The sequence below is a fragment of the Arachis hypogaea genome, chromosome 15 (genome assembly GCF_003086295.3).
Source record: "Arachis hypogaea cultivar Tifrunner chromosome 15, arahy.Tifrunner.gnm2.J5K5, whole genome shotgun sequence".
NCBI lineage: Eukaryota > Viridiplantae > Streptophyta > Magnoliopsida > Fabales > Fabaceae > Arachis > Arachis hypogaea.
In genome coordinates, this window is record NC_092050.1 from 153728634 (window position 1) to 153795868 (window position 67235).

The following is a 67235-nucleotide window of genomic DNA, read 5'->3' on the forward strand; positions in this document are numbered from 1 at the left end:
AGAATTCTTGGCAAGATGAATAGCACTTTGGCTATCACACAACAACACATAACGGTCTTGCTTGAAACCAAGTGCTGCAAGAAACTTCTTCATCCACAACAACTCTTTACATGCTTCAGTTGCTGCAATAAACTCTGCCTCTGTGGTAGAAAGTGCAACACACTTTTGTAGCCTTGACTGCCATGAAATAGCTCCCCCTGCAAACTTGACCAAATAACCTGAAGTAGACTTTCGAGAATCAATATCTCCTGCCATGTCTGCATCAGTAAAGCCAACTAGCAAAGGTTTCTCACCACCAAAACTCAAACTCAAGTTAGTTGTACCTTTGAGATATCTCATAATCCATTTAACAGCATTCCAATGTTCTTTACCTGGATTAGAGAGGAAACGACTCACAGTACCAACTGCATGAGCAATGTCTGGTCTAGTACACACCATAGCATACATCAAGCTTCCAACAGCTGAGGCATAAGGAATTTCATCCATTGCTTGTTTCTCCTCATCAGTGGTTGGACACTGCTTGGTACTCAACTTAAAATGAGGAGCAAAAGAACTAGCAACACATTTAGCATCATTCATGCCAAACCTTTGAAGCACCTTCTTTATGTACTTCTCCTGTGACAAATAAAGCTTCTTGGAATCTCTATAACGAGTAATAGTCATGCCCAAAATTTGTTTGGTAGGACCCAAGTCCTTCATAGCAAAGAACTTGCTCAACTGTTTCTTCAACTCATTAATCCTCAAAGCATTCTTGCCCACAATCAAAATATCATCCACATAAAGCAAAAGAATGATAAAATCATCATCAGAAAATTTTTGCACAAATACACAATGATCTGAAGTTGTCTTATGGTAACCATGCTTCCCCATAACAGATTCAAACTTCTTGTACCACTGTCTTGGAGCTTGCTTCAACCCATAAAGACTCTTCTTAAGCTTGCACACAAAATCTTCCTTTCCTTTAACAACAAAGCCCTCCGGTTGCTCCATGTAGATCTCCTTGTCTAAATCACCATGAAGAAAAGCTGTCTTCACATCCATTTGCTCAATCTCCAAATCAAGAGACGCTGCTAATCCAAGCACAGCACGAATGGATGACATCCTCACAACAGGAGAAAAGATCTCCTCATAATCAATACCTTTTCTCTGGCTAAAGCCTCTAACAACCAATCTAGCCTTATACCGAGGCTTAGAATTGTGTTCTTCATTCTTGATTCTGAATACCCATTTGTTCTTCAAAACTCGCATACCCTTCGGTAGCTTCACCAATTCATAGGTATCATTCTCAAGCAAGGACTTCATTTCTTCTTGCATAGCTTCAAGCCATTGAGCTTTGCTTTCATCTTCAACAGCCTCTCCAAAGCATTCAGGTTCTCCCCCATCAGTCAACAAAACAAACTCATGTGGAGAATACCTTGACGAAGGCTTTCTCTCTCTTGTAGACCTTCTAAGTGCATTTGCAGGAATTTCTAAAGCTGGTTCTTCATATTGATCATCATCACCAACTTCATCAAGTATTGGATCAACTGTTCCATCTTCACCTGCACTTGTATCATGCTCATTATTTTGAACTTCAACTCTACCATCTTCTACCATAGGCATAGAGGGAGTAATATCCAAGTCAGAAAAATCATCACCAGGCTGAACTATTGGCTTCTCAGCATTATCAACATCCTTCAATGTTTGGTCTTCAACAAAGACAACATCTCTACTCCGAATCACCTTTTTGTTAACAGGATCATAAAACCTGTAACCAAACTCATCCATGCCATAGCCAATAAAAATACATTGCCTTGTCTTTACATCAAGCTTAGATCTCTCATCTTTAGGAATATGAACAAAAGCTTTACATCCAAAGACTCTTAAATGATCATAAGAAACATCTTTACCTGACCATACCTTCTCTGGCACTTCAAATTGCAAGGGAACACATGGTGTTCGGTTCAAGACATGAACAACAGTGCTCAAAGCTTCACCCCAAAAAGATTTTGCCAATCCAGACTGTGACAATAAGCACCTAACTCTTTCAACCAATGTTCTGTTCATCCTTTCAGCCAAGCCATTCAACTGGGGAGTCTTCGGAGGAGTCTTCTGATGTCTTATACCATGCTCTTTACAATAAGCATCAAATGGACCTGAGTACTCACCACCATTGTCAGTACGAATGTATTTCAACTTCTTCCCAGTTTCTCTTTCAACAGAAGCTTGAAATTGCTTGAACACATTCAAAACTTGATCTTTGGTCTTCAAAGTGTAAACCCATAATTTCCTAGAATGATCATCAATAAAGGTTACAAAATAGATAGACCCTCCAAGTGTTCTTGTCTTCATCGGCCCACATACATCAGAATGCACCAAGTCAAGTATCTCTGACTTCCTTGAAGGTGGGTGGCTCTTGAAAGAAACCCTGTTTTGTTTCCCAGCAAAGCAATGGTTGCACTTTTGCAAAGCAACCTTACAACCAGATAAAAGATTTCTCTTGGATAACATATTCATGCCCTTCTCACTCATATGACATAATCTCTTATGCCATAAATCAGTTTCATCAACAAACTCAGCAGCATTAACAAAATCTTTCACAATCTTTGCTTGAGTTAAATAAAGAGTAGAGTGTCGAGTACCTCTAGCAACAACCATGGAACCCTTGGTGAGCTTCCAACTATCACGAGAGAATGAGCTATCCAAGTCTTCATCACACAACTTACCAACAGAAAGTAAGTTCAACCGAATATCTGGAACATGCTTCACACGCTTCAAAGTCAACTTGGTACCGTTGGAGGTTTCCAAGCAAACCTGTCCAACACCGGCACATTTTGCAACACCTTGATGAGCCATTTTTACATCACCAAAATCACCAGGAGTATAGGACGTAAACAAATCCCTCCTAGATGTAACATGAATAGAAGCACCGCTATCAATCACCCAACTAGTGCTATTATCAACAAGGTTAACAGATTCAAACTCCTCAACAACAAGAAAATCATCATGAGTTACATTAACCTTGTCTTCCTTGCTACCATCATCTTTATTTGTGCTCTTGTCTTTACTTGCCTTGGCTTTCTCCTTCTTTAGCTGCCAACAAAATTTCTTCACATGTCCCTTTTGACCACAATGATGACACTCAATATTCTTATACTTTCCTCGAGACTTGCTTCTGCTTTGATCTCTACCTTTAGGACCTCGACTTTTGCTTCTCCCCCTAGACTCAGAAACAAGAACATCTGAATGTGTAGTCGATGTACCTTGTGACTTTCTTCTCATCTCTTCATTCAAAACACTGTTCTTGGCAAGATCCATAGAGATTACACCATCAGGAGCAGAATTGGACAATGACATTCTGAGAATTTCCCACGAGTCTGGTAAGGAGCCAAGAAGTAACAATCCTTGAACCTCTTCATCAAACTTGATACCCATGGAAGATAACTGATTCATAATTCCCTGGAAATTATTCAAGTGATCTGTCATTGATGTCCCATCTGTATACTTCAAAGCCAACAACTGCTTGATCAAAAACATCTTGTTATTCCCAGTTTTTCGAGCATACAACTGTTCAAGCTTAATCCAAAGGGTCCGAGCATGTGTCTCTCCAATAATATGGTTCAACACATTATCGTCAACCCACTGCCTAATATATCCACAGACTTGTCTATGCAACAAAGTCCAATCATCATCAGATTTATCATTAGGCTTCTCTGTACCAAAAACTGGTTGATGAAAATTCTTGACATAAAGCAAATCTTCCATTTTTGACTTCCACAAATCATAATTAGGACCATTAAGAGTGATCATCCTACTAGTATTAGTATTAGCTTCCATTGTTCACAAAATCACAAGCCCAGAAAAATACCAACCAGGCTCTGATACCAGTATGAAAGAGCCTAGCAGCGGAAATGACACAAATGTCCAACACAAGAACAATATGGAAGCACTCACAACACAATATGGCAGCAACTATAACAAGCAAATATAGTAAGTAAAGCAATAATAGGAACACACCGAGATTTTAACGTGGAAAACCCCCTCAAGGTGAGAGGTAAAAACCACGAGTCGTCCAGACCAATGAAATAGCTCCACTATAATCAAATGAGGTACAAGAGAGTCTCAAATAAAGCACAAAAATGTGCATATAACCAGCCAAAACATTAAAGCACCAAAGCTCACAAATGAAAAGCAAGAAGATGAAATATACCCAAAAAACAGAGCTACTGTCGAAGCCAATTTCTCCCTCTGTAGACATCCAATTAAAATCTCCACCGTCCAGAATGAAGAACAAGATATGAAGAATCTACAGTTCAAATTTCACGTCGATCCAACGGTGAAAGAATGAGAAACTGCCGTTCTAAAATTGCTGCTCTGTGTAAAAACGGGAAACCTAATTTCTCTCTTGCGAAGCCAATTTCTCTCACTGCAAATCTCCAATCAATATCTCCACCGACCAGAATGAAGAACAAGATGATAGGAACACGCAGTTTAAATTTCAAACCGATCCAACGGTGAACAACTGAGAAACTGATATTTGAAATTTACTGCTTTGGGCAAAAACGGGAATTTTGTTTTTCCCCTTCTCTCTCACTTGGTGGCTACTCTCACTCACTCTCAATGACCCCCAAAAATCTGAACTAGGGTTGTGGCACAATGGGTGCAAGAGACACCCTCAAAATGTTGGGCTTGGGCCTCACAAAGGAGAGAAAAAAACCCAACAAAAACCACTACCCAAAATCCTTTTTCATATCTTAAATACACTAGGTTATACTTTTCTTAATAATTAATTTGTAGGAAACTAAAGCTAATCCAAACATAGATATTACAAAAATAAACTAATAAAAAAGATAGCTGTAGTTAAATTTCTGGAAACATGTACAAATGGATTTCATATACAGCAAGTGACCGTTACCATATTATCAAAGAAAAGTTCACGAGCCATTTTACAATAGAAAGCTATCAAAAGTGTAGCATGGAGGATATTCAATTCATGTATCCTTATAAAAGAAGAAAATTGGACTGCATTTCAGAAATGAAGTCCTTTAGAATGTTGATGTATACTTTTCTAACTTTGCTCATTGGATTCATGGTCTGAAAGTAAAAGTAATTACTTAGATATTTGTATGCTATGCAAGAAGAAAACACGGTGAACCCATATATATGATCATTCTTCTAAGATTTCATGTGAACCAATTCTCAGAACAAAAGCACATACATCATTTTACATCAAATCAGTATCAATATAAAATCATAGTGCTCCTAATTTTGTTCTCTTTCTTCACATGTAATCTTATCCTCTTGGGTAGTATAATAAATAAGAAATAATAGCTACGCAAAGTGTCCTTCCTTGAAATTTCGAAGCAAAAAACTGAGTTGCTGCTAAATATACTGCTTGTGACTTTCATTTTTTGTTATTTTGTTTCTTATGATACAGTAAAGGGCCCTAAGCCTTGTGACTATTAACCTTGGCCTGCCAAAGGAGGGTCAGCAAAGTATATACCACGGCACATGGCATATTCAATGGAATCTCTTTTTTATGTGTCTATCTGTCGTCTCTTAATACTAATAATTTATTGTCCATATAGAATTTTGGACAGTGAATTCTTGATAATGAAAGGCTCCAGCTTTTGTGCTGTGTTCTATGTGCATATTTAGTAAAATTTTCTTAGATTGGAGCAAGTTAGACTTCATAATAAAAATTAATACACATAAAGGGGTATTGACAAGTTTATCTAAAGGATTAGGTAAAGTAATGTTGTTGCTTGACTAAGCATTTGGATAAGCTGCATTCTTATTATAAACAAACAAATATCATCAGCATAATTAATTGCACAAGACTTTTTTTGTTGTGATCTAGTCTTGGCCTCTTGACTCTTGAGCCCCCCAACATAAGAATAATAATAATAATACATGAATCAATGACAGGATATAATAGTTATGCAAATTGCAAGGTAGAGACACAGACACAATTTTGAAGAGCAAAGCATGGTGATGTCTGGCTTCCATGAGTTAATATTGATGGTTCTAGATGAACTTGAGAAGGGGGGGTTGAATCAAGTTAGCTTAAAACTTAGAGTTTCAAACTCTGTTGCAGTGGAAGCTTATGTTGCAGGAGATTATTTCAAATTATCTCATACGCAGAACATTAAAAGAGCAGAGAAGAAGAGAAAGGGGCCAGCATGTATCCTGGTTCGGATTCTCAGTACCATGAATCCTACGTCCAGTCTCCACCACAAACCATGGTGGAATTTTTACTATAATCCTCAGATTACATACACCAATACTTATTGAATTACTCCCTAATTCAACTAGTATCTACCCTTAAGCTTTCTTCACCAAAGCTTAGCAACCCCAAAGTGCTATCCCAACTTGGAAGGGGAATCTACACAGATTCAATTCTCACCAAGTGCTAACCCAACTTGGCAAGGGGAACTAATCCTAGTTCATAAACCCAAATTACATCAGAAAAACAGTGGCTATTTTGCATTACTCTTGCCTTTTCTCTCTTGGCTTTTGAACCTCACATAAATGCCTTTTTCAAAACAGAAAATAACGCAAGACAGCCATAACATAAAATCAGAATTAAGCTTGAGTAGAAGAAAGAGATTCCAGCTCTATGTTAGAGATGGTGCTCTGAATGTGTGTGCTCTCTTCCTTGATTTCAAATGTTAAGGTGAGGCTTGCTATATATCTTCATCTTGGCTTCATTGTAGCTTCATCCTTTTGCTTGTCCTTGCTGCCCGTTGGGGCTTTCTCTGATGGCATGCAGTCCTTGCTCCTCTGCTCCACTAACGCTGCTTGTTGGAGGGTCTGATCCACCAACCTCTGTTGTCCTTGGAGCTGCTGTCTTCTTTGGCATGCAAAGCACTTCCATTTTTGAGCCATTCCAACTGCTGTCCATAGCTCTGCGTTTTTGTTTTGCTCTTCCAAACTTGCTAGTGATCTTCTGCATTTTGATTTGCTGATGTCCTTTGTGTAGTGGCATTGTCCTTGTGTGTTGTTCTTTTCTTAGTGCCACAGCTGTCCCATAATAGTGCCAAATGTCCCATTACCTTTTTTTCTTTTGTTCAAACCATGAGCTTGCGGATCTCTCTCTTGGCTCATAGGTTCTGATTAGTTTCTTCATTAACTTGTAATGGGCTGAAGCTTTGGAGTTGTAACACTTGAAGTTGCTGAAGCAACATTAACTTGGGCTGAAGCAACATGTAAATGGGCCTGCATCACTTAGCATACACACATCAAGCAATATTGGGCTTTTCACCCAAAACAATGTTTGTCATCATAACATAACCCAAAATCAAACTAGGCTCAACAAATATATATATTGAGTTATTTACCATATCAATGCTTTATATAAAATTCGTTTTTTGTTTCCATTTTTTTTAATGTAGAGTAGAGGGCCCTTGGCCATGTCACTTTCACTATTGTATGGCAGAAGATGGTTACTGCCTCGGCTTGGTGGGTGGCTGCAGACTGCAAAGTATAATTATGTGCATAATCTCCTAAAAGTATTTACTTAATCTAAATTATTTCTATTTTAATTAAGTGTTGTGCTAACTTTCTTAACCAATTTTCACTCGGAAAATGTGAAATAGAAATCATGAAGTAGAGAAGGCCTCAACAGTTTGTATGATATTAATTATGTATATTGTATTGAATGATTCTGAAACAAATTAAAATAGATAGTAGCTAGCTAGAATACAAAGAAGATGATTAAAAAATATACAACCTCAGTGTTTTCTTCCTTTGTTAAGTTTGAGTCAATTGCTAATATTTAGAGACATATTTATTATCTATCTTCTATCTATAAATATAATGTGGGTGACTTTGTTCTGATCAGGTGCAAGAATCTCATTTCTACTTTGCACAAACCATGACAAATGAAATTCTGAAATGAGGAATTCATTGATGCACATTTTCATAATAAAAAAAATCCAAAACCACAAACGATAAGCACAAGACCTTGTATCAGTCAATATGTTATTACATGATCAAGCATGCTGCATTCCAATTTTTAAATTGAAAAATCTCAGCACAAATTAACATTATTTAGTTAGGTTGGGGGTGTTGATCAGTCTTTGACAAAGTCCATAGTCAATGTGAATCCATCAATCTCTGCTTTCTATTTTTATTTTCGCTTCCTACCTTGAAAATTTCTTAGTTAGAAAATTAAATGCTCATGCCCGAATCTAATTAATTCATACAACGACTCGTTCGTGGATGAAGACTTTAAGGACTTATTATAAGAGAAGTACATTATGCTGCATCAGATCAAATATAAAATCATATTGCTTCTTGCCTAAGCATTTATACGAGTTGCACTCTCATTTTGAACACGAAATTATGAGCATAATTTTATAAGCTTGTCTATGGTTACATCTAATGTTAAAAATGAAGAAAAGAAAAAATAATAAATTATTTGTAAGCAAATGTTATTGGAGAATAGCTTGGTTAATGAATTAAAAAATGAAGAAAAAAAAATACCCCTCAAGTATGTTTATAATTTTTCATTGCTAAAACGTTTAGTTACATGGAAGTTACATGATAATTAATGATAATAGGATATAGGAACATGGTTTCACCGTTTCACAATAACCGAAATTTCTGAGCAACCTACCTTTGTTCAGAGTAATAGTCAATTCAAAAATTTCAATTCTAAGATTAACAAAAGACAATCATCACCCATGGTATGCATTTGTTAATGCACATGTTAACTTGTCAAGTAGTTGAAATTATCAAACTTTGGGATAGTTTTGTCTTATTTCTATGGCTGCCTTTAACTTAATGAAAGTGAACCACCTCTTGTCCTTAATTTGTTTATGCATCATAAAACTACTTTTACAATAAAATAATTTCTTGATTACCAAAGGACAAAGGTTAGCCATGTAAATATACTACTCTGCACAAAACATCAGAGAGCACAACATCTGAAATCATATTATTGTTTGACTAAGCATTTAGACAAGTTGCATTCTCATCATAAACAAACATAAATCATCATCAAAATAATCAATTCTATAAGATTGTTTTAAAGTAAAAAATATATTTATATATATTGTACTGTATTCCTTTGCCCAGATGAAGAGATCATGAGAGTCTATTATAAATTTCAACAAGCTAAGTAAACAAAAAATGAGAGTTACAAATCTCAATTCTCACATGCATCCAAATTGTTGCACTGTTATTTCAATTTTGTTTAAATTTAGTTTATGCAGCAAATGGCAACACATAGTAATCTCTTCCTTTCTTCCTTGAAGTTAGTTAATCCATCCCTTCAATGAAAAATGTAAGATTACCAATCAAATTGCAGTTTCTGATTGCTTGCTCCGTTGACTGACTTAGTGAGACTCACATAACATCTATTCTCATTCTTCCTTCACTCACTCAATGCTTTCTTTGGTTTTGTGAGAGTCAACACTCCAACAGGCAACCATTCTATCCTTCTTGCTTCTCATGGCACTCCACTCTTCTTCCATAAGCTATGCATGGAAATACCACGTCTTCATTAGCTTCAGAGGCGAAGATACTCGTTACGGTTTTACTGGCTATCTTTATGAAGCTCTTTCTAATAAAGGAATCCACACCTTCATTGATGATGAGGATCTTCCAAAAGGAGATGAAATCACACCCTCACTTCTCAGCTCAATTCAAGAGTCTAGGATTGCCATCATTGTGCTCTCTCCTAACTATGCTTCTTCTTCTTTCTGCTTAGATGAGCTTGTCGAGATCCTTCACTCCGTCAAGGGAAATAATTGGTTGGTTTTGCCGGTTTTCTATAAGGTTGATCCTTCTGATGTGCGCCGTCAAACAAACAGTTTTGGAGAAGCAATGGCTAAACATGAGGAGACATTCAAGAATGACTTGAACAAGGTGAAAAAATGGAAGGAGGCTCTGCATCAAGTGGCTAATTTGTCTGGCTATCATTTCAAACATGGGTAACTTCAATTCGTATATACCTCTTTTTGTAATTGTTTCATTAATCAAAATATCACAATTTTTACATTTTAAAATGTGTCCATGTGTGCGTTTGTATTAACTAGCCTTGTTTGACAGGGTTGGATATGAACATAAGTTTATTAGAATTATTGTGGAAGAAATTTCAAGAAAGATAAGGCGTGAATCTTTGCCTGTTGCTGATTACCCCGTCGGACTAGATTCTCGAGTATCAGAAGTAATTTCACTTTTGGAAATTGAATCTAATGATGCCGTGCATATGGTAGGAATACATGGAGTTGGTGGAATAGGAAAAACAACACTTGCTCTTGCAGTTTATAACTTGATTGCTGATCATTTTGAAGGTGTGTGCTTTCTTGAAAGCATCAGAGAAAATTCAAATAAATATGGGTTGGTATATCTTCAAAATATCCTTCTTTCTCAGATATTAGGAAAGGAGAAAGTTCAGATTGTAGGTGTTAGACAAGGAGCTCCACAAATAGAACAAAGACTTTGTCGAAAGAAGGTTCTTTTGGTTCTGGATGATGTTGATGAACAAGAGCAGTTAAAAGCTGTTGCTGAAAAACCTGAACGGTTTGGTTGTGGTAGCAGAGTCATTATTACAACACGGGACACACATTTGCTAAAACTCCATCGTGTTGAAAGGATATACGAAGTACAAGGTTTAAATAAGAAAGAGTCAATTGATTTGCTTACTTGGAAAGCTTTTAAAATTGATACTGTTAGTCCAAGTTACACAAATATTTTAACTCGTGTAGTAACTTATGCTTCTGGACTTCCATTGACTTTGGAAGTAATAGGTTCTAACTTGTTTGGAAAAGATTTAAAACAATGGGAATCTGCATTAGATCAATATAAAAAAAGTCTCCATATGGTGGGATATCCTTCAAAGTATTTGCCATATGATTTTCAACCAAAGGAACTCTCCATACTCAAGTTGCCCTATGATTTCTCTGTGTCAACCAAGTTGGATAACTTATTTAAGGCAAGTGTACTAAATTCTTTTTTTTTTTCATTTTGCATGTAAGTAAGTCATGAAATTTATTTGTTGACTCGTATTTTCTGTTTTGTATTTTTTCAGAACTTTGTTAAGTTGAAAGTTTTGAACTTTGATTGCAAGAATTCTTTGAAAGAGATACCTGATGTGTCTAGCCTTCAAATGTTGGAAGAATTATCGTTTAAAAAGTGTCCTAATTTAGTTACCGTTCACAGTTCGGTTGGTTTTCTATGTAAGTTAAAATATTGAATGCTAAAGATTGCAACAAGCTAAGGAGTTTTCCAACTGTCATTAAGTTGCCCGCACTCAAAAACCTCTATCTGTATGGTTGCTCAAGTCTCGAGTATTTTCCAGAAATAGCCGAAAGGATGGAAAATGTAACCCTGCTTGATTTGGATGACACTGGGATAAATGATTTGCCAGATTCATTTTGTAACCTTCTTAGGTTGTGGCAGTTGAAAATGAATGGGAATAAAATGTGCACGATACCAAATGTCATTTTCCTGATGCCACGATTGTATTTGCTTGATATCCCCAAAACTGAAGGAGGGGATTCAAGGAATTTCGACTGACTTCCTCCTCTCTTTTAAGTGTGGAACATGATGGTTATCAATGGCTAAGAGAAGGGGGGTTGAACTTAGCCCCCTTTTCACTTGACAATACTTGTTGGTCTTTGAAACTATTTCTCAAAACTTTTTGTCTTTTTATCTCGTAACTAGCCACGAGACTTTTTCTTTTGTCTCGTCTCCAGCCACGAGACTTTTCTTTTTGTCTCGTCAGTCAGCACGAGATATTTTTAGTTTTATCTCCTTGGCAGCAGAAATAGAAATGGAGTAGAGAAGAGAGAGATTTACACCAAGATATATCCTGGTTCAGCTGCTAAGTGCAAGGCAGCCTACATCCAGTCTCCATCACAACAATGATGGAATTTCACTATAATCATTTTTTATTACAAACACTAATTCTCCCTAGGAACTACCATTCGTATATGGGACAAGTCCAGAATCTAATCCCAAACTGAACTTGACTTGGTCACTGCCAAGCTTTCAACTGTAAAGTGCTAACTCAACTTACAAGAGGATTCCCACAGAATCATGAAACACAACACAGATGTACAAAGGACCTCTAAGGACATCTATGACTTTTTCTTTTAATTTTGCACTTTCTGCCTTTTTTCGCTCTATGGCTTTTTCTTACAAATCTCACTGTTTGCCTTTTTTCATAAGACTCAAGACATGACATAATTAAACAGAAAAATTACAAAATGAAAACATTGAAGGAGAAGAATTTCTGTAAGCTTAGGGAGCTATAAGAACTCTGTGCTCACTCTTTTTCTTGAATCAAACCCTGACTGTTCACCCTTACTTATAGGGAGAAGCCTCCAAGGTTGAAACAAACCAAGCCAAGCCAATCTTCTTCTTCACCCAAACAAACCAAGCCAATCTTCTTCTTCTTCAACTAGAATTGGTTCAGCCAGAGAGAGAGAAGAGATAACCCATGCAATTACCTCTAGTCCTTCCTTGGTCACCACTCTTCATCAATCCAAGCCCTTCATCCTTGCCTTGCTCTCCAAGATGAACTTCTGGCCCTTGATGCTTCATGATGATGATAGCTTCATCTGCTCCAATCTCTGCCTCTTCCATCACGTAACCACTGTAGCTACCTCCTGTGATGGTTGAGCAGAATCAGAGACAAGCCATCCCTCCAATGATCTTCTTCTCTGACCAAGATCTTCTCTTTCATTTTTAGTATGGAGAAGCTAAGATCTCTTCACAAAATCTTACCACAAGTGAATGAGAATCTTAGCCACAACATACTTTTAGTTTTCTTTTTCTTGCCATCATTGTGATGATCTTGTTACTTGCATCTTCATCTCTTCGGTGTCTAGCTATAACCTCCATGCTTTCTCTGTAATGATATGACCGAAGGTAGAAGAGAGAGTAGAGAGAGAAAGGAGAAAAAGCAAAGCTATGAGTAATGAGTGTTATTCACAAATAAATTAATTAAGATTAACTCCCCATGCTTTTGTGTAGTAGCGTGTAAGCTATATTAAAACCATCATATCACTTTTCTCTTTCTCTTTCATATTTCCAATGAAAGTCACTTCAAGTTTTAATTGAATTTGAAATCCACCAAAACTTGAGGTGGGATCCGTTGGAAACTTAGAACTTTGCTTTTCTTTCATTGTAGATTTCGGACCAAGTCTTGGTTTAGGTAGCAAAGATTTAATTGGGCTTGTAGCAACAATATATCAAATTGGCCCAATTATAAAACTCTTCAGCCAACAATCATATAACAAATTTGCATAAGGCTGAAATTTGATTTTGTTGGGCTTAGTATCTTTTCTTTTCTTTTTGGCATAATTAACCACAAATTGCCTCAGCCACTCAATTTATCATTTTTTATACCCAAGGCTGAATATATGAATTCATGTTGGGCTGATCAATTTATTTAGCCCAGCAGAATCCTGCATCAACAAAATTATTAATTAAACAAGTATGGATTAATATCAAATTAATAATTTTGTAAATACTTATATTAATAATGTTTAGCCATCACAGAAATTAATTTAGAGTTTTCCAAACTCATCAGAACATCTTACTCTCGCAAAATGGAATCTGTCAGATGATTTTTTTCCGCTAGCTGTTGAATTGTTTCCCAATCTGAGGTCGTAGGACTTAAGAGGCAATAATTTCACAGTCCTATCTGAATCAATCCAAGAATTGCGCTTTCTAGAATCGGTCATAGTGAATGATTGCAAGCATCTTCGAGAAATTAGAGGGATTCCATCAAAGTTGAAAGACTTCTCAGCACTAAACTGCAGATCCTGGTGTCCCTGGAGCACAACCGTGTTACTCAATCAGGTTTGTTATTTTTTTATATTAAGAATGTTGATGAGATTATAATTGATAGTAATTTAATAATATTGGATACACGTGTTGTTAATAATGTATGAAGTTTATAAAAAGTTAAGTTACTAGTGGTTAGCTCACTAGTCCGCTTAAGCAAGTGTCTGAAATTCAAATATATAGAACCGTGGCAAAGGAAAAAAATCATGTATGCATTATTTATGAATTGCAGGAACTGCACGAGAATGGGAACACCTGCTTTGCATTGCCAGGAGGACGGATACCAAGGTGGTTTGAGAAGCGTAGAAGGGGAGCTTCTATTTCATTCTGCTTTCGTGGCACCGAATTCCCTTCCAACGCTCTTTGCCTTGCAATTTTACTCATTGATGACCTCCCTTTCCCAGTTAGAGTGAGGCCCATCGTGACCATCAATGGCAACCATGTTTCCCGTGGTTGGCAAAAGTGCAAAATAGATCAACTATTTATTTTTGATCTGTCGAAGACTAATCATTTTGATGAAACACTACCTTTTGAAAACGAATGGAATCATGCTGAGGTTTCATTGGAACTAAAAGTTAAGTGAGTCAATTATAAAAGAGATTGGATTGCACTTATTGAAGCAAAAGATTAGTACCATGGAAGATATTCAACTCAATGATCCTTACATAATGGCAGAACTAGTGACAACGATGTTGATGCTCTCAGTAGCACTGCCCAACCATAAGAGGCAACCCCTGCTCCTGGAAACATACATAGGTTTGTGGACAATGTTGTTTCTGACACACAAACAATTTTGGACGACACCCACACTCTCTGAGTTGGATAATAACTGTGAATTACGGTTGGAAGGATTGCATAACAGTGTTGGTTCAATGGCTTCCCCACAGCTATGTGGGGACACCACTTGGGGATGTGGAAGGGTAATTATTCTCTTTGTGTTGTGCTATATCGTTGTTTGCCTCTTACTTCTTTTAACTGTTGTACCAATTTATCTTAATCTATAATATTCTTCTACATAAAAGGAGTGGCGGGGCTATACTGCTTCATTGATGTTGTTCTATTTCTTGAGACACAAAATGGACACAATCTTCTTGTTTATTTCAGTAGTAACAGAAAAGAAGCGCCATGCTTGTGTACTAGAGATGACATTGGTAGTTGTTGGTACTTTGAGCAACAGTTTGTACATAATGTATTAATTTCACACTATATTTGTAAGCTTAGCTAGTTAGCTTCTCTTCTTTCATGTTAAAACTAGGAGTAATACTGTATGTACACCAAAATCAATTTCCAAAGTCAGTCACCAATATAAAATATATATTAGAATATAAATACACATTAAAAATAAATTAAATCAGACATGTATTTATACACAAATACATTTGTGGCTAATTTTAGTGACTAATTTTAGTGTACAAATAACATTTTTATAAAAGTAGCAACAATTTATATTTTTTATTTTGACATCTAGCTTCTCTTCCCACCTTTGCTCCTTGGAGTCAAGATGTGAAAGTCGTGTAGCATGCAGTATTATTTTTATAATTACAGTTAGAACAAGAAAAATAAGGATTCTTTTCTATTGTCATGGGAAAATTTTGTATGCCCCTCGCTCTTAAATTAACCCGTGTTCTGTTAGGCTGCATTTGTTTATAAAAATATAAAATCGTATTTAACAGATAAGATATAGATAGAGATATTGTATTTAAAAATATTAAATTAGTGTATTTTGTATTTATTTTGATCAGAAGAATACAAAGACACTATACACAACTTATTTTTTATTATTTTTTTCAAATCTAATTTTCATACTTTATTCTAATTTATCACTGTTGAGTTTAAAGAACTAACAACATTTTATAAATGATAACTAAATATTATTATTGGATTAAAAATCAATAATGTGTGATTAGTTTATTTAGTGTGCAGAAATTAAGCTAATCAATACAGGCCCAAGAAATAAGAGAACATGCTCACACACATACACTCAAGCTTAAGGGAAAATTAGTTTAACCAACAGACTCTTATCAGAAACAAAGGAATACTTCAGGCCTCAAATTGATTAATTAAGTCCATATTCATTGACAAGTCCAATTGGTGGTCAAAGACCAATCATTCCAACTTAGTTACTAACTAAGAAATTGAAACTCATTTGTATCTTAACCAAACACAAGCCACTGAATCAATTCTCTCTTCTCTCTCCTCTCTTTTCCATCGCCCACGTAATTTTTTAGAAGAAAAAAAAGGGGGGAAGCTTTAAGTTAGGACAAAATCAAAGAACCAAAAGGTGAGTTATCAAAACTAAGCAAAAAGAGAAAGTAAAAAAAGTTAAAGCTAAAGACAAACATCACATCCGAAGCATCATCAAAGACATTTTTCTATTTCTGTACAATGTTAAAGCTTGTGGAAGAAAACCCTTCTCTCTGCATACACCGAATCGGAAAGCTCAAGGATTTGAAGATCATGGAGCTCTGCTGTAAATCAATGTTCAAAAATCAAATTTAGGGACAAAACAAGAATAAAGGGTTCAGATTCAATAAGCAATTTAAAAAATGTTGAAAGAGATGATAGAAGGTGTGGTTGCATGTATGATTCAGTCACTGCTTCTACTCTATCTCTCTTTTGTGACGCTGCTGCTGCTACTAATTTTTTGTGAGAAGAAGTCCAACGTGCTAAAGCAAAGTTTCAAGTTTGGGAAGTTTCAATCCTTTATTAAAATGGTGAACGACCAAAGATGGAAGGAAAGCGTGAGAACACAAAGTTTGGGTTCCCATAGCTTACAACGCTATTACATTCTTCTTATTTATGGTTCTTATTGAATATTCTATTTTTTCAATTTAATCTTTCTTTGTTTCAATGGTAAAAGGCATTACAGTGAGGTATATAAGAAAAAGCCATTGACTAAAAAAAAGCAAAGAGAGTTAGACTTGGAGAAAAAGCTAAATGTTTATTTTAGAATTCCTTGGTACGCTTTTTTGTTTTATTTTTATGATTCTGAGGGGATTCCCTTGCAAGTTGGGTGAGCACTTTGCTATTGAAAGCTAGGATGAGTTCCTAGTCAAATTTGACTTAGGTAGAAGCTGAGTTTATCCCAGATAGGATTGGGTAGATCCTAGAAAAATTGGGAATGTAATCTTATTCAAAGATAGTGAAATTTCGTCATAGTTGTGATAGAGACTGGATGTAGATTACATTGTACTGAGTAGCTGAACCGGGATATATGGCTGTGTCACTTCTTCTCTTCTCTGTTTCTAGTTTTTCACTTCAGGAAACAAAATAAAATAATCTCCTACTTATTCTATTCAGATAGAATCCACAGCTGTATGCCCTGTAAATAACTCCATTTTGGCTCCTACTTCGGTGAAAGACAATAAAAAATCTCCAACTTTTCACCTAAGGCACCTATATGGAATCCACAAGTTCAGGCTAGTTCTAAGATTTCTCAAGCAAAATTAAAAAAGGCTGATGGTAATCAATGGCTAAGAGAAGGAGGGGTTGAATCTTAGTCTATTTTTGTTGAGAGTTACTTTCTGCTTTTTAAGATAGCTTCAAGAGACATTTCTGTTTTTGTCTCGTAACTGGTCAAGAGAAAATTTTTTTTGTCTCATAACCGGTTAGGAGATATTTTTAATTTTGTCTCCTATGCAACAGAATCAGAAATGGAGTAGAAGAGAAAGAGAGAATCACACCCAGAAGTATCATGGTTCAACTGCTGAATGCAATGCAGCCTACATCCAATCTCCATTACAATAGTGACAGAATTTCACTATAATCAACTGATTACATATACCAATTCTTCCCTAGGAACTACCCATTCATATCCGGGATAAGTCCATAATCTATCCCCAAAGCTGAACTTGACTTGGTTACCTACCAAGCTTTCAACTGCAAAGTATTAACCCAACTTACAAGGGAATTCCCACAGGATCATGAAACACAACATAGATGTACAAAGGAACTCTTAGACCTCTATTGACTTTTTCTTTAATTTTGCACTCTCTGCCTTTTTCCTCTCACTTTCTTTTTCTTACAAACCTCACTCTGTTTGCCTTTTTCACCATGAGACTCAGACAGACAAAACTAAAGAAAAGAATACAAAATAAAACTCATTGAAGAAGAAGAACTCTGTTAGCTTAGGATAGCTATGAGAACTCTGTGTTTTTCTCCTTGCTTCAACCCTTGGCCGTTCATGTCACAGCCCGAAATGAGTCATGACTGGCGCTCGGGAAAAAGGGTTCCCTAGCAAGCCTAACAGATTCGAATATAAGATAAATAAAAATGTTACAAATAATTTTTGATAACTTTATACTTTCTAGAATGAATAATTACATAATTTAACAAAAATAAATAAATAAATAAATATAGATGGATCCTGCCTGTGACATATGGAGCAGATGACGTCTAAGAACTCAACAAGGAATAGAACCCATTGCAGATCATTACTCTTGAATAGAAAGGCTCACATAATCCAATACTTATTCCTGAAAAATATTTTTTTTTAAAAAAGGGTGAGTTTTGCAACTCAGTGACTAGACAGTATGTCTATAATTCACATGAGACCATCTAAACATTATTATGAAAATAATTTTAGTTAGAAAATAATAATTTATATGAATAAGTGAATCAATAAGGGAGTTCTCATACAGAAATCAAATCAAATAGTTCACACTTGGGCGGCTCCACCTCTAAGGGTAGCCCTTTCCTCTAGTGTGTCCGTACGGAATAACAGATCTAACGTGTGGCCTACACGTTAGGCTAGCAACACCCCTGCTAGCTGGAGTCTGAGTTAGATGCATCTAAGTTAACGTCATAACCGCTGTTAACTACGGTTTTCTAATACGAGCCTCCCAAACCAATTCAAAACATATAATTTCAAATACAACAAATCTTTGATCTTTCAAATATATAAGGTATCGAATCAAATCAAATCATGTTATACTTTCTCATCAGAATCTTTTTCAATCATACTTTTTCAATTATAAGACATTTTAAACATATTTCACAATCCTTAAACCAAGTGAATACCAACAAATACTTCGATGCTTCAAAAACAGTATTCAAGTAAAATCAAATATTTTAGAATAAAACAAAACTTCATCAAAAATATATATAGTCTCAAAAACAGATATTCAAGTAAGATCAAACAATTTAAACTAATGCAAAACTTCATCAAAAAAAATATATATATGGTCTCATGTATAGTTCCGAAAGTATAAACTTTATAAAAACGAATTATTTAATTTTAATAAATCAAGTATTCCAATTCTAATCAATTTAAAATCGTTCAAGGCAAATATAGTGAGTATAATTCAGAGATCTTAATAGATATATATCAAAATAATTATAGATACACAATCAAACAATTATAAATGTAAAGTCTACTCACAACTTAGTCCCAAGGGACTGAAGATACCAAACCCGGGATACCAAACTAAAGGGTACGAAAGAGCGAAAAAATTTGGATGGAGGCAGCAGCAGCTCCAATAGGCAACCAAAACAGCGAACAAAGGCACAACAGAACAGAAGTGACGAGCGGCAGGCTAGAACGGGGGTGAAACAGAACTGACAGAGGTGTGAAACCCTTCCTACGACGTTTTCAAAGGGCAAGGATAATGGCGGAACCAGTGGAGGAAGAATAGAGAATAGAGCACGGCCGGATAGGACAGCAGCTTTCCGACAAGTTCTCCTCCGGTGGCGACCCAGCAGCTCAGCAACGAGCTCCTTCAGTGACGACGGCAACCACCGCGACAGCTCCAACAGCGACGGCAGTGTCACTGCTCTCTCTCTCTGCTCGATCTCTCTTTCCTCTGGTGTGCAATGGCGGCTTGGCGAGTTCGGCGGTGACGCGGCAGAGCGTGATGGCGGCGACGGCGACTTGGCAAGTGCGGTGACGGCGGCGACGAGGCCCACCAGCGCCGCTGCATCTTCTCCTTTCTTTCTCTCTCGGATATCACTCTCTCAGATCTCCCTCTCTTCTCATGTCAACAGCGGCGGCGACGGTGGCAGTAACACCCACCGCGCCGCCTCCCTCTTCTCTTTTCCCTTCACTGGTCTCCCATCACCTCTGCTCTCACCCTTTCCTTCTTCCCCTCTTCCTTTCCTTTTTTTTTTTTATTCCCAGCTGCTGCTGTTAGGTGTGTGTGTGTTGCTGAAAAAGAAAGGGGGCTAGGGTTTCTTTGGGGTAAAGGGATAATTAGGTGTTAACTAGGGTTAGGGTTTGGTAAAAGAAATAAGGGTAGTATAGAAATTTTGATAAAATTAGAGGGTTGGATAGTAACAAAAAAAATCAAATGTAAAAAGTTTAAAAAAAATTCAGGACATTACATTCTACCCCCCTTACAAAAATTTTCGACCTCGAAAATTGATATAAGATGGAAAAGATCTATACCAGCTTTACTTTTGCACACCTTATAAAAGAAAACAAATAGTTTCGGCATATACAATTTGAAATACCATGTGGCATGAATATAAGAAAAAAAAATGTGAAATGAAATAGAAGCCAGAAAATAGGCTTGATGCAAAAGATTACACGGTTTTATCACACTATTAAACATGAGAAAGAAGTATAAAGTGATGCAAAAGTTACAAAATAGGTTTGTGTCAAAAAGACGTGGTTAACATTCACACACACCCTTGTTCCCTTGATAAGACAAACACATATAGCGCTCTTCAACTTGTACCAAAATCTCCTTACCTTTCTCCTCAGATAACTCCCACTTCATAATTTCCTTATTCTGTTGCCCATATATAATATATCCATGGTAGCAACCAGTCTCACATCAAGACTTGTGATTTCAACTTTCCAAACTTCGGCATAACTTATCTTCACAACTTCTTGTAATGTTGCACACTTACAAGTTTCACATTCTGGGTCCACAATTCATGTTCCATAGAGCTATATCTAGTAATCGCATGTAACATCGAAACAAGTTCGAATTTACTCAATGGGATACAAAAACTAGGAAGAGAACAAACATCACGGACAGTGTTCGAAAGAATTCAGAAGGATGCGTAGGATCGCAACTAAGCAAGGATATACAGAAACAGTGAAACATGCCAAAAAGAGAATCAATCGCATCTTAGCAAGGAAATCTAAATCAAGAAACTTTGATAGAACAATAAAGAAAAAGATGGTGTATAAAGTCAAAATAAATTTATGTTGAATCAAAGAAGTACGAAGTTCACAAGAAATGGCCACTAAAGTCAACGGCAATATTCACAAAGATTTAAAAGAATGATTAGGAACACAATCAAATAGGACACCCATCAATAATGGATAAAACTAAGAGAGAATCATTAAAAGCATAAATGCTGTCACATCAAATAAATTTAAGTTGAAACAAAAGATGCAGGGTTTATATATTGAAGATTAATAGGGGTTAGGGCAAATGTTTTTTTTTTCTCAAGAATTTTAGAGGATACCTAGGTGCACAATCACGCAAGGATATGCATGAGCAAATGGAATGTGGTTGAAAGAGAATCGAATTGTATTCGAAGGAAAAAAAATTTCCAAAGTGAAGGTCTCCTATAAAGTTAATACAGGAATAAGTGGTGCATTGCAAATAAGCAGGCTCAAACAACATAAGGAAGTTACTTGGGCCATATAAGGAAGTGCAGGCAAGATCTAGGGCTATCTTATCAAAAATTCAAAGAATGATTAGGGACAAGATCAGGTAGAAGAAGAATAAAATCAAAACTTTTTCAAAGAAAATCCGGAACAAGAACTCTGGGAGAATACTACAAGACATAATGTATCACAACAAAGCAAGTTCAGATTTACATCAAGTTGTTACATAGTTCGTGTAGAGAAAAGCAAAGTCAACATCTATGTTGTCGATAATCTATAGGATGGCCAGCAGCATGATCAGATCGAGATATGTTTAAGAGATGAAGAAAAAGAATCAAATCGCATTTCAATAAGAATTAAAATAAGGAACTTCCGATATGAAAGAAGAATGAAGGATATGTCAAATCACGCGGCACGATTAAAGCGCATACTTTGACACAAAGTAACTCGAAAAGAATACCTAACATTCTCAAACTTAACTATTACCATTACTTAAATAAAAGGAAAGGAGTTTAAAGAACTATTTCTCACATGTTATAATTTCTAGCCCTATATGCACCATGCTCAATAACCACGCCACAAGATGTGACAACGCTAGATATTTTAACTCATGTCATGTTCAAGTACTAAGTCAAACACATTACTATCAGATGATATTCCAATAATAATAATAATAATAATAATTATTCAGAAAACACATCTCAAGAAAATAAAAAAAAAATAGCCTACACTGCTGAAACAATAGAACAACATCAACAAAAGAGGTCAATTATATAACTAGTAAAAATAGCATACAACTACTATAATAATTTTCAAGAGAAAGTCAGAGAATACAAATAAAAATATGATCTTACTTCAAAACCTCCCGGTTTTTCACGTTAGAACTACCATGTTTACAAACATAGTCAATTCAGATGATGAGATTCATTATATGCACGTCGGTTAAAAACATGTTCCATGTAGATTGCATATACTATCATCCACATGGCCTACAAAATCAAATGAGCAAAATAGATAAAATTTTTAGAACTAATATAATTATAAATAATTCTGTTAATTCGATTAATGAGTGCTTGGCAACTTGAAGATTGAACCATTTAATTTATTTACAGAATATTTTCCTGAAAATCATCTTATGTAATGATAAGTTTAAAATAGCAGGAAAGAATTAAAACCAAGTAAATCATTCTACTTTAAATCAACTTGGACAAGATTAGGCAATCCACAAAGCTGTGATAGTCTACATGTAGTTGTACATACAATTGTTTCCAAACTCAACTTGTCAAATTTTAACCAAAGCAAATAATTTTTTTCATAAATTAAAGAGACATAATTAGATGAGAGAGGGAAGGAATTTAAGATATAAATAGAATGAAGTCCTAACTAAATTAAGGTACAACTGTCTGATTCTCTTTTAAGTGTTTTGAATTAGATGCGACAATTACAAACCAAGGTACAAAAGCAAAAATGACAGATCAATAGTTGATTTCATTAAACACCATATTCTATAGCAATAGCAAATTAAGTGCCAAACTGACCCATTTATACTCCTCTTATGTATTATGTTTACATTGATTATATTGTCCAAACATGGAAAAAAAAAAGTAATAAGACTTGATAATTTTTTTTCAATTATTGACAATTCTGAATTTCCATTAATGTCCAAATTCAGTACAACAGCTGATCAAAGGAAAGCAATAAATTTAAAGGGAAATAACAGGTAACAATGAAGCAAATACTTTTATTCAGCACACATACCAAAGTTGTTATGCATTTGAAATGTCGAATGTCCAAGATCCAAAAAGAAACAAAAGATAAATCAAGAACAAACAATTACATACACGGCAGTGAAAGAACTATTACATTGTGTTTAATGAAGATGGTTTAGCAAACCCAAATAGCAAGAAAAAAAAAAGTAAACTAAGGTCTATCTTATTATCTCCTATTTATCTTTAATTAAATTCAAATGACAAGCAAATTAAGATTTTAGAATGTTAATTAGTTCATCCTTACATAAAGTAACAAGGTTTAATCATACACACGCAAATCAAAGCTCTATAAATCAAGGTTAATCACACACTGTATTTTTACTTCATAAAGAGGCAAAATAGCAGAACTAATATAAAAAAAGATAGAATTTTAAAAATTAAACTAATACATATCCTGAGTAGAACAAGAAATCAATATCCAATAAGTAATTAATCAGAAATCAACATATGGAGAGAAGCACACAAAACTAAAAGAGAGACTTTACATAGCTACAGCGATGGTGGGAAGAGAAGATGTAGCAGTACAATTAGTAAGTCAACAAATCCATACAATCGACAAATTCAAATGCAATTTTATAAAGGAATCAAATGGTAATTCACAACAAACATAGATCAAATCTTCTAAGTAATTCACAAATTATTGACATTAGGAACCATAGAGAATAACACGAAAAAAAGATTACAGCACACATTCACAAAATCGGAGAAAATTAAAACTAGCTACGAGAGAAATCGCGAGCCGGAACCAAAGCTGAAGCCATTGCAAAAATACGTTCGAGAAAATCTACCAAAGGATAAGTAAAGATTGGGTACAAAACAACAGAAGCAGTAAAAAGCGGTAGAGGACGCATGATCACAATAATTTGAGGACAACAATGACAGAGGACAAAGAGGACATTCCTATAGGCCTTTGATAGTGTCACAATGTGTACAAATAGGCGCGCTTCTATTTATACAATTGTGATCCTACCATAGGACACTTGCTCCATATTACACAGATTAAACCTAAGCTCTGATACCACTCTGTCACAGCCCGAAATGAGTCATGACTGGCGCTCGGGAAAAAGGGCTCCCTAGCAAGCCTAACAGATTCGAATATAAGATAAATAAAAATGTTACAAATAATTTTTGATAACTTTATACTTTCTAGAATGAATAATTACATAATTTAACAAAAATAAATAAATAAATAAATATAGATGGATCCTGCCTGTGACATATGGAGCAGATGACGTCTAAGAACTCAACAAGGAATAGAACCCATTGCAGATCATTACTCTTGAATAGAAAGGCTCACATAATCCAATACTTATTCCTGAAAAATATTTTTTTTAAAAAGGGGTGAGTTTTGCAACTCAGTGACTAGACAGTATGTCTATAATTCACATGAGACCATCTAAACATTATTATGAAAATAATTTTAGTTAGAAAATAATAATTTATATGAATAAGTGAATCAATAAGGGAGTTCTCATACAGAAATCAAATCAAATAGTTCACACTTGGGCGGCTCCACCTCTAAGGGTAGCCCTTTCCTCTAGTGTGTCCGTACGGAATAACAGATCTAACGTGTGGCCTATACGTTAGGCTAGCAACACCCCTGCTAGCTGGAGTCTGAGTTAGATGCATCTAAGTTAACGTCATAACCACCGTTAACTACGGTTTTCTAATACGAGCCTCCCAAACCAATTCAAAACATATAATTTCAAATACAACAAATCTTTGATCTTTCAAATATATAAGGTATCGAATCAAATCAAATCATGTTATACTTTCTCATCAGAATCTTTTTCAATCATACTTTTTCAATTATAAGACATTTTAAACATATTTCACAATCCTTAAACCAAGTGAATACCAACAAATACTTCGATGCTTCAAAAACAGTATTCAAGTAAAATCAAATATTTTAGAATAAAACAAAAATTCATCAAAAATATATATAGTCTCAAAAACAGATATTCAAGTAAGATCAAACAATTTAAACTAATGCAAAACTTCATCAAAAAAAATATATATATGGTCTCATGTATAGTTCCGAAAGTATAAACTTCATAAAAACGAATTATTTAATTTTAATAAATCAAGTATTCCAATTCTAATCAATTTAAAATCGTTCAAGGCAAATATAGTGAGTATAATTCAGAGATCTTAATAGATATATATCAAAATAATTATAGATACACAATCAAACAATTATAAATGTAAAGTCTACTCACAACTTAGTCCCAAGGGACTGAAGATACCAAACCCGGGATACCAAACTAAAGGGTACGAAAGAGCGAAAAATTTGGACGGAGGCAGCAGCAGCTCCAATAGGCAACCAAAACAGCGAACAAAGGCACAACAGAACAGAAGTGACGAGCGGCAGGCTAGAACGGGGGTGAAACAGAACTGACAGAGGTGTGAAACCCTTCCTACGACGTTTTCAAAGGGCAAGGATAATGGCGGAACCAGTGGAGGAAGAATAGAGAATAGAGCACGGCCGGATAGGACAACAGCTTTCCGACAAGTTCTCCTCCGGTGGCGACCCAGCAGCTTAGCAACGAGCTCCTTCAGTGACGACGGCAACCACCGCGACAGCTCCAACAGCGACGGCAGTGTCACTGCTCTCTCTCTCTGCTCGATCTCTCTTTCCTCTGGTGTGCAATGGCGGCTTGGCGAGTTCGGCGGTGACGCGGTAGAGCGTGATGGCGGCGACGGCGACTTGGCAAGTGCGGTGACGGCGGCGACGAGGCCCACCAGCGCCGCTGCATCTTCTCCTTTCTTTCTCTCTCGGATATCACTCTCTCAGATCTCCCTCTCTTCTCATGTCAACAGCGGCGGCGACGGTGGCAGTAACACCCACCGCGCCGCCTCCCTCTTCTCTTTTCCCTTCACTGGTCTCCCATCACCTCTGCTCTCACCCTTTCCTTCTTCCCCTCTTCCTTTCCTTTTTTTTTATTCCCAGCTGCTGCTGTTAGGTGTGTGTGTGTTGCTGAAAAAGAAAGGGGGCTAGGGTTTCTTTGGGGTAAAGGGATAATTAGGTGTTAACTAGGGTTAGGGTTTGGTAAAAGAAATAAGGCTAGTATAGGAATTTTGATAAAATTAGAGGGTTGGATAGTAACAAAAAAAAATCAAATGTAAAAAGTTTAAAAAAAATTCAGGACATTACAGTTCACCCTTATTATAGAAGGGAAAGCTTCCAAGGTTGAAACCGGTTCAACCAAGCCACCAACATCTTCTCCATCACACAGCCGGTTCGGACAGAGAGAAGAGAGAGAGAAAACCGAAACAAAGCTAACATGCAAGTACCTCTCTCAACCCTTCTCATCAAGCTTCATCAATCTGAACCCTTGATCTTGACTTTGGCTCCAAGAAAGAATTTCAACCCTTGATGATTCTCTGATCCTTGACAGCTGCTTCCTTTTCATATTTGCTTCTTCCTCCACGTAGTTACAGTAGCTACCTTCTGTCTTGGATGAACAAAAATGGAATTGAGCTTTGTCACAGAGATCTTCTTCTCTAACCAAGCCGATTGCTTCTACTTTTGGTATGAAGATCTTGAAGCTTCTTCTTCACATCTTGCTTTTAGTGGCAAAAATATTAGCCACTCCATGCTTCGGATATTCCTTTTGTAAAGGCCATCACCCTAGCCTTTTTCTTCTTCCTATCTTCCCTAATAGTTTCTCTGATAACTTCAATCTTCTTCTTTCCTGTTGACATGACCAAAAAAGAGAGAGAAGAGAGAGAAGAGAGAAACGAAACTTTCAAAGGAAGTAATGAATGTTTTAAAACAAATTAATTTCCACTTTCATTCCCCTATGCATAAAGAAACGTGTAGAGTCATTTAATGCAACCAAATCAATTTTAATTTTCCTTTTCAGTTACCAATGCATGAGTTTAATTGAATTAAAATTTGAATTTCATTTCACAAAAGGAGATTAGGTAACCGAATGAGAGCATGCTCCATTTCCTTTCTTTCTTCTTCAATTTCGGACCAAGACTTGTTGGTCTCTCAACAAAAATTAATTTGGGCTATTCACATGAAACTTGACCCAAATAAATTTGATGTCCATTTAAATGATTCAGCCATATAGTGTGGAATTATTTTTGCACAAGGACTGAATACTTTCTCATCACATTGGGCTTATGTGACTTTTGGCCCAATAACAGAATCTGCACATTAAACAAAATTATTAAACAAACAATTTGAAGCATAAATCAAATTAATAATTTTTCTTAATTAATAATGTTTGATCATCATCATATTTCAAGTTTTTCAAACTCAACAGAGGCCTAGATTCAACTCCCGTTTTCTTAGTCACTGATATCCATCAATTGGTATCAGAACTTGATCTCAAAGAGATCAAGCTTCACAACTTGAAAGAAAGATCAGGATGACCAACAACATGAGATCCAACATAGTGGTTTATACTCTGACCGAAGGGCAATCAAACAACAGACCTCCATTTTTCAATGGAAAAAATTACGATTACTGAAAAGGTGTTTATTCAACTAATTCTTTTGTGCAAGTGTTGTAGGCAGAATTAGTTTCGAAAGATATAACAAGCTATAGCTTTACTAGTACTATTTGAACCACCAAAGATTGAGTTATTTACTTAGTTTGCATTGGTTGGCACTTGACAGGGTGAATACTAAAGAAAGAGATTAGGTGTTATTGAATAGAATGATAAGATGTGTATATTATGTAATAAGTTTGTTAAAACTGTTGTTCACTTGTTCAGTGGACTATTCTAGGTGCGCTCAAACAACACGTTAAAAGTTGGATAAATATACCAGTGAAAAAGGTTGAGAAGAAGAGGTGGTTGATTGACTTTTTTGCTGTCATCTTGACAATTTGGCTAAAAAGGAATGATAAAATTTTAAGAATCAAGATTCAAGTGTGGTAAAAATTATTAACGGATTGTTTACAAGCTCTTATGAGTGGATTGGTGAAAAACCCTTTAGTTGTTGATGACTATGTCGGAGATGACTACGGATTTATTTTTGTTTCTTGTTGTTTGTTAGTTGTTGTTTCTTTTTTATTTGCTCCACTTTATTGTGATGAGCTCTTTACTTCAAAATATATATATATATTGTGGTAACATGTAATTAATTAGATAACTGACAAAAAAAAAGGTCTTCACTTCTCACACGCTAGCTAGTTTTGCTTAAACTATTCACTCATTTTCTGTTTCTTAAATTATAATTGTAAAACAACTAAGTAAGACTAAAAGTAAACCGAGCTAAATCTAGCATGTCATTAAGCTCACATTCAATTTACAAGCTCATGAGTTTAACTATTAATGAGTTAAACTCGAATTATCTCACGAGTTAGCTTTACTCATTTTCCAGTCTTACAAACAAGTTGCCTGGGGTGAACGATAACGTGTGGAATTTGTATGCCATAAGCAAGAAGAAATCGTGGTGGTGGACCCATATAGATGACTATTCTTGTAAAGATTACTTTTGAAATGGAAAGTCAAGAATTCATAGGTGATTACTTTTGAAAGATTTATGCTGCTCACAGAACTATACACTATGGTCCCATCTGATGTTGTGCTTTATGAAGTAAGAATAGTTCCAAGCTAAGCTTAAATTCTTATTCTTAATTTTTCTTTTGATTTGGTTGTTGCGTGTAATACATATAATAAACACCAAGTTTGCCAAAGGCTTCAAAATAAAAGAAAGTTGCAATACTCAATACAGCAGCAACTAATTGTTTAGCCAATGCAATCACTTGTTATATTCAGCAGGACAAATTAAAACTACTAATCAAAACTCTTTTTACATATACTAATGATCTTATTAAATATTTATTAATTATAGTCACAAAAAAAAATATTTATTAATTACCGTTATAATAATGGTATAATTTTTTTATATATAATAAGTTATATTATAGATATTATATATAGAGTTGTAAATTTTAATTTAAATGAGATAATTTTGGTTATTGTATTAGTTAATTTATTATTGTAAAATAAGAAAGTAATAATGATTGTGGACGTTAGAAATTAGAAACGCTATTATGTTGTCCAAAATGAATATAAACTAGAATAAGACATGCGCAATGTGCGGACGGTAAATTAATGATAGTATATAATAAATATTAAAAATGACTATATTTTATAGAATTAAATTAAATATGTGTAAACTAAGGTTAAATTTAAAAAATGTTTTGTTTAAAATAATTTGTAGTACAAAAGATTTGGATGTTAGAGTTGTACAAAGTGATATTTTTATTTAGTAATTTGATTTTTGCATTTGTTTTAGTTGATGGATTTAGTTTTCTTATGTGGCGCTCGTCCTCCTTTTTCTTTATTGGTTATTGTTAGAATTGTTGTTTTGTTCTTTCTGTTGAGTTTCTTGTGAATGCGTGTTCTTTATTAATTGTTGAGTTGTATGCACTTTCTTCTATTATATTGTTTGTATTACCATGGTACAAAGAGTTTAGGAAAGAAATGAAGAATTATTTAAAAAGTATTATTTTTGTTATTCATATTTCTCATTTTGTGATTACAAAGTTCTTACCAATATATAGACCAAGAGTACGCTAAGAGTACACTCGTTATGGGATAATATCCTAATAAATTACATTGATTTTTTTCTAATCTTCTTTCATATTTTTCTGATTTTGTTCTCTAAGTATGATATTCTTCGACTGTGACGGACATCATCGCCGTTCAGGAACTTTAGAACGCAATCAGCATTAAACACCTCCATGAGCAACAGGTATTGCTCCTTCGCACGGCGAGAATTAGGCAAAAAATGCCGCTTGAACCTACAATCATTGTAACATCTTTTGCGATATTTTCGGCAATGGGGACAACTCGCCATTGATGCGAGAGAGAGAACGATGATTGAGACGAGAGAGAAGACGGAAACCGGTTTGGAACTTATTATCGGAAAAGTGATGATCAGGTTCCAAAATTATTGCGTAGTATATTTGTAATTTGTAAAGAAATGGTTGATTTTGAGCCCCTAAAATCTAACTATGCTATGATACCATGTTACCATGGTACAAAGAGTTTATGAAAGAAATGAAGAATTATTTAAAAAGTATTATTTTTGTTATTTATATTTCTCATTTTGTGATTAGAAAGTTCTTACCAATATATAGACCAAGAGTACGCTAAGAGTACACTCGTTATGGAATAATATCCTAATAAATTACATTGATTTTTTTCTAATCTTCTTTGATATTTTCCTGATTTTGTTCCCTAATTATGATATTCTAATAGTTTGTTCCATCTTTGCAAGTATGTTTTTCTTCCGAAGATGTGTCTTGAATTTGTATGGTTTTTTTTTTCTTAATCTCTTGATGTACTTTTTCTCGTTATGGAATAATATCCTAATAAATTAGATTGATTTTTTTCTAATCTTCTTTGATATTTTCCTGATTTTGTTCCCTAATTATGATATTCTAATAGTTTGTTCCATCTTTGCAAGTATGTTTTTCTTCCGAAGATGTGTCTTGAATTTGTATGATTTTTTTTTTCTTAATCTCTTGATGTACTTTTTCAATGACGTCTACAATAAAAAGAACAAAAATGTGTAGATTTTTTTTTGAATAAATAATTTTTAATAAGAATAATTAAAATAGTATAAAACGAAATTACCTGTTAGTATTTTTCTTTGACCCACTCTGTCAGACAATGTTTCAAGTGATGCAAATTTAAAATAGTCTTGGAAAATGTTCAAATTGGATCTTTAATTTCTTTCACAACAATTGTGAGTAAAAAGTTTGCTTTCATTATACCTTTAATTGGCCTATACAAATTATTTATATCTTCTATTTTTAATTTTTTTTATAGTATTATAGACTTTTCCTTCCCTGCAGTGTTAGTAAATTATAGTTCATAATTAGTTAAAAAAGAATAATGAATATCATATTAAAAGAAGTATAATTTTAACGATATTAAAATACAATTATATATAAAGTATTATAAAATAATATAAAAAGTATAAAAAACAAAAATAATTAAAGTATTTTTTCGTAAATTCAATTTAAAAATATAATAAATATGTTTGTTTGTACCTTTTTATTTAATATAATCATTTTTAAGCAAAGAGACTCTTCTTCATTTGTGGGTGTTAATGTTTCCCTTAGATGAACCACGCGAACTTTGATAAACTAATTGTCTTTTTGTTTGGTGATATTGTCCAAAGAATGATGTTCCATTGAGTAAGTTTGAGATGTTGTGTAGTTTGAAAATGAATTTTTTGTGCTAAATTTGATGTCATTTGAAGAAATAGTGATAAGAGACTTATATAAGTAATTCAAATAGTATGGAATTTTAATATTTGTAACCTAAAATTTATTATGATTAATAATATTATTATTACATTTGTAATATGAATGTTTATTATATTTAATGAGTTATTTATAGAAATTAATAAATTAATTATTAGAGTTATAAATTTATTGCATTGTTTATAACGGTGAGATATAATAAATATATGGATATGGATTCAATGTCTTTGTAGATTACAAATTTGATTACAAATTTGTGTGTATATTATTTGGCAAAAATTGAGTGGTTAATATTTTGCCAAGTAAGCGTTGTTGCTGACATGACATTAGTAGAAAGAAAAAGATGTTTTAAAAGTAATATGGGTAAACTTATGTGTCTACTTTTAAATATTAAGAATAGATAGATTTGTGCTAAATTTGATGTCATTTGAAGGAATAGTGACAAGAGACTTATATAAGTAGTTCAAATAGTATGAAATTTGAATATTTATAACGTAAAATTTATTATGATTAATAATATTATTATTTCATTTGTAATATGAAAGTTTATTATATTTAATGAATTATTTATAGAAATTAATAAATTAATTATTGGAGTTATAAATTTATTGTATTGTTTATAATGGTGAGATTTGATAAATATATAGATATGGATTCAATATCTTTGTAGGTTACAAATTTGATTACAAATTTTTGTATATTTTATTTTATTTTTTTGCTGATTTGAAAATAATATTTGATTTGGCAAAAATTGAGTAGTTGATTATAATATTTTGCCAAGTAAGTGATGTTACAGACATAATATTAGTAGAAAGAAAAAGACATTTTAAAAGTAATGTAGGTAAACTTATGTATCTACTTTTATATATTAAGAATAGATAGTTAATATAAAATCAGTTACCAAAGTCAGCCACTAATATAAAATACAAGTTGAAATACACAAATATACATTAAAAATAAATTAAACCACACATATATTGATGAATGATTTTAGTAGCTAATTTTGATGTACGAATAACATTGATAATAATTATTAGAGTGAATACCCACCCAACTCCTGGCAATTACCTCGAAAGGACAACGAGGCCCCAAGAAAAGAAAAACACCCAATCCGGCCCTGATCTTTTTTTTTTGGGGACTGATTAGCCCCTGTGCCAAAAAAAGCAACATTGACTTTTTTTGGCACAGGGGTCTCGTTGTCCTTTCGAAGTAATTGTCAAGAGTCGGGTTGAATTTTTTTTTAAGGGCCTCGTTGTCTTTCGAGGTAATTATCAGAAGCGGTTTTGGGTTTTTCTCTAATTGTTAGTCTATGTTTTTGTTCGTTACCTGATGTCCTCGGGTATTCGACGGGTCGGATGATGATGAGTAGAGGGGCAGGGGAGACCCTGAGCTGACGTAGAGCGAGGACTGAGGTGCGTCGACGATGCCGGAGGTGGAGTGGAGCACGGGGGGTGGCCACCTGCAAGGACACTCTGATGATCAAGTCAGAGTCCGTACGGGAAGATGGCCGAATTAGGTAAAAGTGTGACGTACCTCGGGGGGAGAGCTGATCTCTCCCCTTATATATGGTGTTGGATGGGCCCAAAAGATGACCTAGCCCACTTGTCAGGGTATTCACGAGCTGCCCCTATCCACGTGGGAGGTGTTGATCGTTCCGGGTCTTGGGTCGGAGCTACGGGTGCTTCCCAAGGGAAGCCGACCCGACCGGTTTGCCAGGGTGTGCTGAGTTGCACAGATGGGGAGACCGGGTGTGGTCCGGGTCGGGTGTGATCCGGGTCGGGTGTGGTCCGGGTCGGGTGTGGGGACTGGCCCACTGGTTTCCTTTGTAAGGGTTAGTTTGGGCTTGGGTCAGAGGTGGTGACCCGACCCGGCGACTAGTTTGGGCTGGACTTTGGTGGTCCGTAATAGTGCCCCAACGCACCGCCTCGAAGTTCGAAGTTCGTGGCTAGGTGCGTTTGTCTTACTCGCAGGGGGATGTATTCTCTCTTCCCGGGAGTTCGTTCGTGGCGCTTCCTGTCTTGCACGCGTGGTTATCTCATTTTTGGCGTTGCCTCCTTGGCTTCTGTGCGGGGCATTAAATGCCCATCTTTTCATGATTTGAAATTCGTGCAAAATGACAGGTATGCCCCTGCCTTTTAGCGCTTCTTCCTGACGGTTACGTTTTCCCCTTTATATTTTCGCAACTCCTTATTTCTCCACTTTCCTTTCTTTCCTCTTCTACTTTCTCGAACTGCTACTGCTTCTGCTTTTCATTCCTGCTCCTACTGCTACTTCATTTTTTGGATTTCTCCTTCAACTCTCTCAGACTCTACATTTCTGGTATGTTGCTGTAGTTTTTCTTGCCTTTCCTTTTCTTTAGTTTTTCTTGGTGCCTTTGTGTGTTATGTGCATACCTAGGTTTCTTTTTTGTTTTTCTTTGCTTCTTCCTTTAGAGGGGGCACCACTGGGTTTTTCTGGGTTAGCTTTTTAGGTTCTGGGTTAGGGTAGGGGTATCTTAGGAGGTGGTTTTAACTGTAACTTATTTTGCTGTTTTGCGGGTTCCCAACCTCCCGTTCTGATTAAGTGGTGCCCCCACTGTAGGTATGGCTGATCGCCTCGTTCTCCCCGACCAAGCCCAGCGGCCGCTGGCCGATTTCGTCGACCATTACGCCTGGGTTTCTTCTGATGTGAGGGATACCCCTTCCAAGGTTACAAAGGAGGGCCTCCAAGAGTTGCGCCAGGCTAAGCTCTTGTGTGGGGGAGGTCCTGAGGAGGCTCTTTACCAGGTTTATGTCCCTGCTAATCGGGAGCGCGTTTGTCAGAAGAACCTGGCGGCTCCTCGGGTTGTTGACTGGTTATGGATTTACGAACCCATGTTTACGACCCTAGGGGTTCGCCTACCCTTCTCCCCTTTTGTCATGGGTTTGCTGAATCGCTGCGATGTAGCTCCGTCGCAACTACATCTGAACAGCTGGGCAGCCATCCGGTGCTTTGAGATGGTTTGCGAATACCTGGAGCTTCCGACCTCTGTAAACGTCTTCCTCTATCTTTTCCTTCTTACGAATCCTTCTCGCCAGGGGAAAGCGAAGAAGGGGTACATGTCCTTCAGGGCCCAGCAAGGTCGCAGGATCTTTGGTCTCTTCGAGGACTCCTTTCATGGCTTCAAGTCTACTTTTTTCAAAGTTAGGCCGATCGAGGGTCATCAACCCTTCTGGCTTACGGTGGAGGGAGAGAGGCGGATCCCGACCTATTGGAGTTTTGGGACGGGATCCGATTACCTGATAAAAATTTCTTATGACTGGTTGAGCTCGGAGGATCGTAGTATCGCTGATATTTTGTTAGCTATTTTTGGCGAGAAAAACCTTAATCCTCGTATGGTTATGGGGGACCAGGAGGCCGGTCGGTCGTATATTGGTGAGTTCTTTTTCCTTTGTGTTTTTTTTTTAACGCTTTGTTGTCCTATTATTCACACCTTTGCTTTTTCTTCCTTTGCTTGCAGTTTCCATGGCTGGTGGGAAGAAAATCTTAGCTGACTTGATGAACCTCATCAAGGGAAATGATGAGGGTGATGACAACTCCTCGATGACTCCTTCGGCGAGTCAGGAGCAGGGGGAGACTGGGGAGGCCAGTGGTCGGGTTGACGGGGCCGACCAGGCTCAGCCAGAGAATGTTCCTCCTAAGAATACTTCGGGGTTCCAAAGTGTGGAAATGGAGACTCCTTTTGATGAGGAGGATTTGGGTTTTGGTGATGACGAAAAGGTCGTCGGTAACCCTAAGAGGAGGAAGCGTGATTCTGGGAAGGCACTTTCAGTTATGGAGAAGAATTTTGATGCCGATGGCTTTATTGAATCACAGTTGCTCCCGGGTACTGAAGAGTTCTTCCATGAGGCCGACCTTTCCGGGCAGGCAAGGTGGATCTACCGAAGCCTTCTTTGAGCCGCAGCTATTGCTAAAAAAGTGGAGCCTGTCTTGGGCAATTATCATGCCATGGAAGTGAAGCTTCGGAACTCCCAAAAGGACTTGACGGATTCAAGATCTCGGGAGGAGTCTCTGAAGACTAAATTGTCCGAGCAGGAGAAGAAGGCGGAGGAAGATGCCAAAGAGATTAACAGGCTAGTGGATCGGGATATGGCCTTGATGAAGGATTTGAACACTTCCCGTGGTGAGACTGCTACTACCAAGAAGAAGGTCGAGGAGTTGGAGGAAAAATTGAAGTTGGTGGAGAGCTCGGCAGAGGCTGCTTCTCAGGAGATGGCCACCTTGAAGAAGAAGAATAAGGAGCTTGCAAAGGGGGCCCGGGAGGCCGTCAAGCTGACCGAGAAAGGGATTAAGCTCCAGGTGGTCGTGCTGGCTACCGACCTTGACCTTTCTTAAGTTGGGGCTATGAAGACAGTGGAGGGCGGGAAGATTGTTGACATCCTCAAGCACTAGATGGATACTTATCTTAATCTCTATGTTCCTTGCTTTGTTCTTGTACTTGCTTTTATTTTGGGGCCTATTATAAGGCGCCCTTTGGTTGTAACGAATACTTTGGATTTTTATTTCTACTGCCGTTTTTCTTGGTTATTGCTTGCTTTCTCTGGCCGTCGCGGCTTTGCTTTTTGCTATGTTTTGTTTACTCTTGCCGTCGCGGCCTTTTGGTTTACCGCTTTTATGGTATTTATCATTTCTGCTGCTTATCGTTGAGTCGTTTTGTAATTTTGGTCCCTATGGTTCCCGGGGTGATCAGTCCCGGGTTCCCGTTAGGTCGATCGTTCGTCATTTTTTGCTTTTTCGACGTGAATCTTGCAAAAAGTAAACTTATCATATTGTTAATTTTAAGCATAGGAAACATGTTTTTCACATACATCACATAATAAGGAAGGGAAAGTAAAACCATGCAATTAATATGAATAAGTGGGTGAAGGATTGAATAAATCACTCAAACTAAGCATAAAATATATCATAAAATATGGGTTTATCAGTTCTTCAGCCCGAAGGGCATTACTTTGTAGCAATAGGTGCCTCCTGGTGTTATGAATGCCGTTTTGTCCTCGTTAGGTTGGTGCATCGGGGTCTGGTTATAGCCAGAATAGGCATCCATGAAGCTGAGAAAACGGTATCCTGCCGCTGAGTCAACCAAGGTGTCGATGTTGGGGAGGGAAAAAGAGTCTTTTGGGCATGCTTTGTTCAGATCGGAGTAATCAACGCACATTCTCCATTTTCCGCTGGCTTTTTTGACTAGGATGACATTGGATAGCCATGTTGGAGTACTCGAGTTCCTTGATGAACCCTGCTTCTAGCAACCCTGCTGTTTGTTTGGCGACTTCTTCAGCCCTTTCTTGCGACATCTTTCTTCGCCACTGGGCTACCGGTTTGGCATCAGGCTTTATGGCTAGCCGGTGGGATATGACCTCGGGATCCAATCTCGGCATGTCTGATGGAGTCTATGCGAAGAGGTTGCTGTTTGCCCTTATGATATCTACGAGGGGGCCCTTGAGTTCATGGGGCAGGTTTCTGTTTACGAAGGTAAACTGATCTGCTGACTTTCCTATTTGGATCTTTTCCATGTCCCTCTCTGGTTCTAGTCTTGGCTTGTCCTCTATCCTGACGTCCAGATCTGCTAGGAATACGCCGGCTGCCCTCTTAGATTCTTTCCTTAAGGAGAGACTGGCGCTGTCGCAGGCGATTGCCGTTTCTAGGTCTCCCCTTATGGAACCAACTGTTCCCTTGTCCGTTATGAACTTCATTGTTAGGAACTTGGTGCATATTACAGCTGAGAATTCATTGATAGTTTTTCTCCCTAGGATGATATTATAGGCAGTGGAGTCTCTGAGGACTACGAAGTCCGCCATAACCGATTTCTTGGCGTCACCAGTTCCTAGGCAGATTGGGAGAGAGATCATCCCGTCGGGTTTAATGTAGTTGTCACCTACTCCCATGACTCCGGGCTGGTGATTCTTGAGGTTGGATTCCTTGAGCCCCATGGCGTCGAACACGTTTCTAAACAGAATGTTAGAATCAGCTCCCGTGTCGACGAGGATACGCCTGACTAGTCCTGTCCCGACCATCGCGGTAACTACCATGGGGGGTTTTCGGAGAGATCATAGAACCATTTATCTTCCGAGCCAAAAGATATTGTGGGATACCCTTTGCTTGTGACGGGACCATCTGTCGAGATGGAGAGTACCCGGGTGTCCCTTTTTGCTGTCGACTTGGATTTGGGGGGGTTGTCGCGCCCAACTACGATGTTGACCACGAAAGTTGGGGGGTTATTGGCATCCCCTGTGGGTTCTTGCCTTGGTTTAACAATTCAGCTCCGATCTTTCTCGGAGTGTTCCCTTTCTTGCCTCCTCGATTCTCTGATGAGCCGGGAGAATTCGCTCAGTTTTCCCTCTCTGATGGCCTGTTCTAAGGCATCCTTGAGGTCGAAGCAGTCTTGGATTTTGTGACCAAATCCCTTGTGATAATTACAGTAGAGGCTTTTGTTGCCTCCCGTTCTCTCTTTCAATGGTCTAGGTCTAGATAGGATTCCCTTGTCTGCAATTTGTTGGTAGACTTCTACTATAGGCGCTGTAAGTGACGTGTAGTTCGTGAACCTTCCTATAGGGAGCTGCCGTTTATTGGCTGCTACAACTTGACTGACCTCTTCATCATTGATGTATTCCTTAGCCACGCTTTGAATTTCCTGCATGGTCCATATAGGCTTAGTTGTGAGGTGCTTCCTAAAGTCTTCATTTAGCAGGCCGTTTGTTAGGCATAGACTAGCGACTGAGTCCGTGAGGCCGTCGATTTCCAAACACTCATCGTTGAACCTGTCTAGGAACTTCCTGGTCGGCTCCTCGGATTTTTAGGTAACCCCTAATAAGTTGATTGGGTGTTTTGCCTTGGCTATGCGTGTCGTGAACCGAGCTAGGAAGCTCTGGGATATGTCTGTGAAAGCTGCGATGGACCCTTGTGGGAGGACGTTGAACCATCGAATCGCCGGGCCGGCCAGCGTCACAGAGAATGCCCAGCATCTGACCCATCGCCTACCCCTTCCAAGTTCATCCTCGCTTCAAAGGCTGTGATATGCTTCTGGGGGTCCTTGGTTCCATCGTACCTCATGTCCGTCGGCTTGTCGAAGTTTCTCGAGAGCCAGACCTTGAGGATCGAGGGATGAAAAGGAGTGGCTCCCATGATAATGGGGGTCCTGTTGTTTCCTGGCCTTACCCTTCTGAGATTCCCAGCGGCTTTCCGACCCGCTTTGGGTAGGGCGGGAAGTTGCTTGTATGTACGCCTCGTCGCGCCTTGTTATGCTTCTTTCTTGGCTGTCGTGTGCTCGGGAGGGGGAGCGAGTGCGGGCGTGGGATCGGCTGACGCCGCCGTGGGAGTGGCTAACGTCTTCGTGGGATCGGCCCCTCGCCGCCAGCTCTCGCTCAAGGTTTTGTACTCTATGCCTGAGTTCTTGCATGATCTTGGCGCTGTCGGCCCCCGTCCCCCGAAAGGACGTCTTTCGGGGGTTTTGGTGTACATTTGTTGGTTTGGTTGGACGGAGGATCTCGGCTGTTCGGAAGCGCGGGCTGTCGAACTTGCCCTACTCAGGCGGGCCCCGCCTCCTTCACGGAGCTCCTCCGAAGTGATGGGTCGCTCCATGTCTGCGCCGGGGTCACCACAGATGGCGCCAATGTTCGTTACCTGATGTCCTCGGGTACTCGACGGGTCGGATGATGATGAGTAGAGGGGCAGGGGAGACCCTGAGCTGACATAGAGCGAGGACTGATGTGCGTCGATGATGTCGAAGGTGGAGTGGAGCACAGGGGGTGGCCACCTGCAAGGACACTCCGACGATCAAGTCAGAGTCCGTACGGGAAGATGGCCGAATTAGGTAAAAGTTTGACATACCTCGGGGGGAGAGCTGACCTCTCCCCTTATATATGGTGTTGGATGGGTCCAAAAGATGACCTAACCCACTGGCCAGGGTATTCGCGAGCTGCCCCTGTCCACGTGGGAGGTGCTGATCGTTCCGGGTCTCGGGTCGGAGCTATGGGTGCGTGTAGGGGTGGCAAGCGGGGAAGCCCGCCCCGCCCCGCCTCGCCAGAAGCCCGCCCCGCCCCGCCTGGTGAGGCGGTCCCAGAATCCTAGCCCGCCCCGCCTAACGGCAGGCTGGCGGGCTAAGCCCGCCAAATATCTTTTTTTTTTTACTTTTAACTATTAAATAATATATATAAAGATATAAAAAAATCTCTTCTATTTTTTACTTTTAACTATTATAATTGTATAAACAAATTATAATTTTTATATTCACAAACATTAAAATCTTTGTAATTATAAATATCTAATAAACATAATTATAAACCAAATTTTTATCCAAAACATAATTATAAATATTGTTCCCAAAACAAAATAAACATAATCCAAAACATAATTAACAATATTGTCTCTAAAACAAAATAAATATAATCCAAAACACTCAATTTTCATCTTCATTCTCTTGTAAGTTGGGTTGGGGGAATTTGGGTTTTAACAAAAAAAATTGTAAAAATATCCCTTGCCAAAAAAATACAAAGTCCGGCGGGGAAGCCCGCCCCGCCCCGCCAAAGCCCGTGATTCAAGCGGGCTTTTGCTATTTGGCGGTCCCAATTTTCCAGCCCGACCCGCCTTTTTTGGCAGGTTACGCAGATCGGCCCGGCAGGTTTAGGCCCGTTTGCCACCCCTAGGTGCGTGCTTCCCAAGGGAAGCCGACCCGACCGGTTTGCCAGGGTGTGCTGAGTTACACAGATGGAGAGACCGGGTGTGGTCCGGGTCGGGTGTGGGGACCGGCCTGCTGGTTTCCTTTGTAAGGGTTAGTTTGGGCTTGGGTCAGAGGTGGTGACTCGACCCGGCGACTAATTTGGGCTGGACTTTGATGGTCCGTAACAGTTTTCTTCCCTCCTTCCTTGAAATTTGTATACAATGTAAAAAGAAAACACAGTAAACTCTATTTTTTTCATTCCGGCATGGTTTAAGAGAATAACTTATTTTTCTAAAAATAGACATCAATTCAGGACATTGACATCACATTTTTTACTCCACTTTGTAGTTAAAAAGCATCACATACAAAGGAGGTTAAAGTTCACATGTGATTACTCTTGAAAGATTTTATGCCAACAAATTCTAAGAACACAAACACATATATTACGTTGAATTAAATCAAATATAAAATTATATTATTTTATTTGTTCTCTTTCTTTCTCATGTAGCAGTTGTATCTTACTCTTAGTAATAATAAATAAGACAGCGATAGTTATGCAACGTTAGCCTTGAAATTTCGAGACAAAGGCTAGGTTAGTATTAAAGAAAATGAGAATTAGATTGTGACTTTAATTTTGTTCTAATTTTTAAATATGGGTGCTCACAATTATTTAGAGACTTTGAGTAACTCTTTTTATACTGATTATTTCATTTAGTAAGGTCAATAGGTCATTAATGAAAAATTTAATATTGTCTAGTTTTTTAAACAAATATTTATTTTAGTTAAAGTAAGATTAACAGTTGGATATTTGTTTGAGATTGAAGGAATATAATTTGTGTTTATGATGGATTCTCCTAATAAAAGAGTAAACATAAAGGATGTTATAATTGATTAGGTATCCTAATATTACCTTTGTTATGTTCAAAACATGAAAGTCTTATTGCATGAAGTTCTGTAACAAGTTTAGTGACTCATTACACAGAAAAGAAAAAAAGAAAAAGGAAAATTAGACTATAAGAAAGTGATAATAACACTTTTTATCATTATTGTTCTTGTTTTTTGTTTTTGGTGGCTTGAGTCCACAAGATGAGAATCATAATAGACTAAGCAATTAATTATGCAAGGTAGAAATAGATATTCTTCCATGAAATTTTGAGGAAAGAACAAAATATATTTATGCATAATTTTAAATGAGTTAATATTATATATAATTATTATAGAAATTTGGGATTTCATACACACCTTATGACATCAACTCAATTAGTCTGTATAAGTGTGATTAATTAAAGAAATTTGGGATTATCACACATTATCACAAGAATAAAACAGGCAAATTCAATTCACATCTTATATTGGATAGTGTTAATTAATGAAAGCTTACAAACTATAACATTTATGTTCTAAATTCCAACATTTGTCTACTCATTCATACATCAAAGTGCTGTTTTTATAAAAGATGTAACCTTTTTTCCACCTTTTTTGACTGCTAAAGTTTTAATCTACGGACAAGTTACTGCATGGGGGATGAATAATGATACCGCGTGGAATTTGTATGCAATATGCAACAAGAAATCATGATGGCCGATGGGAAACAAGGTTTCACTTCCTTGAAATTTCGAGGCAAAAACTAATAATAAGTCAGTGTTTTCTAAAGAAAGAGTTAATAAGAATTACACCGTAGCATAGCCTAGGATTCTTTTGACGCGTGGGTCAGAGGTGTTCCAAAGGAATCAATAATGAATGAATGCAGTTTCTGCGTGGTTGCTAAGTTGACTTACTTAGACTTACACCCACTATTATTGTCTCTCTCTCTCTCTCTCTCTCTCTCTTTATATATATTTACTACTTTGTTTCTCTGGTTTTCATATATCCTTCTTGCTTCCATCCCATGGCTCTCCAATCCCTCTCCTCCTCCTACTATGCCCATCCCTTTTCCTCTTCTTCCATCAGATATGAATGGAAATACGATGTGTTCATCAGTTTCAGAGGCCAAGATACTCGCTACGGTTTCACTGGCAACCTCTACAATGCTCTCAATGGCAAAGGAATCCACACCTTCTTTGATGATGGCAAGCTTCAAAGCGGAGAGGAAATCACACCTGCACTTATCAAGGCAATTCAAGAGTCCAGGATTGCCATCATTGTGCTCTCTCCTAACTATGCTGCTTCTTCTTTTTGCTTAGAGGAATTGGTCCATATCCTTCACTGCATCAAGAGAAACAATCGCTTGGTTTTGCCTGTTTTCTATGAGGTGAATCCTTCTGATGTGCGCCATCTAAATAACAGTTTTGGAGAGGCAATGGCTAAGCATGAGAACAGATACAAGGATCACATGAACAACAAGGTGGACACATGGAAGAAGGCTCTGATAGAAGTAGCCAATTTGTCTGGCTATCATTTCAAACATGGGTAACTTCACTTCGTATACTTCTTTCTGTAATTGTTTCTCATTATTACAATTTTGAATTGTAAAAGTATCTATGTGTATCTTTGTTGGGCAGGCATGGATATGAACATGAGTTTATTAAAAAAATCGTGGAAGATGTTTCAAGAAAGATTGGGCGTGTGCCTTTGCCAGTGGCTGACTACCCTGTTGGACTTGAGTTTCCAGTGTCAAAAGTAATTTCCCTTTTGGAAATGGATTCTACTGATAGAGTTCACATGGTAGGGATTCATGGAATTGGTGGCATAGGGAAAACAACACTTGCTCTTGCTCTTTATAACTTGATTGCTGACAATTTTGAAGCTGTGTGTTTTCTTGAAAATGTGAGAGAAAATTCACAAAAACATGGGTTGGTGCATCTTCAAAATAATCTTCTTGGTAAGATATTAGGGAAGGAGGGAGTCCAGATAATAGGTGTTAATGAAGGAATTTCACAGATACAACGCAGACTCAGCCAAATAAAAGTTCTTTTGGTTCTGGATGATGTTGATGAGCATGAACAGTTGACAGCTATTGCGGGAAAACCTGATTGGTTTCATCCTGGAAGCAGAATCATTATTACAACACGGGACAAACATTTGCTGACACTTCATGACATTGAAAGAACATATGAGGTACAAGGTTTAAATAAGGAAGGGTCCTTAGAGTTGCTTCAATGGAAAGCTTTTAAAACAGATATTGTCAACCCAAGGTATAAGAATGTTTTAACCCGTGCAGTAACTTATGCTTCCCGTCTTCCATTGGCTTTGGAAGTAATAGGTAGTCACTTGTGTGGAAAAAAAGTAGAAGAATGGGAATCTGCATTGAATAAATTTGAAAGACATCTTGATGATAAAATACATGAGATACTTCAGGTTAGTTTTGATGCTTTGGGAAAAGAAGAACAGAGTGTTTTTCTTGATATTGCCTGTTGTTTTAAAGGGTATGAATTAGAGGAACTTGCATATATACTTCAAGCTCATTATGGGAGTTGTATGAAATATCATATTGGAATGTTGGTTGAAAAATCTCTCATAAAGATTGATAAATTCAGAATAACATTACATGATTTAATAGAGGACATGGGCAAAGATATATGTCGAGAACAATCGTCAAAAGTGCCTGGAAAGCGTAGTAGATTATGGTTCTACAAGGATATCGTTAAAGTTTTAGAAGATAATCAAGTAAGTAATAGTTTTTTTTTTGTTACTTAAGTTTATTAAATACTTTTTTTAACACATGTATTTTAATTAAATCATGTTCTTATTTTTGTGTGATGAAAGGGAACTAGTGCCATTGAAATCATACATTTGGAATTTCCTTTATTTAGAAAGGAAGGAGGTGAAGATCCGTCAAAAAAAGAGAAAAATGATGATGTAGAAGTAAAATGGGATGGAACAGCTTTTAAAGAGATGAAAAATCTCAAAACACTTATCATAAAAAATGGTCGTTTTTCCAGAGGGCCCAAATACCTTCCAAATAGTTTAAGAGTATTGGAATGGAGGAGGTATCCATCGAGATATTTTCCCTCTAATTTTAATCCAGAAAAGCTTTCTATACTCAAGTTGCCTGATTATCTCTACATGTTACCCAAGTTGGATAGCTTATCCAAGGTAAGCGTACTAAATTCATTTTTAGGATTTTGTATGTTTGCAAATTAACGTGATCAGGTTTATTTGGTTTTATTTTAGTTTGTTCATTAATTTTATTTGTTTGTTTGTTTTTTTCTCCAGATGTTGATCAGCTTAAAAGTTTTGAATTTTGATTACAGCAATTCTTTGAAAGAGATACCTGATGTGTCTAATCTTGAAACTTTAGAAGAATTTTCTTTTGAAGGATGTAGTAATTTAGTCTCAGTTCACAGTTCAGTTGGTTTTTTACCTAAACTTAAAATATTGAATGCTGAAAATTGTCCCCAACTCAGAAGTTTTCCACCTGTTATTAATTTGCCCTCACTGAAAACACTCGGTCTATCTGGATGCTCAAGCCTTGAGAAATTTCCAGAAATTCAAGAAGAGATGAAAAATCTAGAAGAGCTTGATTTGTTTGGCACTGGGATAAAAGATTTGCCATGTTCATTTTGTAACCTTTCTGGATTGTGGCTTTTGTATTTGGAGGAGAATGAAATGTATAGAATACCAAGTGTCATTGGCATGATGCCAAGCTTGTTTATCTGTAAGATTGAGTTAGGAGGAAATAAGGGGAGGGTATCAGGAGAGCAGGAAGAGGGGTTTCATGGAATACTCACTCACTCCCTCCCCTCTTCACATATGCAATCTCTTTTTCTCACAAACTGCAATTTGTCAGATGACTTTTTTCCACTAGCTGTTGCATGGTTTCCCAATGTGATATCTTTAGTTCTAGGAGGCAATAATTTCACAATCCTTCCTGAATGCATCCAACAATTTCGCTTTCTAGTGGTTCTCAATGTGGATGATTGCGAGCATCTTCGGGAGATTAGAGGGATTCCCCCATGCTTGACAGACTTCTCAGCAGTAAACTGCAAATCATTGAGTCCGAGGAGCACAAGCGTGTTACTCAATCAGGTTTCGTTACATTTTAATAATTAAGAATGCAGATGACATCATAATTCATATTAAATTAATAATGTATGCTAACTACTTCTTCTGCATTATGAATAAATGACAGCAACTGCACCAGGGTAGAAACACCCAGTTTGTGATGCCAGGTGGAAGCATTCCAAGGTGGTTTGAGTGGCGCAGCAGGGGAGCTTCTATTTCTTTCTGGTTTCGTGGCACCATATTCCCTTACAAATCTCTTTGCGTTGCAATTCTACTCAAACATGACATCCTTTCCCCACCACTTCAAGTAAAACCCACTGTGACCATCAATGGCAACCAAGTTCAATTTGGACGGTATGGCCTTATGGGTCAATTATTTATTTTTAATCTGAAGAGAGATGATTATTATTATGAAGCACCACATTTTAAAAGAGGATGGAATCATGTGAAGCTTTCATATGAAGCATATTATAAGGGTTTTGAGGGAAAGGTGCCGAGTGAGTCAATTGGAAAAGAGATTGGAATGCACGTATGGAAGGAAGAGAGTAGTAGTATAATGGAAGATATTCGATTCACTGATCCATACAAAATGACACAACTAATTATAATGATGATCATGCTCTCAATAGCATTCCCCAACCATAAGAACCACCCCTTGCTCCTCCAAACATGCATTGGTTTGTGGACGTTGCTGTTTCTAACACACACTCTTTTTTTGGGTTAAATAACTGTCAGTTAGGAAGGAGGGTAGGGAGGATTCAATATCAGCATGCACACAGCTATATGGCTGTCCCCACCTGTGTATGTCAAGGTGTAATTGTTATTAATTTATTATATTATTATTATTAAGTGTGGCACTTCCCTTGCTAGTTTTGCATCTCTTCATTTGGTTGATGAGTGCAATCCATAACAGAAGGAGTTTTTTGAAAATAAGAACTGCAAAATTGTCAATATAGCAGCCTCATTTGGTAAATTCATATGATTAGTGGACATTGATGTTTCTAACACGCAAAATTTGTCTTAATGATGATTAACGATGGGGCATCACTGGCATGTGTCCAAGGTAAATTACTCATTTTAGTTGTCCCATTCATTTTGATCAATAATACTTTGAGAATCAGTTTTACATTTATATAATATATTACTTTGAAGGGCTCTTAATATGTAACGAAATGGGTACTAACTACTAACTAGGAATACGAACAAGGTGTATGGTTTTCTCAATCCCACGCTTTCCTGAATCCTCAGTGCAATCTCACGGCTACTGTTAGGATGATGCTGTATATACATATTATGTAACAATTTTGTGAGTCGAATGGAATGGAATCTCCTTAAAAGCGTGGACTTTAAGATATGAGGATTTCGATTATTATATTGTAAGCAGGTCCCCTTACATTTTTTATTTTGCCTTTGCTCATTGGAGTCAAGATGTGAAAGTTGTGCACTATAAAGTTGAGATTGCCTTTCAATTTAGCACTTAATGCAAATGGTGCAATTTCTTCAGTGATATAATGTTGAGAGAGAGATTCTTTTTCAACTGAAATGGAAGAAGTGTAACAGAGAATAAACAAGACGCATCAATGAGGATTCAGTGTACAAAAGAACAAGAAAAATAAGGATTGTTGTCTACTGTGATGTAGTCTTGGCCTCCTGAGTCCCCAAGAAAAGAACAATAATAGATGAATCCAATGACAGAACAATATAACAGTTATGCAAATTTCAAGGTAGAGGCATGCACCATTCCTTGAATTTTGACCAAAGAACAAAACATGTGGCTGATCTTACAAAGTTATTTATTCCCATTTTTATGCAGAGTAAAGGGAAGCCCAACAGTATAATAGAGTGAAGATATTACTTTATATTTTTATTACTTTCTTTTGGTTTTCTGAGACTCAAAACTCCCAACATTCATACAACTTTCTATCCTTCTTTCTTATCATGCCTCTGCAATCTTCCTTCTCCTCCTTTTCCACCCATTCTTCTTCTTCTTCTTCCATCAGATATCCATGGAAATACCATGTGTTCATCAGTTTCAGAGGCGAAGATACTCGCTATGGTTTCACTGGCAACCTCTACAAAGCTCTTTTTGATAAAGGAGTCCACACCTTCATTGATGATGAGGAACTTCAAAGAGGACACGAAATCACACCCTCACTTCTCAAGGCAATTGAAGAGTCCAGGATTGCCATCATTATCCTCTCTCCTAACTATGCTTCTTCTTCTTTTTGCTTAGACGAGCTTGTCCACATCCTTCACTGCATCAAGGGAAATGATCGCCTGGTTTTACCGGTTTTCTATGAGGCTGATCCTTCTGATGTGCGCCATCAGAGAAATAGTTTCGGAGAAGCAATGGCCAAGCATGAAGAGAAATTCAAGAGTGACTTGAACAAGGTGCACAAATGGAAGCAGGCTCTGCATCAAGTTGCTAATTTGTCAGGATATCATTTCAAACACGGGTAACTTCACTTCATATATTTCTTTCTCATCTGTAATTGTTTTTCATTTATAAAAAATATTACAATTTTGCATTGTAATAAGAATCTGTGTGTATTTGGCAGGGATGGATATGAACACAAGTTTATTGCAAATATCGTGGAAGAAATTTCAAGAAAGATTAATCGTGTACCTTTGCCCGTTGCTGATTACCCTGTTGGACTAAAGTCTCGAGTGTCAAATATAATTTCACTTCTGGAAATGGATTCTAGTGATCGAGTTCACATGGTAGGGATACATGGAATTGGTGGCATAGGAAAAACGACACTTGCAATTGCTGTCTATAACTTGATAGCTGACAACTTTGAAAGTGTGTGCTTTCTTGAAGATGTGAGGGAAAATTCAAGTAAATATGGGTTGGTACATCTTCAAAATAACCTTCTTTGTAAGATACTAGGGAAGGAGGGAGTCCAGATACAAGGTGTTAAAGAAGGAACCTCACAAATACAACAAAGACTTCGTGGAAAGAAAGTTCTTTTGATTCTAGATGATGTTGATGAACAAAAGCAGTTAGAATCTATTGCTGGAAAACCTAATTGGTTTGGTGGTGGTAGCAGGGTGATTATTACAACACGAGATACACATTTGCTAAAACTCCATAATGTTGAAAAGACATTTGAGGTAGCTGCTTTAAGTAAGAAACATTCTCTTGAATTGCTTGTTAAAAAAGCTTTCAAAAATGATGAAGTCAACTCAAGTTATTATGCAAATGTTTTAAATTGTGCAATAACTTATGCCTCTGGACATCCGTTGGCTTTGGAAATAATAGGTTCCAATTTGTTTGGAAAAGAAGTAGAACATTGGGAATCTGCATTACATCAGTATGAAAAAATTCCTAACAGGGAGATCCAACAAATACTTAAAATAAGTTATAATGCTTTGGAGGAATATGAGAAGAATATTTTTCTTGATATCACTTGTTGCTTTAAAGGACACAACTTGAAAGAAATTGGAGATATACTTCATGCCCATTATGGATATAACATGAGCTATCATATTCAACGGTTGGTTGATAAATCACTCATAAAGATTAAGTTTGGGGATCAAGTGACATTTCATGATTTGATAGAGGATATGGGCAAAGAAATTGTTCGACAAGAATCACCAAATATGCCAGGAAACCGTAGCAGGTTATGGTATCATGAAGATATAGTTCAAGTTTTACAAGAAAAACAAGTAAGTTATTATTTCAATGATTTTAGTTTTATGTCTTTAAATTTGCTTTATCACCTTATGATATTATATTGTCACAGCCCAAAATGAGCCATGACCGGCGCTCAGGAAAATAATCCTATAGCAAGCCTTATATACTCAAATATAAATTGAATAAAAAAGTTACAAATATTTTACAAGTTCTAAAATAAATAGTTATACATTTTTAACAAAAATTAAAATAATTAAGAATGGTTGGACCCTGCCTGTGTTATATGGAGCATATATACATCTAAGAACTCGTCAACGAATAAGTACTCATTGGAGATCGTTACATCTTGAATAGAGAGTCTCACATAGACAAGTAATTGTTCCTGAAAAATGTTTTTAGAAAAAAAAACGGGGTGAGTTTTGCAACTCAGTAACTAGACAATACATCTATAATCGACATGAGACCATATAAACATCATATTAAAATAATTTTAATTAGAAAATAATAATTGATAATAATAAGTGAATCAATAAGGGAGTTCTCATACAGAAATCAAATCAAAAGTCCACACTTGGGCGACTTCACCTCAATGGGTAGCCCTTTCCTCTCGTGTGTCCTAACAGAATAACAGATCTAACGTGTGGCCTACACGTTAGGCTAGCAACACCCCTGCTAGCTGGGGTCTGAGTTAGATGCATCTGAGTTAACGTCATAACCGCCGTTAACTACGGTTTTCTAATACGAGCCTCCCAAACCAATTCAAAACATATAATTTCAAATACAACAAATCTTTGATCTTTCCAATATATAAGGTATCGAATCAAATCAAATCATATTATACTTTCTCATCAAAATCCTTTCCAATCATACTTTTTTTTTTAATCAAAACACATTTCAAATATATTTCACAATCTTTAAACTAAGTGAATACCAACAAATACTTCAATGCTTCAAAAGCAGATATTCAAGTAAACTCAAACATTTTAGAATAATGCAAAACTTTATCAAAAATATATATGGTCTCAAAAATAGATATTCAAATAAAATCAAACAATTTAAAATAATGCAAGACTTCATCAAAAATATATATGGTCTCATGTATAGTTCCGAAAGTATAAACTTCATAAAAAATGAATTATTTAATTTTAATAAATCAATTATTCTAATCAATTTAAAACCGTTCTAGACAAATATAGTGAGTATAATTCAAAGATCATAATAGATATATGTCAAAATAATTATAGATGCACAGTCAAACAATTATAAATGTAAAGCCTACTCACAACTTCCCAAGGGACCGAAGATACCGAATCGGGAGTGTCAAAATTGGAGGATTGACGTAGAATGGAATGAATGAGCGCAGAATTTGGATTAGGGCAACGACAAGGTGGAGCTGCGATAGTTTGGGTTATTGTCAGGAACGGTTCAGCTCCAGCGGCACCAACAGCTCCATTAGCAACCTAGGTTCACCCGAACGGCGACCGGTGACGAAACAGCCCTCTATTCACGATGGCTCCTCTCGCACGTTCTGTTTCTCTCTCTTCGAGCTCTCTCTTCTCTCTCAACAATGGCGACGGCGACTTGGCAAGGCGGCAGTTGAAGCTCAGCAGTGACGGAGACAAGGCGCGGCGGCTGTCCTTTCTCGTCTCGTCTCTCGCGCTCGTCCCCTCTCTCGAACGCATCTCTCGGTTCTGGCCTCTGATGGCGACGCGACGGCAGCGAGCTGGACGCAGCTGGCGGCGACGTGACGGGACACGAATGGCGAGCTCCAGGCCGGCAGTGACAAGGCGTGGCTCTCTCTCTCTCTCCTCGCGTGGTGGCTTGGTGTGGATAGCTCCCTCCTTCCTCCCTTCGCTTCTTGCGGTCTCCCCTATTCTCTCTTTCCCTTTTCTTTCTTTCTTTTTTTCCGTGGAGTCTAGGTGTGTGTGCTGTGGGGAAGAGAGTGTGAGGCGAGTGAGAGTGTGTGCGGCGGTGGGAGGTGAGTGAGAGAGTGTGGCTAGAGTTAGAGAAAAAAGAAAATAAAAATCTAGGAGTGGGTCCCACCGCCTTATCTATTTATTTATTTTTTTTTCTGGCTATTACATATACGCTCACAAATTATATTGTATGATAATAATTTATTAGTGGGTCATAGTATATATAATATGATAATAATTTTATAATTATATTTTATTATTATAAAATATAATTAATCTTCTAGTTATTTAACTAATAAATTAAAATACTTATATAGTAATTTAAATAATAACATATAACTTAGAATTTTATTCTTCTAAGTTTTATATTTTAAAAAATTGAATAATTCTTTCATTATCAATATAATTAAATGTCTATTTTTTTATATATGTCACTAAATAATAATTTAAAAATCATCTCTCATGAGATTACGACTCTTTATAATATTCATAACTGAAATTTTTTCCGGTTGATATCATTATCACCAACAAAACTAGAACTAACTTGAAAAGAAATGGATATCCGTGTGTTTAGATCTCACTTTTCATTTCAGCTGTAATTTGTTACTAATATTATTACATTTCAAAATTTAAATTATTGATGAATCTTATTATTCAATAACTATTAACTATGTAATAAAATATATATACAATAGCATAACTACAAAATAAAATGCAAAATAAGTGAATAGATTACAAAATATAAAAAGATAAAAATAAATATTTAATTAAATCAAAAGAAATTAAAGAATGAAGTTAAGGAGTCTTATTAGAAGCTAATGAGTAATAGTTCAAATGGCATAGTCTCCCCATACTCAATTAAGAGGTTGCGGGTTCGAGTCTCCTATCTTTGGTAAAAAAAAAAAGTCTTATTAGAAAATAGAGAATCAGAAATGAACAAGAGAAGGGAATTAAAATTTTAGAGAGCATAAAAAAAATGACACTTTTGTATCTAAATTTAAATTACTGACTTGTTTTTTAATTATCTTTTTATTATTATTTAATTATTTTTATTAAATAATCAATATAATATTATTATAAGATAGTGAGATCTTCTCTCTATATGTATTATGAAAACAGAAATAAATTAAAAAAAAAAATTGAAGTGGGGTTAAATTTATTTATTGAGTGGGGACAAATAAATTTTTATCCTATGAAAACAGAAATAAATTTAAAAAAAATTTCAATGGGGACACTTGTCCCCACACCCTCCCATGTAAATCCGTCCCTGGACATGTTAATAATTTCTCATACTTCAATATATTTTATGCAATACTAGTTCATTATTTTTCTCTGTACTCTTCATAAATTTGTCTTATGTATACATATGTATTTTAATTAGTTCATGATTTTAATATTGTATTGAAAGGGGACTAGCACCGTTGAGATTATATATCTGGAATTTCCTTCCTCAAAAATGGATGAAAATGGTGATCCATCGAAAAAGAAGAAAAATAAAGTTGTACAAGTGGAATGGGATGGACTAGCTTTTAAGGATATGGTAAATCTGAAGACACTTATCATAAAAAATGGTTCTTTTTCCGAAGGTCCCAAATATCTTCCAAACAATTTAAGAGTATTGGATTGGAGGAGGTATCCATTGAAGGGTTTTCCAGATGATTTTCAACCAAAGCACCTCTGCATGCTCAAGTTACCCGAATATCTTTTTGAGTCATACAAGTTGGATAGCTTATCCAAGGCAAGTATACTAAATTCATTTTTTCGATTTTGTATGTTTAGTAAATTCACATGGTTATTTGTTTGACTTTTACTTTTTCTGTCTTGATGTTTTTCTTCTTTCAGAACTTGGCCTCCTTGAATGTTTTGAATTTTGACAACAGTGAATATTTGAAAGAGATACCTGATGTGTCCGGTCTTCTAACTTTACAAAAATTATCATTCAGTGGTTGTAAGAATTTGACTACAGTTCACAATTCAGTTGGTATCCTCAATAATCTTAAAGTCTTGAAAGCTGAAGATTGCGAGAGTCTTAGGACTTTTCCATCTATCAATTTGCCCTCACTTGAAATACTTATGTTGTCTGGTTGCTATAGACTTGCGAAATTCCCAGAAATACTAGGAAAGATGGAAAAGGTAGAAATGCTTCGTTTGTGTGGCACTAACATAAAAGATTTGCCATCGTCATTTCAAAACCTTTGTGAGTTGTCCTGTTTGAATCTGAGTGGCCATACCTTTCATAGGATACCAAGTGTGATCGTGAATATGCCAAAACTGTTTACATTATATATTGGGGGAGAACGCAATAAGACTTGGGAATCATGCAACAAGTTGGAAGAGGGGGTTGAAGGAACACTCAGCTCTTCAAATGTGACTAATCTTACTCTCGATAAGTATATGCTGTCAGATAACTTTTTTCCACTGGCACTTGCATGGTTTCGCAATGTGAAAACATTAGACCTGAGTAGCAACAGGTTCACAATCCTTCCCGAATGCATCCAAGATTTTCGCTTTCTAAGCTCCCTCAAAGTTGATTTTTGCACGAAGCTAGTTAAGATTGCAGGAATTCCACCAAATTTGAAACAATTCTCGGCAGTAGGCTGCAGCAACTTGACTGAGGTCACAAGCGTGTTACTCAATCAGGTTTCTTTTTATTTTTTTTTTAAATTATTAGATTAATAATACTGTTATAGTGTATGCTAACTACTACCTACGAAATATTAATGACTCACAGGAACTGCACGAGAATGGAAGAACCGAGTTCGCATTGCCAGGAACAATGATTCCAGCATGGTTTGAAGAGAAGAGAAAGGGAGATTCTATTTCATTCTGGTTTCGTGGCGAGTTCCCTTCGAATGCACTTTGCTTTGCAATTCTAAAGCGGAATAGGCGCAGCAGTGGAACTCGTATAACAACCATGGTGAGCATCAATGGCAAGCAAGTTTCCCGTGGAGATGGGAGAACCCAAACTTTTCAGGAACTATTTATTTTTGATCTGTCCATGACAAAAAAAACGTATCATTTGGATGGAATATGCTTTGAAAATAAATGGAATCATGCGAATGTTTCATTTAAAATTTATGACCTAATGGAGGAGTGTGGAATGCATATATTGAAGCAAGAGAGTAGTAGCATCATGAAAGATATTCGATTCACCAATCCTTGCATAAAGAATGACGATGAAGCTCTCCATGGTATTGGCAGCATTGACGTTCGTCTAAGGTAAAATTACTCTCGGTCTTGTCTTAGGGAAGAACAGAGGAGAGAAAAGCGGTGTTCAATAGAAAACTTGAGAAATATGAATTTTATTTTCTTTGAACTAAAGTGATTGATCTAAACTGTTACGACCAGCTTAATCAGCTTATATAGTTATTTACAAGCATGTGTTGAATGAATGCATGTGATGAGTGTAAATGATCCTGTTAAAATCAGTTTTATTGCCAAAACAGAATCGGTTGCTTCATTGCTAAGTTACAGCGTCATTAGCAATGCTTGACAGTAATCTTTTCTTAACGAAGTGCCAGTGTATATGACATGAGTTTTTGACTCCAATTAGTCCCAGCTTAATTCAATAAATAGAACCTTAACCCCTAAATTTATCTCGTGACATCCTTCTTCTCTTCTCTCCAGGCTACAACCAGGTTCTGCAACTAGCCAACCAGCTTCGCAGAATCCTCTTCGGCATAGTGGAGACACGTCACATTCAAAAGGGAACTGGGCAGTGCCACAATTCAGGGGAGGCACTGTTTTTGCTAGGAGGAACATAAAAATGATGTTGTGTGTGATGTTTTATACAATGTTAAGCATTGTAGTGTGTGGTTTGGGTATGTGGTTAGGAAAGAATTAGGGTGGTGTGAGTTTAGGAGCAAAGAATGAAACAATTAAGCCCTACTTCATGTGGATAGTATTCAAGCTTTCTTCCAATGTAAAAGCCTTAGGGCTCTAAAAGAAGCATCACCTTAATTGAATGGAACCTTATTGCAGTTTTCTTGCATATTTGCACTTAAGACATGCCCTTCACAATTGATGCATAGCTTCGTTGTACCTGCATAATAACAATTAAAGCAATATAGACAAACTTGATAGTCAAATAATAATCCTGAAAGGTATAACTTGCATAAATATTGATTTATAAGTTGTATTAATTAAATTAAGTTAATAATGACAGCGTCATAACAAGCAGTACTTGCTGCTAATTTTCAATAAGCATATACAAGTATTATGCAGATTCAAAGAAGTTAAAGCAAAAAGGGGAGACATGCGGCCGAGGGGCTATGAATCTATTCCAACCAAAAGAAAGAGCTTCATAGAACATATTCCAGAACACCAAAGTTTCAACCTATTTGCTATGTATAAACATTTATAGCTCTATACAAAAAACTCGGTATCAGTTTTCGAGGAAGTATTGCTGTTTTTGGGATTGTGAGTTTTGGGATGGGTTAGTTTGGGTGTGGAACTTCCAATGGAGGAGAGAACTTTTTCAATGGGAGTTGGAGTTACTGAACCAACTTCACAATACTTTGAAATTGGTCAAACTTGTATTTGGGAGAGAGGATAGAGTGGTGTGGAAATATGATAAACAAGGCATTTTTTCTACTAACTCATTTGTGCAGGTGTTGCAGGTGGAAATGGCTCCAGAGGATATATCAAGTTACAGCTTTACTAAGTCGATTTGGAAAGGGCTTGTCCCTCCTAGAGTTGAGTTATTTGTTTGGTTTGGATTGATCGGCAGGGTCAATACAAAGGCGAGACTATGTCGACTAGGGGTTATTAGCCAACAAGATACTCTATGTGTATTATGTAACAGAGGTGATGAAAATGACTACCACTTATTTCTTGGTTGTAGTTTTACATGGCAGGTGTGGTGTGCTTGGTTATCTTATGTCGGGTTGCAATGGACTTGTCCGGGTACAATCAAGGAGCACATTTAGAGTTGGACTGAGGTATCAAATAGAAAGGAGGAACGCAAGAGATGGATGGTGTGCTTTTGTGCGATCTTGTGGAACATTTGGTTGGAATGAAATCGAAGGATTTTTGAGAAAAAAGGGAAAGGAGCTCAGGAGATTATAACTTTATCATTCCAAAGCTTCTCTGAGTGGTTAGGTGCTGATCTCTTTTGTTGTTGATGACAATGCCGGAGATGACAGAGGAATATTTACGCTTTTATTTTCTTGTGTACTCTTGTCACTGCTCTTGCTCCACTTTGTGTGTTGAGCTCTTTCTTTCAAAAAAATAAATTGTGTGTATCTATGGATATTTTTGCAATGAAGAGGGCCTTTGGCATGTGAGTTTTCATTTTCATAAGGCAGAGGAGGGTAATTAATTGCCTTATCTTTGGTGGGTATTGCATAATGGCATTATAGCCCAGAAAGTCCTTGATTGGACGTTGAGTTCTTAATAAATTATAATGGAGGGTCCCCATTCTTGGAGAAACTTACTCTTCATAGTTGTCTTTACAAAAAATGATTCCTAAAAATTTAGTAGGGATCAAAAGTAAGTGCAGTTCAACAACACCCTCATTCAGTCTTGCAATGCTCATTAGTAGCATAACCAAGGACAAAGTTTTGTCTTAATTAAAAGTAATCAAAGTGAAACACCCTTTGAATATCAAATTCCAAAGTGAAAAATCTTACAGAACAATAGACCCCACACGGAGTATATGACATGATAATGCAGTTTCTGTTTTATTTCTACGTTGACTGACTTTGAGAAACTTAATTATTCAGCATTGCATCTCTTCCTTTAATTACTCATTCTTGTATATATTTTTTTTTATTACTTTCTTTTAGTTTTCTGAGACTCAACACTCCCAACATTCATACAACTTTCTATCCTTCTTTCTTATCATGCCTCTGCAATCTTCCTTCTCCTCCTTTTCCACCCATTCTTCTACTTCTTCCTTCGGCTATGCATGGGAATATGATGTGTTTATTAGTTTCAGAGGCGAAGATACTCGCTATGGTTTCACTGGCAACCTCTACAAAGCTCTTTTTGATAAAGGAGTCCACACCTTCATTGATGATGAGGAGCTTCAAAGAGGAGACCAAATCACACCCTCACTTCTCAAGGCAATTGAAGAGTCCAGGATTGCCATCATTGTTCTCTCTCCTAACTATGCTTCTTCTTTTTGCTTAGACGAGCTTGTCCACATCCTTCACTGCATCAAGGGAAATCATCGGCTGGTTTTACCGGTTTTCTATGAGGTTGATCCTTCGGATGTGTGCCATCAAAGAAATAGTTTCGGAGAAGCAATGGCCAAGCATGAAGAGAAATTCAAGAGTGACTTGAACAAGGTGCACAAATGGAAGCAGGCTCTGCATCAAGTAGCTAATTTGTCAGGATATCATTTCAAACACGGGTAACTTCACTTCATATACTTCTTTCTGGTCTGTAATTGTTTTTCATTTATCAAAATATTACAAGCAATAAGAATCTGTGTGTATTTGGCAGGGATGGATATGAACATAAGTTTATCAGAAATATTGTGGAAGAAATTTCAAGAAAGATTAGACGTGTACCTTTGTTTGTTGCTCGTTTTCCTGTTGGACTAGATTCACTAGATTCTCGAGTGTCAAAAGTAATTTCACTTTTGAGAATGAATTCTAGTGATCAAGTTCACATGGTAGGGATTCATGGAGTTGGTGGAATAGGAAAAACAGCACTTGCTTGTGCTGTTCATAATTTGATTGCTGACCATTTTGACAGTACGTGCTTTCTTGAAGATGTGAGAGAAAACTCAAAGAGACATGGCTTGGCTCATCTTCAAAATATCCTTCTCTCTGAGATATTAGGAAAGGAGGAAATTAAGATAGTCAGTGTTCAACAAGGAACTTCTCGAATCCAACGAAGGCTATGTCAAAAGCAAGTCCTTTTGATTTTAGATGATGTTGATGATCACAAACAACTACAGGCTATTGCTGGAAAACCTGACTGGTTTGGTCCTGGAAGCAGAGTTATTATTACAACACGGGACACACATTTGCTAAAATATCATGGTGTTGAAAACACATATGAGGTAAAGGGTTTAGATGAGGCAGAGTCTTCTCAATTGCTTGTTAAACATGCATTTAAAAATGGTTATGATAGCAGCTCCAATTATGGGGATGTTTTGACCCGTACAATAACTTATGCTTCTGGTCTTCCATTGGCTTTGGAAGTAATAGGTAGTCACTTGTGTGGGAAAAAAGTAGACGAATGGGAATCTGCATTGAATAAATTTGATAGACATCTTGACGATAAAATACATGAGATACTTCGAGTAAGTTTTGATGCTTTGGGAAAAGAAGAGCAGAGCGTTTTTCTTGATATTGCCTGTTGTTTCAAAGGATATGAATTAAAGGAAATTACAGATCTACTTCAAGCTCATTATGGGAGTTGTATGAAATATCATATTGGAGTGCTTTTTGAAAAATCTCTCATAAAGATCAATTTGTATGATCTCACTGTGACAATGCATGATTTGATAGAGAACATGGGCAAAGAAATTGCACTAGAAGAATCACCAGAAATGCCTGGAAAGCGTAGTAGGCTATGGTTCTACGAAGAAATAGTTAAAGTTTTACAAGATAATCTAGTAAGTAATAAATTTCTCTAATGACTTTGTTGAAAGTCCTTTTTTACGCACTTGTACCTTAATTAATTCATGTTTTTAATTTTGTGTTGAAAGGGTACTAGCACCATTGAAATCATATATTTGGAATTTCCGTTATTGGAAAGGGAAGGAGATGAAGATTCATTTGAAAGAGAGGAAAATAAAGATATTGAAGTAAAATGGGACGGAACAGCTTTTAAAGAGATGAAAAATCTCAAAACGCTTATCATAAAAAATGGTTGTTTTTCTGAATGTCCCAAATATCTTCCGAACAGTTTAAGGGTATTGGAATGGTGGAGATATCCTTCAGAGTGGCTACCAAATGATTTTCAACCAAAGAAACTCTCCATACTCAAGTTATCGAATAATCTCTATTTGGCACACAAGTTGGATAGCTTATCCAAGGTAGTGTGTACTAAATTCTTTTTTTTTTTATTTTGTGTTATGGTAACTTGAATGAAGTTTATTTGTTTGACTTTTTCCTTTGTTTTAATTTTTTTCAGAAGTTGGGGAGTTTGAAAGTTTTGAATTTTGATTACAATGATTCTTTGAAAGAAATAGCTGATGTGTCTAGTCTTCAAACTTTAGAAGAATTTTCGTTCCGAGGATGCAAAAACTTAGTTAAAGTTCACAGTTCAGTTGGGTTTCTATCTAAACTTAAAAGATTGAATGCTGAATATTGCGAGAAGCTCAGGACTTTCCCAGCGGCTATCAAATTGCCCTTACTGAAATATTTCAGTCTATGTGGTTGCTCAAGCCTGGTCAATTTTCCAGAAATTTTAGAAGAGATAGCAAATGTAGGATGGCTTGATTTGAAAGGCACTGGCATAAAAGATTTGCCATGCTCATTTCATAATCTTTCTGGATTGCAAAGTCTGGAAATTATTTGGAATGAAACGTGTAAGATACCAAGCATCATTTTTATGATGCCACAACTATCTTCATGTTGTATTGAGGGAGGAGGCAAGAGGAGGGTATCATTGGAAAAGCCGGAGGAGGATGAGGAGGAGGGGCTTCAAGGAATACTCACTCACTCCCTCCCCTCGCAACATATGATGAAAGCTCTTTGTCTCAGCAACACCAATCTGTCCGATGATTTTTTTCCACTAGCTGTTGCATGGCTTCCAAATGTGAGACAATTAATCCTAACAGGCAATAATTTCACAGTCCTTCCTGAATGCATGAAAGAATTTTGCTTTTTATACTTGCTCAACGTCAATGATTGCAACCATCTTCAGGAGATTCGAGGGATTCCACCTTGCTTGACAAACTTCTCAGCAGTAAACTGCAAATCCTTGAGTTCTAGAGCCACAAGAGTTTTACTCAATCAGGTTTTGTTACTTTTTAATTAGTTAACAATGTATATGAGATCATGATTCATATCATATTAATAATGTATGCTAAACTAGTCCTTGACAGGAATTACATGAGGGTAGATGGACAATCTTTGCAATGCCAGGTGGAAGGATTCCAAGATGGTTTGAGAAGCGCTGCAGCGGAGCTTCTATTTCATTCTGGTTTCATGGCACTGAATTCCCTGACAATGCTCTTTTCTTTGCAATTCTACTCAGAGATGGCCTCCCTTCCCCAGTTGAAGTACTACCCATCGTGACTGTCAACAGCAACCAAGTTTCCTGTCGATGGCGGGAGACCCCAGTGGATCAATTATTTATTTTTCATCTGTCAGAGACAATTGCTTATAATGTAATACTACGTTTTGAAAACAAATGGAATCATGCAGAGATTTCATATGAAGCACATGATTACTATACCTATGATGAGGTCCCCACTGAGCCAATTGCAAAAGAGATTGGAATCCATCTATTGAAGCAAAAGATCAGTAGCAGTATAATTCAAGATATCCGATTCACTGATCCTTACAAAATGACACAACTAATCATAATGATGATGATGATCTCAATAGTATTGCCCAACCATAAGAAGCAGCCCTTACTCCTTGAAACATCCATTGGTTTGTGGACATTGCTGTTCCTAACACACACTCTTTTTTTTGGATAAATAACTGTCAATTAGGAAGGAGGGTAGGGAGGATTCAATATCAGCATCCGCACAGCTATATGGTTGTGACCACTTGTGTATGTGATAGTGTAATTATTGTTATTAAGATAAGTGTGATGCTTCCCTTGCTGCTGCTTGTTTGATTCAATATGAAATAGAGTTGACCATTCAATATGTTACTTGCTACTTTGACAACTCTTTTGTATTATACATTTATATATTGAATGATTCTGAATTTGTAACATAATGCAATTGCAAGCCAAATAGATAACCCCGTTACCCACTGTCAATTTGAATCTCTGTTTTGATCGTTTTCAGGAGTTGAAACAACGAATCTTGGCTTGTAGTTGTGCTGATATTTCAGATTTCTTATTTTAAAATAGATAAACCTCAGCACAAGTTAACCACATTTAGTTAGCTTGTGGAGGGTTGATAACTCTGTTTGACAAAGTCCATAGTCAATGTGAATTCATTATTCTCGGCTTTCTATTTTATTTTTCCTCTCATTCCTCCAAATTCCTGAGTAAGAAGAATAGTGTGAACTGCCTTATTCTAATTAATTCATATGATACTGACTCAATCTTATTATAAAAAGTAAGACTCCTTTAGTTTATTACTTTGGGTTTTAAATCTTATCAATAACTTGGCTTGTTATTTTAGTGGATCAACTTGTCCTTTAGGCTTTATCTACTTTGTAGTTTGTACTATTTGGTGTGCAGATTTTCCTGGCCAGTCTTATTATAAGACAGACACATTTCACTGCATCAGATCAAATATAAAATCATGTTGCTTCTCGCCTAAGCATTTAGACAAGTTGCACTCTCATTTTGAACGAGAAATTTTTAGCATAATTATAAAAGCTTGTCCATTGTTTCATCTAATGTTAGAAAATTAAAAAAATAGATTCAGTTAATTATTTTTAAGTAGATGTTAGTGGAGAGCAACTTGATTAGCGAGGGCGGTGATTAATTATAGCACAATTGGCCTCACACAGTCCATAGGAAATAAGAAGGCGGTTTCTGATTTCTTGTTTTGTTGGCTGACTTTAAGAGAGAGACTTACAACATATCCATAATCAATTCTCACTCACTTTCTATAAATACTACTTTCTTTTGTTTCGTGAGACTCAAGTAACTCAACACTCAGACATACATACAACCACTCTATCCTTCTTTTTTTCATGGCCCTGCAATCTCCCTTCTCCTCCTCTTCCACCCATTCTTTCTGTAAATATGATGTGTTCCTCAGTTTCAGAGGCAAAGATACTCGCTATGGTTTCACTGGCAACCTCTACAAAGCTCTTTCTGATAAAGGAGTCCATACCTTCTTTGATGACGAGGAGCTTCAAAGAGGAGACGAAATCACACCCTCACTTCTCACCACAATTGAAGAGTCCAGGATTGCCATCATTGTCCTCTCTCCTAACTATGCTTCTTCTTCTTTTTGCTTAGACGAGCTTGTCCACATCCTTCACTGCATCAAGGGAAATAATCGGTTAGTTTTTCCAGTTTTCTATGAGGTTGATCCTTCTGATGTTCGCCATCTAAATAACAGTTTTGGAGAGGCAATAGCTAAGCATGAGAAGAGATACAAATATGACATGAACAACAAGGTGGACAAATGGAAACAGGCTCTGCAGCAAGTAGCTAATTTCTCAGGAGATCATTTCAAACACGGGTACCTTACCTTCTTATATTTGTCTCTTCAATTATTTTACATTTATCTGACATTACAACTTCAATTCAGAAAGTATGTACGTATTAATATGATGAACATACACATACTAACTACCCTTGTTGGACAGAGTTGCATATGAATACAAGTTTATTTCAAATATCGTGGAAGTCATTTCAAGAAAGATTAGTCGTGTACCTTTGCCCGTTGCTGATTACCCTGTTGGACTAGAGTCTCAAGTGTCAAATATAATTTCACTTCTGGAAATAGATTCTAGTGATCGAGTTCACATGGTAGGGATACATGGAATTGGTGGCATAGGAAAAACGACACTTGCAATTGCTGTCTATAACTTGATAGCTGACAACTTTGAAAGTGTGTGCTTTCTTGAAAATGTGAGGGAAAATTCAAGTAAATATGGGTTGGTACATCTTCAAAATAACCTTCTTTGTAAGATACTAGGGAAGGAGGGAGTCCAGATACAAGGTGTTAAAGAAGGAACCTCACAAATACAACAAAGACTTCGTGGAAAGAAAGTTCTTTTGATTCTAGATGATGTTGATGAACAAAAGCAGTTAGAATCTATTGCTGGAAAACCTGATTGGTTTGGTGGTGGTAGCAGGGTGATTATTACAACACGAGATACACATTTGCTAAAACTCCATAATGTTGAAAAGACATTTGAGGTAGCTGCTTTAAGTAAGAAACATTCTCTTGAATTGCTTGTTAAAAAAGCTTTCAAAAATGATGAAGTCAACTCAAGTTATTATGCGAATGTTTTAAATTGTGCAATAACTTATGCCTCTGGACATCCGTTGGCTTTGGAAATAATAGGTTCCAATTTGTTTGGAAAAGAAGTAGAACATTGGGAATCTGCATTACATCAGTATGAAAAAATTCCTAACAGGGAGATCCAACAAATACTTAAAATAAGTTATAATGCTTTGGAGGAATATGAGAAGAATATTTTTCTTGATATCACTTGTTGCTTTAAAGGACACAACTTGAAAGAAATTGGAGATATACTTCATGCCCATTATGGATATAACATGAGCTATCATATTCAACGGTTGGTTGATAAATCACTCATAAAGATTAAGTTTGGGGATCAAGTGACATTTCATGATTTGATAGAGGATATGGGCAAAGAAATTGTTCGACAAGAATCACCAAATATGCCAGGAAACCGTAGCAGGTTATGGTATCATGAAGATATAGTTCAAGTTTTACAAGAAAAACAAGTAAGTTATTATTTCAATGATTTTAGTTTTATGTCTTTAAATTTGCTTTATCACCTTATGATACTATATGCTCACAAACTATATTGTATGATAATAATTTTATTAGTGGGGCATAGTATATATAATATGATAATAATTTTATAATTATATTTTATTATTATAAAATATAATTAATTTTCTAGTTATTTAATTAATAAATTAAAATACTTGTATAGTAATTTAAATAATAAGATATAACTTAGAATTTTATTCTTCTAAGTTTTATATTTTAAAAAAATTGAATAATTCTTTCATTATGGGTTAAGTACTGAAATCGTCCCTAACATCTTGGGTAAAAATCAAAATCGTCCCCGACATTTTTTCGTTATTAAAATCATCCTCAACGTTCAAAAACGCTTTAAAATCATCTTTTTTACCAATTTTATTTTTTTTATTACCAAACTACCCCTCATTAAAAAAATTATAAAATAAAATAAATATAATTATAAAATAAAATATATATAAATTAAATTAAAAAAAGAAAAAGAGGGAAAGAAAGGGATACAGAGAGAAACGGGGGGAGAGAAAGAAGGGGGGTGGGGCGCGAGAAGGGGGGTGGGGGGGAGGGGGAGGGAAGGGAAGCCGGGGGACGGCGGCTGCCAGGCACGGCGCCTCCTCCGCCTCGGCCTTGGCTCGCATCTTCTTCTCCCGCTCCTGCTCGCGACTCCAACGGCGGCGGCAAGGACGGGTTCGACGGCCAGATCCGGCGAAGCTGGCGGCAAGGATGCGACGGTGGCAGTGCGGCTTCTCTGCAGCGACGGTGGCCACCCCTCCGCCTCGGCCTTGGTTCGCATCTTCTTCTCCCGCTCCTGCTCGCGACTCCAACGGCGGCGGCAAGGACGGGTTCGACGGCCAGATCCGGCGAAGTTGACGGCAAGGATGTGACGGTGGCAGTACGGCTTCTCTGCAGCGACGGTGGCCACTCCTGCGCCTGACGCGACGACCTCTAGGGACGGCGACCAAGCTGCCTGTGATCTGCCACTGTTCTTCTTTTCTTCTTCTTCTTCTGTCACTGTTCTTTTTGTTGTAGAATTTCTGAATTTTTTGTGAATTGTTGCTGAGTTTTGATTATTGCTGAATTTTGCTAAGTTTTGATTATTGTTATTGCTGAATTTGTTGATTATTGTTGCTAGAGTTTTGATTATTCTGATTTTTCAGTTATGATTTTTTGAGTTATGATTTTTGGGGTGGTGGCTCTGAGGTGGGGTGGTGGTGGGTTTTGGGAGAAGGGGTTACGGGAGTGGGGTGATGGGTGAGGGATGTTACGGGAGGGGAGAGGGGTGAGGGTTGAGGGGTGAGGGGGTGAGGGAGTGGGCAGAGGGGGGAGGCGGGAGTGAGTGAGGGAGGGGGGAGGGCGGAGGGGAGGGTTGCGGGGTGGGAGGGGAGGGGGTGTTTTGGGGGAGGGGGGTTTTAATTTTTTAATATTATTTTTAATTATTTTTTATTAATAATGAAGGGTAATATGGTAAAAAAAATAAAATTGAAGTGGAAAAGGACGATTTTATAACGTTTTGTAACGTTGAGGATGATTTTAATAACAAAAAAAGGTCGGGGACGATTTTGATTTTCACCCCAGACCTTAGGGACGATTTCAGTACTTAACCCTTTCATTATCAATACAATTAAATGTCTATTTTTTTATATATGTCACTAAATAATAATTTAAAAATCATCTCTCATAAGATTACGAAATCGATTCTTTATAATACTAGTGTTAAACCCATGCGATGCACGGACTTACATTTTAATTTGACGTGGTAAATCGAAAATAATATTTTATAGATTTAATTATTCTATTGGTTCTATAGTTTCGCAAAATTTTCAATTAGGTTCTTATACTTTTTTCTCTTTTAATTGGGTCTCTGCACTACATTTTTTGAGTCATAAGGAAAGAGATCTAAAAAAATAAGAATATATATAACTGTAATAATAGCATGTCAATTTTACACTAAATTTTATATTATAAGGTTGATAAAAATGTATCGACAACCAAGTATTTTACTGACCTCATTAGAAAAGTAATTGGCATATGATGTTGTGCTCCATGTTACACATTTATTTCAAGTCTGAAAGTATATTTAATAAATTAGTTATATCTACGACAAATATTTGTATAAAAGTGTAAATCATAACATGTTACTAAAATGAAAATACTATTTTCATATCTAAATATTATTAAAAACTTCGTTGAACACGACATTTGTTGTTGATGAGTTTGGATTGCTGTCTTCATCTAGAAGTAAAATGTTCAGGCCATTGCGACTCTTAATTCTTGACAAAGCAACATAAAGTTGTCCATTAGTGAACACATTTTGGCAAGTAAAGTCCTACATGCGATAATAATTTACCACATAGTGAAATACCTTGGTTTTCAATATTTTTATCCTCATATATAGTATCCCATCAGCCAATAATGTCTAAGTAGCATTCCAAATACGATTTAGTTTGTTAACACTATTAGATATCAATAACATCACAAACAATTTTCTCAATTGATGACTAGACCTCATTAATAGCTGTAATAAATTTTTTATCGTCAAACAGTAGTCCCATAAAATAAAAAATATTTTGAAAGCTAGGATATATAATCCCATTAATTATTCTAATAGACTCATATGTTGTGCAACTTTTTTGAATAAGTACAAAATTTTCATATAGTATATATCACATGTACCTAGTGGAATATAGTTTAATCTCCCGATAAAATACTCTCTCTTGCATGTATATCATTCCCTTTCTTCTATATCATAAACAAATTGATTTGAAAACTCCACATTAGTTAAAGTTTGACTTGCTTCAAATTCTGTGTTAGCCTCATTCCATGTTAAGAATATCGTACCTTTCCCTTTCTCTTAATCCATGATTTTCTCAAAATTGTCATCGTTTTTAAAAATGATATTTTGTTTTCCAGGTAAATAAAAGGTAAATGTTTTGTTTGCCAAAGTTCTCCACACAGCCTCCCGTGTACACAAATACTTATAATTATAAAATTATTTGATCTCATAATACATTTTTTTAAGTATGCTTTATCTTTTATATTTTTAATATTAATATACCAATAATAACATTTTAAATAAAAAGATAGAAAAATATTTATTTACCGAAAATAATTTTTTCTCAACAAATTAAAATCCTTCAAGTACAAAAAAATTTAATATTACAGAAATATTTATAACAAAATAAAATTAAAATAACAATCTAAATAGAAAACTTCTATTTACTTTATTATAATCCTTTGTAATTAGCCTAGTAGCTTATAAATTATATAAATTTTTAAAAAATATTCTCAAACACAATTGTTTACTTAAAAATTCTTAAAAAAAAAAGTATATTTGAATTTAAATGTAAAATTCTAAACATAATACTTTAATTAAAAATTATAATTAGATTTTTTTAAAAATAAATACACATTAAAAATTAATAACTAACTTAATTGTATCAACAATAATTCAAAGAAAAAATTTATAATTTTATGATATTAAATATTAAATTAGAAATTATCAAAATATCAACGGTGTGAATCAAATTAAAAATAAAACCACAAGTAATAACCAAATAACTTCAATTTATATTTAAAAAAATTATAAATTCCAAACATAAAAATCGAAAAGAACCAAAAGAAAAATAACAATTCAAGAAAAGATAATGTTTCCACCAAAACAAACCTATGCTTGGTATTATTTTATTAGATAGACTCTAAAAGGAATTCCAAAACATGTGCATCCAAATTCTCAAGTTTCATTCTCAATCTTGGTCTTTTTGTAAGTTGAGGTATTTCCTTCCACATTCAAATCTTTCGACTCCAATGATAATCGCTTAATTGGTGTAATAGCATTTTCCAACTCTTCGGATTCATCATTGGTCACAACTTTATTGGAGAATTCAAGCAACAAATTATGTACAAAATACCACGTTAAATTAAAGACTTCTTTCTAACCTTTGATTTTATCTCAATAATATTTTTTGAATAAAATTAAGATCTAATTTTAAGAGAACAAACAAACAAAAAATTTATTTTTTGAACAAATACCTTAGTACCTTCTACTTTCTCTTTTTCAATGATTAAGGATGCCTTTGAAATTGGAAGCAAACTACCGGTGTAGTCAACATCCTAAAATTATAATTAATTATTAATTATTATTTATAAATTAGATA

General features: G+C 36.3%; 5 protein-coding genes and 1 long non-coding RNA gene across 8 annotated transcripts; 5 read left to right on the plus strand and 1 right to left on the minus strand.

Annotated features, from left to right (window-relative positions):
- Nucleotides 1–9058: 9058 nt before the first annotated feature.
- LOC112751478 (disease resistance protein RPV1-like) lies at nucleotides 9059–12094 on the plus strand. Its single transcript, XM_072217958.1, has 3 exons — nucleotides 9059–9917; nucleotides 10036–10921; nucleotides 11018–12094. Exons 1-3 carry the CDS (start codon nucleotides 9436–9438, stop codon nucleotides 11180–11182), a joined length of 1533 nt encoding a protein of 510 aa, XP_072074059.1. The 5' UTR covers nucleotides 9059–9435; the 3' UTR covers nucleotides 11183–12094.
- A 29611-nt stretch (nucleotides 12095–41705) lies between these two features.
- LOC112751480 (disease resistance protein Roq1) lies at nucleotides 41706–45939 on the plus strand. Its single transcript, XM_025800632.3, has 5 exons — nucleotides 41706–42431; nucleotides 42524–43628; nucleotides 43728–44057; nucleotides 44178–44990; nucleotides 45094–45939. The coding sequence occupies exons 1-5, from the start codon at nucleotides 41911–41913 to the stop codon at nucleotides 45688–45690; spliced, it is 3366 nt and encodes a 1121-aa protein (XP_025656417.1). The 5' UTR covers nucleotides 41706–41910; the 3' UTR covers nucleotides 45691–45939.
- Nucleotides 45940–46775: 836 nt separating this feature from the next.
- On the plus strand, nucleotides 46776–54523 carry LOC112751483 (TMV resistance protein N). The gene is made up of 6 exons (XM_025800636.3): nucleotides 46776–47422; nucleotides 47525–48635; nucleotides 51928–52257; nucleotides 52362–53159; nucleotides 53251–53738; nucleotides 54147–54523. The coding sequence occupies exons 1-6, from the start codon at nucleotides 46905–46907 to the stop codon at nucleotides 54361–54363; spliced, it is 3462 nt and encodes a 1153-aa protein (XP_025656421.1). The 5' UTR covers nucleotides 46776–46904; the 3' UTR covers nucleotides 54364–54523.
- Nucleotides 48768–50615, minus strand: LOC140179272 (uncharacterized). Its single transcript, XR_011872849.1, has 2 exons — nucleotides 49887–50615; nucleotides 48768–48985 (listed from the first exon to the last, which is right to left on the minus strand). It is a non-coding gene; the product is annotated as an uncharacterized lncRNA (long non-coding RNA).
- A 1685-nt stretch (nucleotides 54524–56208) lies between the features above and the next one.
- LOC112751479 (disease resistance protein Roq1) lies at nucleotides 56209–60416 on the plus strand. 3 transcript variants are annotated; one of them, XM_072217269.1, is made up of 6 exons: nucleotides 56209–56874; nucleotides 56967–58089; nucleotides 58183–58512; nucleotides 58611–59237; nucleotides 59346–59438; nucleotides 59527–60416. In XM_072217269.1, exons 1-6 carry the CDS (start codon nucleotides 56363–56365, stop codon nucleotides 60124–60126), a joined length of 3285 nt encoding a protein of 1094 aa, XP_072073370.1. In that variant the 5' UTR covers nucleotides 56209–56362; the 3' UTR covers nucleotides 60127–60416. The 3 variants fall into 3 exon arrangements, with proteins under 3 accessions (XP_072073370.1, XP_072073371.1, XP_025656416.1); XM_072217270.1 differs by having other exon boundaries at nucleotides 58611–59438; nucleotides 59517–60416; XM_025800631.2 differs by having other exon boundaries at nucleotides 58611–59438.
- Nucleotides 60417–61208: 792 nt separating this feature from the next.
- Nucleotides 61209–63317, plus strand: LOC112749299 (disease resistance protein Roq1-like). The gene is made up of 2 exons (XM_029293021.2): nucleotides 61209–61803; nucleotides 61931–63317. The coding sequence occupies exons 1-2, from the start codon at nucleotides 61307–61309 to the stop codon at nucleotides 63183–63185; spliced, it is 1752 nt and encodes a 583-aa protein (XP_029148854.2). The 5' UTR covers nucleotides 61209–61306; the 3' UTR covers nucleotides 63186–63317.
- Nucleotides 63318–67235: the final 3918 nt, after the last annotated feature.

Excerpts from the sequence above, each read along its gene's own strand:
- LOC112749299 (XM_029293021.2), top strand. The coding sequence starts at position 61,307 with ATGGCCCTGCAATCTCCCTTCTCCTCCTCTTCCACCCATTCTTTCTGT. Across the intron at positions 61,804-61,930 it reads GGAGATCATTTCAAACACGG|AGTTGCATATGAATACAAGT; the intron begins GTACCTTACCTT and ends CTTGTTGGACAG.
- LOC112751480 (XM_025800632.3), top strand. The coding sequence starts at position 41,911 with ATGGCTCTCCAATCCCTCTCCTCCTCCTACTATGCCCATCCCTTTTCC. Across the intron at positions 42,432-42,523 it reads GGCTATCATTTCAAACATGG|GCATGGATATGAACATGAGT; the intron begins GTAACTTCACTT and ends TTTGTTGGGCAG. Across the intron at positions 44,058-44,177 it reads AGTTGGATAGCTTATCCAAG|ATGTTGATCAGCTTAAAAGT; the intron begins GTAAGCGTACTA and ends TTTTTTCTCCAG.
- LOC112751478 (XM_072217958.1), top strand. The coding sequence starts at position 9,436 with ATGGCACTCCACTCTTCTTCCATAAGCTATGCATGGAAATACCACGTC. Across the intron at positions 9,918-10,035 it reads GGCTATCATTTCAAACATGG|GGTTGGATATGAACATAAGT; the intron begins GTAACTTCAATT and ends CTTGTTTGACAG. Across the intron at positions 10,922-11,017 it reads AGTTGGATAACTTATTTAAG|AACTTTGTTAAGTTGAAAGT; the intron begins GCAAGTGTACTA and ends GTATTTTTTCAG.
- LOC112751483 (XM_025800636.3), top strand. The coding sequence starts at position 46,905 with ATGCCTCTGCAATCTTCCTTCTCCTCCTTTTCCACCCATTCTTCTTCT. Across the intron at positions 47,423-47,524 it reads GGATATCATTTCAAACACGG|GGATGGATATGAACACAAGT; the intron begins GTAACTTCACTT and ends TGTATTTGGCAG. Across the intron at positions 52,258-52,361 it reads AGTTGGATAGCTTATCCAAG|AACTTGGCCTCCTTGAATGT; the intron begins GCAAGTATACTA and ends TTCTTCTTTCAG.
- LOC112751479 (XM_025800631.2), top strand. The coding sequence starts at position 56,363 with ATGCCTCTGCAATCTTCCTTCTCCTCCTTTTCCACCCATTCTTCTACT. Across the intron at positions 58,513-58,610 it reads AGTTGGATAGCTTATCCAAG|AAGTTGGGGAGTTTGAAAGT; the intron begins GTAGTGTGTACT and ends AATTTTTTTCAG. Across the intron at positions 59,439-59,526 it reads CAAGAGTTTTACTCAATCAG|GAATTACATGAGGGTAGATG; the intron begins GTTTTGTTACTT and ends AGTCCTTGACAG.